The sequence below is a fragment of the Triticum urartu genome, chromosome 1A (genome assembly GCF_056163025.1).
Source record: "Triticum urartu cultivar PI428250 chromosome 1A, HENAU_Tu73, whole genome shotgun sequence".
Lineage (NCBI taxonomy): Eukaryota > Viridiplantae > Streptophyta > Magnoliopsida > Poales > Poaceae > Triticum > Triticum urartu.
The window spans coordinates 363,323,516-363,395,604 of NC_141873.1; the positions used below are offsets into that span (position 1 = coordinate 363,323,516).

At 44.2% G+C, this 72,089-nt stretch overlaps 1 long non-coding RNA gene across 1 annotated transcript; it reads left to right on the top strand.

Annotated features, from left to right (window-relative positions):
* Window positions 1–15,918: 15,918 nt before the first annotated feature.
* On the top strand, window positions 15,919–18,426 carry LOC147991243 (uncharacterized). The gene is made up of 3 exons (XR_015612387.1): window positions 15,919–16,014; window positions 16,440–16,539; window positions 17,085–18,426. It is a non-coding gene; the product is annotated as an uncharacterized LOC147991243 (long non-coding RNA).
* Window positions 18,427–72,089: the final 53,663 nt, after the last annotated feature.

The window sequence follows — 72,089 nt, forward strand, 5'->3', positions numbered from 1 at the left end:
TGATGGATGTTTGGAGTCACTTGATTTTGAATCGCTTAACGCATGCAAGCCATGCCTCATGGGCAGGATGACTGAGACCCCGTTTTCAGGTACAATGAAACGGGAAACTGACTTGTTGGAAATCATACATGCTGATGCGTGTGATCCAATGAGAATTGAAGCGTGTGGTGGATATCGCTATTTTCTCATCTTCACTGACGATTTGAGTAGATATAGGTATATTTACTTAATGAAGCACAAGTCTGAAACATTTGAAAAGTTCAAGCGATTTCAGAGTGAAGTTAAGAACCATCATAACAAGAAGATCAAATTCCTACGATCTGATCAATGAGAATTTCTGAGTTATGAGTTTGGCGATCACTTAAGACATTGTGGAATTGTTTCACAGTTGGAGCCACCTGGAACACCACAGGGTAATGGTGTGTCCGGACGTCGTAATCGAACCTTATGAGATATGGTGCGATCTATGATATCTCTTACCGATCTACCGCTATTATTTTGAGGTTATGCATTAGAGACAGCTGCATTCACTTTAGATAGGACACCATATAAGTCCGTTGAGACGACGTCGTGTGAACATTGGTTTGGCAAGAAACCAAAGTTGTCGTTTCTTAATGTTTGGGGCTGCGATGCTTAAGGCTTCAGCCGGAGAAGCTCGAACCCAAAGCGGACAAACACATCTTCATAGGAAACCCAAAGGTGACAGTTGGGTACACCTTCTATCTCAGATCCGAGGGCAAATTGTTTGTCACTAAGAACGGGTCCTCTCTCGAGAAGGAGTTTCTCTCGAAAGAATTGAGTGGGAGGAAGATAGAACTTGATGAGGTTGTCGAACCTTTACTTCAACCAGAGAGTGATGCAACACAGAAAGATGTTTTCTGTGACGCCTACATCTGTTGAATAGGAAGTTAATGATAGTGATCATGAAGCTTCGGATCAAGTTGCTATCGAACCTCATAGGTCGACAAGGATATGTACTACTCCTGAGTGGTACGGTAATCCTGTCTTAGATATCATGTTGTTGGACAACAATGAACCTACGAGCTATGGAGAAGCGATGGTGGGCCCGTATTCCGACAAATGGTTAGAAGCCATGAAATCCGAGATAGGATCCATGTATCAGAACAAAGTATGGACTTTGGTGGACTTGCCCGATGATCGGCAAGCCATTGAGATAAATGGATCTTTAAGAAGAAGACGGACATGGACGGTAATGTTACCGTCTATGAAGCTTGACTTGTGGGAAAGAGTCTTTTCACAAGTTCAAGGAGTTGACTACGATGAGAATTTCTCACCCGTAGCGATGCTTAAGTCCGTCGGAATCATGTTAGAATTAGCTGTATTTTTCGATTGTGAAATCTGACAGATGGATGTCAAAACAAGTTTTCTTACCAGTTTTCATAAGAAAAAAGGTGTATGTGATGCAATAAAAGGTTTTGTCGATCCTAAGGATGCTAAAAGGTATGCTGGCTCCAGCAATCCTTCTATGGACTAGAGCAAGCATCTCGGAGTCGGAATATATGCTTTGATGGAGTGATCAAAGCTTTTAGGTTTATACAATGTTTGCTAGAGACTTGCATTTACAAGAAAGTGAGTGGGAGCACTACAACATTTCTGATAAGTATATGTGGATGACATATTGTTGATCCGAAATAATGTAGAATTTCTGGAAAGCATAAACGGTTGTTTGAAGAGTGATTTTCAAAGGAAGACCTGGATAAAGCTGCTTACGTATTGGGCATCAAGATCTATAGAGATAGATCAAAACGCCTGATGATACTTTCAAAGAACGCACACCTTGACATGTTTTTGAAGGAGTTCAAAATAGATCAGTCAAAGAAGGGGTTCTCACCTGAGTTGTAAGGTGTGAAGTTGAGTAAGACTCGAAGATTGACCACGGCAGAAGAAAGAGGAAGGACGAAGGTCGTCCCCTATGCTTTTGTCATAGGCTCTATACGGTATGCCATGCTGAGTACCGCACCAGATATGTGCCTTGCCACATGTCTGGCAAGAGGGTACAAAGGTGATCTAGGATTGGATCACCAGATAGCGGTCAAAATTATCCTTAGAGGAATAAGGAAATGTTTCTCGGTTATGGAGGTGATAAAGAGTTCGACGTAAAGAGTTACGTCGATGCAAGCTTAACACCTATCCGGATAGCTCTGAGTAGAGATACCGGATACGTATAATGGAGCAACAATTTGTAATAGCTCCAAGTGGAACGTGGTAGCAGCATCTACGATATGACATAAAGTTTTGCGAAATACATAGGGATCTGAACATTGCAGACCCGTTGACTACAACCTCTCTCACAAGCATAACATGATCAAACCCAGAACTCATTGAGTGTTAATCACATAGTGATATGAACTAGATTAGTGACTCTAGTAAACTCTTTGGATGTTGGTCACATGGCGATGTAACCTATGAGTGTTAATCACATGCCAATGTGAACTAGATTATTGACTCTAGTGCAAGTGGGAGACTGTTGGAAATACGCCCTAGAGGCAATAATAAATTAGTTATTATTATTATATTTCATTGTTCATGATAATCGTTTATTATCCATGCTAGAATTGTATTGATAGGAAACTCAGATAAATGTGTGGATACATAGACAACACCATGTCCCTAGTAAGCCTCTAGTTGACTAACTCGTTGATCAATAGATGGTTACGGTTTCCTGACCATGGACATTGGATGTCGTTGATAACGGGATCACATCATTAGGAGAATGATGTGATGGACAAGACCCAATCCTAAGCCTAGCACAAGATCGTGTAGTTCGTATGCTAAAGCTTTTCTAATGTCAAGTATCATTTCCTTAGACCATGAGATTGTGCAACTCCCGGATACCGTAGGAGTGCTTTGGGTGTGCCAAACGTCACAACGTAACTGGGTGGCTATAAAGGTGCACTACGGGTATCTCCGAAAGTGTCTGTTGGGTTGGCACGAATCGAGACTGGGATTTGTCACTCCGTGTAACGGAGAGGTATCTCTGGGCCCACTCGGTAGGACATCATCATAATGTGCACAATGTGACCAAGGAGTTGATCACGGGATGATGTGTTACGAAACGAGTAAAAAGACTTGCCGGTAACGAGATTGAACAAGGTATCGGGATACCGACGATCGAATCTCGGGCAAGTACTATACCGCTAGACAAAGGGAATTGTAACGGGATTGATTGAATCCTTGACATCGTGGTTCATCCGATGAGATCATCATGGAGCATGTGGGAGCCAACATGGGTATCCAGATCCCGCTGTTGGTTATTGACCGGAGAGTTATCTCGGCCATGTCTGCATGACTCCCGAGCCCGTAGGGTCTACACACTTAAGGTTCGATGACGCTAGAGTTGTTATGGGAAATAGTATGTGGTTACCGAAGGTTGTTCGGAGTCCCGGATGAGATCCCGGACGTGACGAGGAACTCCAGAATGGTCCGGCGGTGAAGATCGATATATTGGACGAAGGGTATTGGAGTCCGGAAGTGTTCCGGAGGTACCAGGCTATGGCCAGCATGACCGAAAGGTGTTTCGGGAGCCCCGACAAGTGTTGGAGGGCCTCATGGGCCAAAGGGGAAGGGGAAAACCAGCCCACTAAGGGTTGGTGCGCCCCCCACACCCTTTCCCACGTTACTTGGGGAGGTGGGGCGCCTCCACCTGGCTTGGGAGGCAAGCCTCCACCTGCTTGGCTTGGGGGGCAAGTCTCCCTAGGATTTTCCCTAGGGAGATCCAATCTGCCTAGCCGCCGCCCCCTAGGGGAAACCCTAGGGCGCCTCCCCCTCTCCCCTTGCCCCTATATATAGTGGAGGGGTGGGAGGGCAGCCGCGACCTCTTCCCTGGCGCAGCCTCCCTCCTCCTACCTTCTCCTCCTCCATGGTGCTTAGCGAAGCCCTGCCGGAGAACCACGAGCTCCACCACCACCACGCCGTCGTGCTGACGGAGCTCTTCCTCAACTTCTCCTCTCCCCTTGCTGGATCAAGAAGGAGGAGACGTCCCCGGGCTGTACGTGCGTTGAACGCGGAGGTGCCGTTCGTTCGACACTTGGATCGGATCTTCCGCGATTTGAATCGCCGCGAGTACGACTCCATCAACCGTGTTCTTGTAACGCTTCCGTTTAGCGATCTTCAAGGGTATGAAGATGCACTCCCTCTCCCTCGTTGCTAGCATCTCCTAGATTGATCTTGGTGACACGTAGGAAAATTTTGAATTATTACTGCGTTCCCCAACAGTGATGGGGTGCAAAATTCCCGCGAGTGCGACAAGGACGGATGTTGATGAGTAGTGATGCGGTGGCAAGCGCGTCGCGCCAAAACCGTGGTGGCACGTTGGCGTGAAAAAGAAGCGTGCGGACGCAGTCATTAAGAGTGCGAAGCACGCGCTCAACATGGCCATTCTGTTGCGAGGTGTACGAGCAAGTGAGACGAAAGATCATGCCATGTGTGGTGAGAAGGTTGCGGATGACAAGATTATTAAACTCCTTCCCGTTGTTTGTTTGCAACGCATGAATGAGACGTCCAAACTGCATGGAGACATAGGAGTAGAATACGGTGAGAGTGGCAACAACATCCGACTTTCGCCGCAATGGGAAGGTCCACACGTAGTGTGAAAAATCATCAAGTATAACAAGATAATGAAGATAGCCCATGTTACTGGCAACAGGAGAGGTCCAAACATCACTATGAATTAACTCAAACGGATATGATGCAACATGCGAGGAAGTGCTAAATGAAAGACGAACATGTTTGCCGACACGACATGCATGATAAGTGTGATCGTTGATCTTATTACACGTGAAGGAAAAGCTCTGAAGAATATGACGAAGGGTGGCTGGGTTGGGATGCTCTAGTCGAGCATGCCAAAGGCCCACTCCAGTGGAAAGCGCCATGGGTGCGGCGGCGGAGGAAGTGGATGAGTGGACCAGGTAGAGCTCGTCGGGGCTGTCACATGAGTGGACCGTGTCCATGTTCGACAATCGACTAACCCCCTCGGAGTGGAGGTGTGGTTGCCGACAAGGTAGAGTAGGCTATGGGACACGCACCGGCTCATGGGACTCGAGGCGTTGCCGTCTCCCATGACTTACTTTTTCCTTGTCAGAGCATGTGGCCTGCATGTCGCCGATCGGTGTGAGGTTGTCGATGGATCCGTCATGGTGGGAGCCCCACACATACACCATGATGTGGTTATGATGCCATGTGTTGCCGGTCACCCGTAGTGGCGCCGCAGCGTGCGACTCTTCCTCGTCGGCGTCTGCCACCAGGGCTATCATGGCCTCTCGCGCCCTCTGCCTCACACAGTAGGCACGTGGCGCTATAGCCTCAGTGGACAGGCCACGAAGGGTGTTTACCTCTGAGTCGGCGCACCAATGAAGGGGCCACGCCTCTGCCGCGACGCTCAAACATGAAACAGATCGCACCACCTCGGGTGAGGCACATGCGACGCACCTCGCGTCAGATCCAAGTGCCATTTGGGCGGACGCTATGGCTCCCTGTTAGATCAAGTCCAACAGTTGTCGGGCGTTCTCTTCGCGGGCGCGGCAGAGCATAATGTGGACAACCATCTCCTTCTCGGGCCGACATGGGATGAGCTCTCAATCCGCAGATCGGGTGTTGAGGACTCTGATCCACTACCCACCATGCCGAAGAAGGCTGGAGATCACCGGATGGGAGCTTGGAGGTGGAGAGGAGCGAAACGAAGTGGAATGGCTAGGGTTTGGTCTAGGCAGCGGGTGGGGACGAATATATATGGGGTTGGGGTAGGCCAGCTTGGGCCGGAACCGACATGTTGAACACGCTCGGGTCTGCCCGGGCCTCCCCATCTCTGACCTAGATTTGGGTTGGATACAAGAGGTGTCGGTCATCCCAATCATTTGGGGCCGGTATGATGTCATCTGTCTAGGTCGAGTTTATTTGACCAGACCGTCCGGGGAGCCCGACTATAAATGCTTCACACAACTATGGTGTACTACTGCAAACCAACCTGTAGTTGGATGGTTAGAAGAACAATGGTATTCCCAGTTAGGGATGAAAACAGAGCGAAAACGGATAAAACTAGATTCTACCACATTTGTTTTCATATATTTTTGCAGAAGAAGAAATGAATACAGAAACCATGAAATTGAATACGGAAGTAGATACTATCGAAAACGAATATAGAGCGAATACAGAGCGGGCACAAAAATAGAAGTGTATGTTGAACGGAACCTAAACCCCCCTGAACCATAGAGAGATACACACAAAAAACAATCAAATTTATGAATTGTTAACTTGGCTACAAAATAATATGGTTGTGTTAGCAATATAGGGTAATATTATAGTAGTACAGGACAATTCTGTATATGGTTTAGTTGAGTTTGTATGTGGTAGTAGAAGTTGATCCTTAAATGACCCATTCTGCTCATTTTGCTCATTATATTATTGTGTGTTGTTTGGCAGTTGGGCTATAAAGTAGACATAGGCTACAGTACTATAGTAGAAACGGAAATTCCATATTCACGGAAATAGAAATCCTGTTTTCACGTCCGTTTTGTTTTGCATAAAAACATTTTATTTTCATTTTTGTTTTCATATTTCCTCTTCTTTTTCACTTTTCCTCCGGAAAAGCGAAAAATTTCCACTCCATTTTATCCCTATCTCTAGCCCACCAGGGTTTAAGTCTTAGTACTCGCATTTATTGCTGGATTTGTTTCAGGATTTTCGGTGATGCGTCTTTAATGGGAGGATATGTTCGGGTCGACTACAAGACGCCTTTAGTGACTTTGTTAATCTCAAGATGATATATCGACCTAGTCTCTCGAAGGTGTTCATAGGGATAAGATATGTATTTGTTTATAACGATGAATGTATGTCCGTTGTATGAGCGCTTGCATATGTATTGTGTTAAACGAAACTATGGTTACTACTATGTTTATAAAAAAAGACGAGAACCGCCCTTGCTTTGATTACTTTGCCCGCGCTCTCGGTCCGCAAAAGAAGCATGCGAAGCTATCACCACGTACAGTGCCTTGACACTGTGTGCGTACATACAACATACGTTACTCACAAACTATTAGAGCAAGACAGGCAACAGTAGCTCAGCGCAAGCTTTTGTATGTACTACACTGCAATGGCCTTGCATCCTTCATCACTTTCTGCCGCAAAGTTAGGACTTAGATTAGCCTAAACAGGGCCCTTGATGGCGTGGTCCAAAAGTACTGTTGCCTCTCCTAGCTACTAGCTGGTCCTACTACGAACACAGCTTGTCAGGTGTGCTTGGCTCGCAGCCACACCTTTGTCGCTGGTCAAGGCTTGCAGCCACTTTATCCTTTTCTGTCTGGGGAACACTGCTAATGCTGGTGCAAATAAAGTTGCCTCCTCTTGTTGGTGTTAACTGTTACCCTTGCTTGCCCTTGGAGGTGGTAGAATGTAGGTGAAAAACGGGAGGGGTTTGGCTACTTTGCTTGGGATCATGCTCATCCGTTGTCTTGAGTGGAAATAAGGAGTGTCATGCTTTGGAGTTGGTTAACAATGGCAATGCTTTGTGTTTGGGGTTTCTTGGGTGGAGTTCCCTCTGATTTGGTAATTGCACACGGTGACAATGCTTTTGGCTACTCGCAGTGTCATATACTCCCTCCGCTTTTTTTACTCTGCACGTAAGATTTTTTGAAGTCAAACTTCATAAAGATTGACCAAATTTATATTAAAAATTATCAACATCTACAACACTAAATGCTATACAGTATAAAAACAATTCATGATACGTCCAATGATGTTGATGTTGTGTTTTGAGTGAATAAAAACATTCTTTGTCAAAAGAAAATCTAATGATACTGATTTTGTATTGTCAATATTGATATTTTATCTACAATGTTGGTCAAAGTTGATGAAGTCCGACTTCTGACAAATATTATATGTTGAATAAAAAGAAATGAAAAGAATATTAGTAATAATACTACACATATGATGCTTGTGTATGATACTATTTTTATAGTACATAATATCATATGTTAGTATTTTATATTTTCTTATAGTCAGAAATGGCTCAATATAGAATGTATACCTACTAATAAAGGGAATAAGTAATTTTGGTCTGTCATGCTATTTTGCAGAGAACTCTGTGATGTTTTCAGTAATCAACCCACAGTTCACTTTTACGTCGAATTTTTGTTTGTGCATAAAACCCTCTGATATTTCTGGTAATCAACATGTAGGCCAGTTTTAAGTTAGATTTTCACTTTTGCAAGAAATCCTTTGATGTTTCTAGTAATCAACCTGTAGGCCAATTTTAAGTCAGATTTTCACTTTTGCAGGAAACCCTCTGATGTTTCTAGTAATCAGTCCGCAGGCCAATTTTAAGTCAGATTTTCACCTTTACAGGAAACTCCCTGATACTTGGGTAACCCGCAGTACATACCAGATGCTTTAAAAAAATCCATACCTTTTATATCCTAACTCCAATAACATGTTATATAATTAAATTTGATTATAAAAATATGTAAAATCTAAATATGATGTTATTTTACGTGTTAACCATTTTGAAAATGCTATTTAGGGTGCAGTCTTAATCAATAGCACATCATCTATCTTTCCTTCATACCGTTGCCGATCCAGATTGTAAATGAACACCTTAGCAAACCATGACTGGGGACGAAAGAAACCATCTATAACCACGGATGCAAGCTCACCAAAACCTCACTAAAAACGAATTTCTCATTTTAGGCCGAGAGAGAGAGAGAGAGAGAGAGGTGCCTTAGGATTGACAACATTAAGACGTGCTGTGATCATAAGAGCACTAAGTCTACCATTTACAAGGGTGGGAAGGGATAAGTGAGAACACAAATGGGATGTCATGTGTTGAAATAAATGACATGGACCTATTGGGGTCTTGAGTCATGATTATTGAGTTAGGGGAAAGTGGTACTCCCTCCGTCCAAAAATACTTGTCATCAAAATGGATCAAAGGGGATGTATCTAGATGTATTTTAGTTCTAGATACATCTTTTTTTATCCATTTTGATGACAAAGTATTTTCGGACAGAGGGAATATTTTTTTTACTGTTGCAATGCACAGACTCTTTTGCTACTAACATTTAATATGATACGATATCATAACATGATGTTAACTCATATTTTTAAAATAACTATTGTCATAAGTTGGCTGTGTTTTTGAGGTTTTACACACGTGAGGTTCAGCCGCCGCTTCCTCTCCCAAGGTTAGGTTTTCTTTGCTTCCTGTCGGTACCGATGCCGGTCCGCGTCATCTCTGGTGGCCTTAATGACATGGAGGCGTGGTGGATCCCGGCTCTTGTTGGTGGGAGGGCTCCGCTTTTAGAAGTTACTTTGTGTTTTGTTGGGGTTTGTGTCCTACTCAGTAAAACGAAACAACGGCACCTCTCTGAAAATGGAATAAGGTTCTTCCCGCATAGCCCTATTTTGGTGGTGTGTCTAGCATCATTGATGGGCGTGTGGAGATGCATTTTCGGCGGATCTATCTTTGGCGAATTTGCTCGGATCAGTTCATCGTTCGTCTACGTTCGTTTGTCTTTAGGTTGGATCTTTCCAATCTACATTATTCTTCATCGGCAACAGTTATTGTTCTGTTGCACTGGTTCTATGGGACCTTAGCACGATGACTTACCAATCGTTTACCATGACAAATTTTGCTCGGCTCCGACGAGGCAGGGTCGATGACGGCGACGTGCATTCTGGTATTTGTTGTACTGCCATGATTGAAAATAAATAGGTTGGAAATTTTTAAAAAAAAGCTGGCCGTGTTTTGTTCGTGAATGACAAGTTTGCCCTTGAGAAATGACGAGACAATGCACATATGTATTCGCCCCCATGCTGCTTAAACATCACAGCATGGAAACATCTTAAACAAGGGTTAATCTATACACGTGGTTGTTTTGATAATCATGAACTCTGAGAAAGCGACCAAAATGGATTATTACCGTGACAGCTCGCAGGCATGCACGCATGCACATGGGATCGAATGATACCACCAGCTAGCTAATTAAAGTAGAATGATGCACACTCATGACATGTTTTGCATCATTGCAAAGTCTGCGATGTCCAATGGTTGATTGGCTACATCAAAGTTGGCGAAAATATAGCCTTGATCCATGTACTGTATATGATCTTTCAAGCTCTAGTTTGGCGCAGGTTGGAGTGGGCGTGGGCCATTGACAGCCCAAAATCTTGCTTAATTTTCTGTGCAACAACTGAAAGCATTTCGATGCTTTTGCTTCAAAAGATGCGTCCACTCAGTTCATTTCCATTACTTGTGAGTACGGCCGTGAAGCCATGATGCCAGTATACCAGCGGGTTCTCTTCAAAATTTGTGACCATACGACCTTGGTCTTTGATTGAATAAAAAATATATACTAAGCAAGTAAGCCTGCCTAAAAGCATTTCTTTTTGACACCTCTTCTCTCGATCTGAAGAGATTACACATCACTGCAAACCAACTTATTCAGTCTTCGAAGCCCCAACCGTCTTCTTTCTTTGAGCTGAGCAATTTACTTCGGCTGTGAAGATATTATTGTATACTCCCTCCGTCCTATAACAAAAAAATATTTTTAGCATTACAATAGTGTAAAAAATATCTTTATATTATGGGACGGAGAGAGTTATTTTTTAAGTTCAGTATTTATCTAGAACCATTCTGTTTTTATTGCCATTTTTATTTTACTTCAAACACAATAATTCGAAAAGTGATTATGCCCTGAAATGTGTAGAATCAAACCCATAGTGGCCAACTAAAAAATAAAAATAGAATTAACGTGAAATCTTTGAGAACTTCCATGATCCAACGCCACGAGAGGAAGAATATCATGTATACAAATTCTGGCGATGGACGCGTGCGTGTGCCAGCGTGAGTATGCCATGCCCGTGAGATCAGTTAAGCAGAGGCCAAGATGGTGGTGATCAGTGGTCAGGGGTCACGAGCGGCTTTTGCTATTATTAATTGCACGCCATAGAAGAAAAAACACCATTCCTCCGAATTTGGTGCTGATCTCGTTCCCTTTTGTTCTTCTTTCCTCCGAAAATGGCGGTGATGCTTTTCTGGGCAAGGCAATGTGATGTTCTCGGCTGAGTGATCACATGCAAGGGTCGGTCCGGCTATTTTGATGTCTCGCTCCCTCTTTGCCTTGTTTCTTCATTTGGACCCATGGAAGTTCTACGGCGGAGTACGATCAGTGGAGCTTGAGCTCTTGAAGAGACTGTTTGGCAACAGCACGTCGCTCTCCCTCTGACTTTGCGCGTCGCCGTCTCGCCACCTTTCGCGTTTATCGGAGAAGGAGCAGGGAAGCGGGAGGCCCCACCGCTCCATCGCCATTGTCTCTGCACTCCACAGTCCAATTCAAGGAAGAAGAAAAGGGGACAAGAAACCAAATACCAAAACGAAGTAGGTGGCCGGCTTGCAGGCGGCTGCACCGGCCTCCCGTGTTCTTTCTTGCACAGCATGCCCATCTCGTCTCGTCTCGTGTCAGGGTGAACACGGTCGGTCGTACTGCGTGCGTGCGTAGTAAACCCGAGACCACACGGAGAAAGGTCACGCACATGACCTGACCGCACCGACGACCCGCGTCTCGTCTCGTGTCTCCTCTCTTCCTCATCCTTTCGCCATCGCCTTGTGGAACCTTGTAGCCTTCTGCCTGGCTCTTGCTGTTTTCGAACCGGGGCGTATTGGCTCGTAGATAGATCTTGCCGTGCCGGCCGGCCTCTTTTGGATTGCTCCAGTGGCCTATCCTGACCTACAGGCACCACTGTTGATCACAGCATCCGCATGCTGTGGCTCTATCACTGATTCCCCGGCTGTCCGCTCCTTTTGTTTGAACTGAGGGCTCGGTCCTCAGGTACTTCTTCCTGCGTGCACGCCGGGCCATGACCACAGTGGCTGCCACCCAGCTGACAATGATGCTATAGCACAAGCGCCTACATTTCGTAAATGGAGTTTTTATTGAAAAACTTCTCATTTATTCATCATATGTCAAAGCAAAGCAGTGTAAAGAAGATTAAAAGTAAAAATTACATCCAGATTTATAGTCCATCTAGCGACGAATACAAATACTAGAGCGAGTCGATGCACCGCCGTCATCGCCCCTCACTCACCAGAACCAGACAAACCTTATTGTAGTAGACGGTCGGAAATCGTCGTGCTAGGGCTTAATATGATCAACACACCAAAACAACAAACCGCCGTTGATGAAAAAAAGCGTAATTCACAAGGATCCAATCTGAATACACACAAATATAGACGAATGAAGATCAGATTCAATTGGATCTACTGAAGACAAACGCCGACCAAATCCCGCGACATTCGCTGGAGGTAAACCTCCACACGCTCTCCGATGGTGCCAGACGCACCGTAAGAACGAGGCTAAGCGGGGGGAACTTTTTTTTTGCGAATGAAGCAGGGGGGGGGGGGCTTAATCCAACTTCAGGGAGCCGTCGCCGTCTCTTCTTACCGAGCAGGACAAAAACTCTAAACAAACTCAAAAAACACCTAAAATAAAGCTGGAGCCCTCCCCTGGCAAGGGCCGGGATGCACTAGTCACGACACTGGCGGGAGGTGGGGAAACCCTAGATGAGTCGCTCCCGCGGGGGAGCTGGAAGAATGTCTCATGGCTCATGCATTTGTAAATGGACCGTGGTGTGTAGTATCAAAGGATGAATGCAAGGATTTTACAGTCCACTCGGATACCCTTCTAAATTTTCTACGCATAAAAGAACGAGATGATGCTCTTTAGTAGCATAATAACATCATAATAATATTGTGAATTAAGATCTCTAGGGTTTTTCATATGAAATAAACAACCAAATCTATGCAATCTTATTATTATTATTTCAATCATTTTAATGATTTTTACTATTCCTACACAAAGCCAGGGCTTAGGGCATCTTCAACGCGGGCCCTCAAATCCCCCTATATATCCTTCGCCGGAGTCTGGACACTTTTTATTATGCAGTGTTATCCCTCAAACGCCCGCAGACTAGTTAGGACGTCCAAATTCCAGCAAAGTAGAAGCAAACTTTGGGGTTGGGGGGCTTTACGGTAGTCCGGACATCTGTCTAGCCAACCAAAAGCCACCACATCGGACATCCCCTCTCTCCTCAACTGTGACATGCAAATAGATAGATTGACATATGGAGAACATGGTTGGATGGCCGGCTCCCGCATTAGTGTTCGTGAACTTGTCCGGACGAATCCACGAACAAATAATGTGTCTGTTTGGGGGTTAGCGTTGGAAATGCCCTTAAATCAAAGGATTGGGTCTATCCACCTAATTCAATGGGATCTCACAGAAGTTGTACCTCATTTCATTCTTTTTATAAGAGAATTCCAACACAAAGTCTCTCTTCATTTCTACAAAAATCTAAATGCATAGTGTTCTTTTCTGCAACATATAACATATATTACTTGCTAGTTTCATGTGTTTTGTGTAGGACGCGGTACATGTCAGTGTGAGAGTGTCCCCGACATATTAGTACATGTGTGAACTTGAAAGAATTTTACGTTGCTCTTTAGCCTTCCCGAGTCAAATTTGTAGTTATCTCAAGTTCTTTCGGTAGTCTTTTACATGCTACACAACTATAACACTCCACACTCTTCTACATTTATCATTCATACTTTGCATGTTGCTACTCCCGTAGGAGTTGTAGGTTCCCCTAAAGAGAAAGGGTGATGTAACACAGAAGCAAAAATATTTTTCTCAGTTAATTAAGAAACAATAGGAGTCTGCAAGCTAACAAGATAGGCAACACCTGCACACAAACAAAATAAATACTTGCACCCAACTTGACAAGGGGGGTTGTCAAGCCCCTCGTCTTGCTAGTTACAAGGTTTAAAGCAAATAGATGGTCAGTTAATGGTATAGTGAAATGAATTTAGATACATTATAACTGAGCATCTTTCCATCTCTCTCAGGACATTAGCTTTTTCAGCCGTTGGATCCTTACTTCGGTGCATTTCTGGTCGTCGGATTTGCTCTCAATCGCGCCTAATCATCCTCAGTTCGTTTTTTTGAGACAAACTCGCGAAACTTTTATTCAACCGTCACAATGTTTACAGGGACGAACAAAAGATTGCCGGGGTGGCCTAACCAGACATGGCGGCCGGTCCCCAACGTTAATGCATGCTTCGCGAGGTTGTGAGCCTCAAAGTTCGAGGATCTAAATTCATGACTATAAGAACAAGATGAGAAAACGAGCTCTATCCATTATTTCATGTACCACTGCTCCATAAACTGCTGCCGTTCCTTCTTTGATCGCCTCCACCGCTGCCATGCAATCCGAGGCGATGAAAACTTTCTGCTCGTACAAGTCCTCAGCAAGCGCCAGCGCTTCCCTAGTAGCTAGAACTTCAAGCACCTCCGGGTCCTCTATATTGTTGAAGACAACTGCCGAGGCCCCCAAATACACACCCGATGCATCGCGGTAAACGGCTCCCACAGCCCCCCTTCCACCAGCACGCAGCACAGCCGCATCGACATTAATCTTAACGTGATCATCCGGTGGTGGCTGCCAAGTAGTAGGGCGAGCCCTTGGAGTTGCCGGTGACCTGTCAATAGGTATCTGTATGTGCTTCAAATCAGCCAAGTAGCTAGTGACAAAACTATGAGTAGCGAAAGGAGTTTTGTAAATTCCTTCATGGATTATCTTCCTCCTTGCTGCCCAAATCGCCCATAATGTGACAATCATGGTAGTGAATTCCTCTTGAGGAAGCGATTCGCTCATCAGAAAGAGCCACCTCTTTGCCTGTTCATCTCTCTGCATACACATATGCTGCACCATATCCTCATTTGATAGAGCCCACACGCATCGGGCGTAGTTACAGTCGAGAAGAGAATGGCGCCAGTTGTCATCTGCTCCGCATAACGCACACACATGCGATGATGACATGTTTCGACGATGCAGAACATCACCGGTAGGAAGTGAGTGACGAGCCAGCCTCCATGTGAATATTTTCAGTTTTGAAGGAACTTGCAAACCCCAAATAGATGACCATCCTTTGGATTCTCCGCTGGACATATCCTCGGCCTCATCTAGCCAGTCCTCCCTTCCCATCTTCATCTTATGGATCAATTTGTAAGCTGATTTTACTGAGAAACGGCCCCTCGGATCGTCCGACCATGCCCAAAAGTTGTCCACTTGTCTAGTACAGAGGGGGATCTTCAGGATTGCCTCCGCATCAGCTGGAACAAATACTTGGCGTACCACCTCCTCTCTCCAGCATGCCATGGTTGGTTCGATCAGATCGCTTACCATCTGCGGTGGATCAGCTACCCGAGGCGGAAAAGATTTCATTAAGCCACTTCTCAGAAGCCAGTTATGATGCCAAATTCTGGTCGTTGCTCCATCACCAATACGCCTGATGATGCCATGGTTCAATACATTTCTTCCATTTATAATAGCTCGCCAGACTTGCGATGGATGGGGGCCTAACTCCGCCTCCAATAAGGTCGTTACTGGATAGTAGACTGCCTTGAGAATGCGAGCACTTAGGGAGTCCGGTTCTTATAAAACACGCCAAGCCTGTCTTGACAGTAGTGCAACGTTGAAGATCTCAAGATCCCTAAAACCCAGCCCCCCTAGATCCTTCGGCCTTGTCATGACATCCCACGAGACCCAACATGGCTTCCTTCTTCCTTGTTTGCTGTCCCACCAGAACTGTCGTATAATGGATGTTACACTCTCGCAAACTCCTCTAGGAAGTCTAAAGCAAGACATTGAAAACACTGAGATCGCTTGTGCGCCCGACTTGATGAGGACTTCCTTTCATCAGTTCGCTGTTAACGAGCGCCAACCCGTTATGGGCCTCTACTCTGGTCGCATTTTTCCGCCTCTGTGGTAACTTCAGCCTAATGGGCCTTTGCACCCTTCCTGGCCTGTAGCAGCATAAGTGCCTCCCTCCCCCTTCCCTTCCCTTCGCCTGACGACTCTCTCCAGATGCGACAGGACTGGGTGACGACCGATGCCGGGCTAGAGCAACAGATCCATGGCGACCATGCTGGTTCGGGCAGCGCCTCGGTGGGTGATGGGGCAAGGGGTCGGCTCGATTTACTTGATCCATTCGGTTGCACGACGCGGTTGGATGGTCTGTGGCGGCAAAAAGGCATGCGTCCTTTGATGTTCGATCGCCAATCCGACGATGGTTGATCGAGAGTTTAATCAGCCATTACTTCCAATCGATGCGCGGGCTGCTGGTTATTGCATGTCAGTTACAATTGGCGGTTCATATTTTTCATTGAATGTATGCACGCCCATATAATCCCAACTTGCCGCTGCACGTTCCCCACTCTCCTCACTTCTTGGAATCATTCTCAAGCAATGATGGGTTATTCTTAGGTCTTCAATTCGTTCCACTTCTCCCTCTTCATGCATCTCCTCTTCCCCCAATTCTTCCTCCATCTTTGGAAATTTTGTTGTTTACTGATGCTATTCTTTGTGTCCAGGAAAAAATGCAGGTTCTGTACAGATGAATTCGAGCAACATACTGTTGGGTTTCTTACATTTTCCCTGCTGAATCTGTCGTATCCGATGGCTGACGGACAGGTTAGTATGAGTTTGCTCTTATGCCTCTCTTAACTAAATTTATGCCTAATCTTAATATTTGTGTGTTTGTACCTTTTATTTGTATGATATGATGTTACTCTCTATAGCTATTTAAAATAATTGCGTCCTATCTAGCAGCTTAATTAGCAAGTGAAAAATGCAAAAACGAAATATACAAGGCGTTTATGCATCCACATCACATTGTGAATCAAATGAAAATACTGTGGGTCACTCTAAAGCTGTTGTTCCTTGCCATCGCACTGGTTTTTGCATGTGGTGTTCCTCTCCTTGCCATGCTAGGGACCATGGTGCTTGTTGCATCCTACTCACCTAGATCAGCACGTTTCCTGGTTGACTTCTGGATCAATTTGGAACTGGGATGTTAGGTTTCTTACTTTTCTCATGACAACTGTTTTTCAGTCAGGTGAGCATTTCACATTAGTTCCATGTGCCATCTGAGAGAGATAGGAAGATTTTAAAATTTTATGATGTTTTGGACCGTGTGAAGTGTGATGTTTTAATTGTTCCTACTCCTTTTGGCATAGATCAACCTTCCAGCTGAGATGAGATTATATTATCAGAGGGTGTCGAATTCAGAGGCCATATTCTTATTGTTTCCTTCAGATCTTGTATTTGCCAATAACCTGCCTGCGGCGAGATCAATCATGGATGGTTTCAGTCTATGCATCTTCACGACTGGGATCATGATAACCCCATTGTTAAACTATTAATCACACAGGAATTAGGAGAGATGGACAGGCTATCGTGCGAGCATAAGGAAAACTCAGCGGCCTTTTTGATGACAAATACAAACATACATAAAATGGTATTATTTATTTCTTAATTATTTATCCAGGTTTGAGAAAAATCAAAGTACTGATGGTACACGGTAGGTGTCCGGTTTGGTTCAAGCTCTAATTTATATGATAGGCATTGCATGGGAGAAGCTGAAAGATTGAGAATCTGTACGTAGCTTTGGCTGATGAAGCTGACTTGCACTCCCCAGTTGTTTACCAAATGCCATGCCATGTAGTCTAATTTTTTGTGGTGAGCATTACTCGGAATATACATCTAGTAAATATCTCTGAATATATATGAAGTAAATTATTTATGATGCGAGTTATTCTGAATATATAAGCTGTGAACATTTCTTAACATCCTTTGATTTTGCATTTATAATAGATAAATATCATGTAAACCAATAGGTGATTAGTTTTGTAATCCTACCGTGCCCTGGTTCTTCAAGAGGAGTTCATGTGTGCCATTAAGACAACATATTACAGATCTATAAGCTATTATTCCAAGCATATTTAAATAGGAAACTACTATAATGATTTACCTTTTACAAATTTGTGTCCATGCAGCTAGGGATAGGCCAGAGCACGTTGTGACATGTTTGTCCAATGAAGTATAACACACGTAGAGTTAAGTCTAAGAAAATAACGAGCATGTCACACATGAAAATGCTGGTGAAGGACTTCTACAGATCAGTTCTCCATTGATTGTCCATAAGGCTCGAACCAACTTCACATTGCATAGTTCATTTCATGCCAAATTGCAAATCTAACTTGCATGTTTCATGTCTCCACATATTTACAAAATATCCTATATAACTTGCAGGTTTTATGTCTTCGCGTTCTTGCAAAAATGCCTACCATTTTATAGCAAAAATGGACAGGCGCAACAACGCGTGGCGGCATGATCTGGTAAATAGTAAAGGTAAATAAAGAGGCAATTTTGTAGAAGCAAGTATTGATGGAGAACGGACCCGGGGGTCATAGGTTCGCCAGTGGTATCTCTCTCGAAAGCACACAATGGCATGGTAGACAAATTACTTTTGGGCAATTGACAGAAAAGCAACATTTATAACTATGATCATGCATGACATAATCATGTATATACATTCCGTTTGTGATAAGTAGACTGTTATACAATTGCATCTACTACTATTACTCCACCCTGAAACCGCTATTCAGCATGCGTCTCAAGGTATTAAGTTTACTACAAATAGAGCAACGCGATAAGCAAGATGATATAATGTAGACAGAAAGAAATCTGGCAATAAGATAAATCCCCCTCGTTTTATCCTTAGTAGCAACAAGACAAATACGTGTATTGTCCCCATTCTGCCATTGGGATATAGAACACCATGAGATTGAACCCACTACTATGCACCACTTCCTCCGAAGAAACTACCCATGTATCTTGGCCAGAGAAGACAAATAGATCGGAAAGCATACATAGCTACTAAATTATACATCAAAGAAACTTAAAAAAGATTCAAATATATTTAGTGAACAATCTGATGAACAATCCATAATTCAGTTGATCCCAACAAACACACCACAAGAATTACAACGGATTAATCCCAATCATACAAAGAAGAAGGGCAACAGGGAGGGGGAGAGGGGGAGGGGGAGGGGGAGGGGGAGAGGGGGAGGGAGGGACCTAAATATACGACATGGTGATTTCTCTTTATAACATATCCTCCCAATATTAGGGAGCTATATTAAATATTTCTTTAATTTGGAATTCACCATAACACACTTGCAAATTATCCCAATGCCTTTGTTATCTTAATTCTTGGTCTCCAACCTTGCCATATATTTTTTCATCATATTCCGGAGCTCCACCAAAAATCCGAACATTTTTGGACAGTTGATCCCAACAAACACACCACAAGAATTACAACGGATTAATCCCAATCATACAAAGAAGAAGGGCAACAGGGAGGGGGAGAGGGGGAGGGGGAGGGGGAGGGGGAGAGGGGGAGGGAGGGACCTAAATATACGACATGGTGATTTCTCTTTATAACATATCCTCCCAATATTAGGGAGCTATATTAAATATTTCTTTAATTTGGAATTCACCATAACACACTTGCAAATTATCCCAATGCCTTTGTTATCTTAATTCTTGGTCTCCAACCTTGCCATATATTTTTTCATCATATTCCGGAGCTCCACCAAAAATCCGAACATTTTTGGACCTCCCAAACCTCACTTCCTATTCAAATCTTTTGGATTTAATTTCAAATGAGTTTGAATTCAACTTCAACCGCGTGCCCACTTCTATTTTTCCGGGATCGAGCTCATTTTTGTGAGTCCGGGAAAATTAACCACCCGCGCAAATTCTATCCCTAACACTTCCTTTCTTCTCCTTTTCTTCTTTGATATTTTCTGTTCTGGGAAATATAAAGTAGATTATAAGAAGAGGAGAGAGAGAGATAGCAGCTGCCAGCCGGCCCTTCCACGCGGCCTCTCAAGGCCCAATCCATCCCCGCGGCCCACCTAGGCCCGGCCGGCCTCTAAGCCCGAAGCCCAGCCGGCGCCCCCACCAGTTCTAACCTAACCCTCTCCCCTTCCCGATCCACATCTCCTCGACCCCTTCCCTCGTCTCCCTCCTCGCGCCGCCAGGAGAGCTCTCGCTCGACCCCGCTCATAGCTGCTACCTCTTGAGCACTGCGTTGGTTTTCCCTTGAAGAGGAAAGGGTGATGCAGCAAAGTAGCGTAAGTATTTCCCTCAGTTTTTGAGAACCAAGGTATCAATCTAGTAGGAGGCTACACGCGAGTCCCTCGCACCTACACAAAACAAATAAATCCTCGCAACCAACGCGATAAGGGGTTGTCAATCCCTACACGATCACTTACGAGAGTGAGATCTGATAGATATGATAAGATAATATTTTTGGTATTTTTATGATAAAGATGCAAAGTAAAATAAAAGGCAATGAAAATAACTAAGTGTTGGAAGATTAATATGATGGAAGATAGACCCGGGGGCCATAGGTTTCACTAGTGGCTTCTCTCGAGAGCATAGGTATTTTACGGTGGGTGAACAAATTACTGTTGAGCAATTGACAGAATTGAGCATAGTTATGAGAATATCTAGATATGATCATGTATATAGGCATCACGTCCGAGACAAGTAGACCGACTCCTGCCTGCATCTACTACTATTACTCCACACATCGACCGCTATCCAGCATGCATCTAGAGTATTAAGTTCATAAGAACAGAGTAACGCCTTAAGCAAGATGACATGATGTAGAGGGGTAAATTCATGCAATATGATAAAAAAAACCATCTTGTTATCCTCGATGGCAACAATACAATACGTGCCTTGCTGCTCCTACTGTCACTGGGAAAGGACAACACAAGATTGAACCCAAAACTAAGCACTTCTCTCATTGCAAGAAAGATCAATCAAGTAGGCCAAACCAAACTGATAATTCAAAGAGACTTGCAAAGATAATCAATCATACATAAAAGAATTCAGAGAAGATTCAAATATTGTTCATAGATAAACTTGAACATAAACCCACAATTCATCGGTCTCAACAAACACACCGCAAAAGAAGATTGCATCGAATAGATCTCTACAAGAGAGGGGGAGAACATTGTATTGAGATCCAAAAAGAGAGAATAAGCCATCTAGCTAATAACTATGGACCCGAAGGTCTAAGGTAAACTACTCACACTTCATCCGAGAGGCTTGGTGTTGATGTAGAAGCCCTCCGTGATCGATGCCCCCTCCGGCGGAGCTCCGGAACAGGCCTCAAGATGGGATCTCGTGGATACAGAAAGTTACAGTGGTGGAATTAGGGTTTTGGCTCCGTATTTGATCATTTGGTGGTACGTAGGTATATATAGGAGGAAGGAGTACGTCGGTGGAGCAACAGGGGGCCCACGAGGGTGGAGGGCGCGCCTGGGGGGGGGGCGCCCCCTACCTCGTGGCTTCCCTGTTGGTTGCTTGACGTAGGGTCCAAGTCTCCTGGATCATGCTCGTTCCGAAAATCACATTCCCGAAGGTTTCATTCTGTTTGGACTCCGTTTGATATTCTTTTTCTGCGAAACTCTGAAATAGGCAAAAAACAGCAATTCTGGATGGGCCTCCGGTTAATAGGTTAGTCCCAAAAATAATATAAAAGTGAATAATAAAGCCCAATAATGTCCAAAACAGAAGATAACATAGCATGGAGTAATCAAAAATTATAGATACGTTAGAGACGTATCAAGCATCCCCAAGCTTAATTCCTGCTCGTCCTCGAGTAGGTAAATGATAAAAACAGAATTTTTGATGTGGTATGCTACTAGGCATAATTTCAATGTAATTCTTCTTAATTGTGGTATGAATATTCAGATCCGAAAGATTCAAGACAAAAGTTTAATATTGACATAAAAAATAATAATACTTCAAGCATACTAACTAAGCAATTATGTCTTCTCAAAATAACATGGCCAAAGAAAGTTATCCCTACAAAATCATATAGTCTGGCTATGCTCTATCTTCACCACACAAAGTATTTAAATCATGCACAACCCCGATGACAAGCCAAGCAATTGTTTCATACTTTTGACATTCTCAAACTTTTTCAATTTTCACGCAATACATGAGCGTGAGCCATGGACATAGCACTATATGTGAAATAGAAAGGTGGTTGTGGAGAAGACAAAAAGGAAGAAGATAGTCTCACATCAACTAGGCGTATCAACGGGCTATGGAGATGCCCATCAATAGATATCAATGTGAGTGAGTAGGGATTGCCATGCAACGGATGCACGAGAGCTATAAGTGTATGAAAGCTCAACAGAAGAAACTAGTGGGTGTGCATCTAACTTGCTTGCTCACGAAGACCTAGGGCATTTTGAGGAAGCCCATCATTGGAATATACAAGCCAAGTTCTATAATGTAAAATTTCCACTAGTATATGAAAGTGACAACATCGGAGACTCTCTATCATGAAGATCATGGTGCTACTTTGAAGCACAAGTGTGGTAAAAGGATAGTAGCATTGTCCCTTCTCTCTTTTTCTCTCATTTTTTATTTTTTTATTTGGGCCTTTTCTCCTTCTTTTTTATGGCCTCTTTTTTTCTCTTTTTTTCAGTCCAGAGTCTCATCCCGACTTGTGGGGGAATCATAGTCTCCATCATCCTTTCCTCACTGGGACAATGCTCTAATAATGATGATCATCACACTTTTATTTTCTTACAACTCAAGAATTACAACTCGATACTTAGAACAAGATATGACTCTATATGAATGCCTCCGGCGGTGTATCGGGATATGCAATGACTCATGAGTGACATGTATGAAAGAATTATGAACGATGGCTTTGCCACAAATACAATGTCAAGTACATGATCATGCAAAGCAATATGACAATGATGAAGTGTGTCATGATAAACGGAACGGTGGAAAGTTGCATGGCAATATATCTCAGGATGGCTATGGAAATGCCATGATAGGTAGGTATGGTGGCTGTTTTGAGAAAGATATATGGTGGGTGTATGATACCGGCGAAAGGTGCACATTAGTCATAAAGAACTCACATACTTATTGCAAAAATCTATTAGTTATCGAAGCAAAGTATTACACGCATGCTCCTAGGGGGATAGATTGGTAGGAAAAGACCATCGCTCATCCCCGACCGCCACTCATAAGGAGGACAATCAATAATGTAGCGACCAGACCTCAAACGGTCCAATCTCTGTGCTCAGGTGCCATCCCTGGATCAGTAATGCTGACACCACACAGTACTTGAAGGATTTATAACAGAGTAGCAATCACACACTTATTACATCGAGTGTTTCAAAAGATAATTTATTACAATAAATATGGCTTAAGGCCATCTAATAACGATAACAGCGGAAGGCTTGGAAGATAAGTGAGTCCATCAACTCCAACGACATCATCGAGTATAGAACCACGACCTAAAAGCACCTTAATCATTGTCTGAAAAGTCTGCAACATTAATGTTGCAGCCCGAAACGGGTCAGCACATGGAATATGCTGGCAAAGTAACACATAGAGAGTAATGGAATGAAATAGGCTATTCTATATGCATATTTGGCTGGTGGAAAGCTCTATGGTTACAGTTTTACGTAAAGCCAATTTTTCCCTACTGTAAAGGAATAAATTTTATTTAACTATCATGGTAGTTGTTAAACATTGAGAATGGTTGACAGCATTCTCAATCCCAATTAAGCATCATCATTAAACAAAACCCAACAAAATTAATTTTAGAGTAACATGTTGAGATTCACATGATAATCCAGGTACTAGATACTCAAGATGTCCATAACCGGGGACACGGCTAATCATGATTAGTTTATACACTCTGCAGAGATTTGCGCACTTTTCCCCACAAGACTCGATCGCCTCCGTTTGGTTTCTCGCACAACATGGTGTTTGAGAGACGGATGACCGAGACATAGTCTTTCAGAAGCGCTAGCACCTTACAATCGGGTAGACCGTTACACCTACTTTTCCCTACATCTGCTAGTCTACCACTGTAAGAGTTCACACAACTTAATCAACTATGCTAGAGCCCATAATAGCTTGTGGCTGCACACGGAAGTTTCTAGCATGAATAATCTCATGATCCCTTTGAGCCTGGGTGGCGGACCAAAAGAAAACACGCAATCGCTGGAATACCCAGGTGCCTCAATCCACCCAGATGTGTATTTAAGTTGCCACCTTAAATAAACCATTAATTAACAATCTCACATCTGTCATGGATACACTCACCCAATCCACGTCTACTAGCATAGCATGGCATATTAAGCAAACGTAGAAGTAACTACCAAAGGTTTGATAATAACAGGTAATAGGTACTACCTCAACTACTTCCCAAACCCACAATTTAATTAGATCCTAATCATGCAATGTGTGAGGATTGATCTAATGCAATAAAACTGGGTAGTGGGAAAGCATGATCAAAGTGTTACTTGCCTGGCTGATGATCCGGGAAACCTAGCGATTCGAAGTAGCAAGCGGCGCACTCCGGGTACTCTATCGCAAACAAACAAGCATACAATAAGTACTCAACAAATGCATAGGTAAAACTCAAATAAGAGATCTAACCAGAAAATTCAACTTAAGAACTCCGGTTGGCAAAAAGAATCAAATCGAACGAAGCAACGAAAGACAAACGGCAAAAGAAACAGGCTTTGTTTACTATTCTGGATCTAGGGCAATTTTGACAGTGGAAAAAACTTGTTTGAGTTGGTTAAACGGAAAGAGGGTTTCGAGACGAAACTCCAGGCGCTTGAATCGCCCAATTCCGATAAACGAGCGAAAAATTAGACTAAAACGAAAATTGGATCAGGAATCGCGATCAGAAAAATCACGGATTTAATCCGAGAAAAAGGAAAAACGACGAACGTTCGTTAAAATGAACGAACGGGCGAACGTCCGTTAATTAAATAAACCGGGAAAACTGATCTATTTAAACAAACCGAAATTAAAACAAAACCGACGGAAAAACCGAACGTTTTTTTTAAAAAAACCGGCAGCGAGATCTACCTCCGCGGCGGCAGATCCGGCGGCGGTGGCGAGGCGGCGCGGCGAGCGGCGAGGCAGCGGCGGCGGCGCGGGCGGCGGCGCGCTAGGGCGGCGGCGACGACGCGGGCTAGGGGCGGCGGCGGCTAGGGTTTCGGTGGCTGGGGCGGCTGGCTGCGGCTCGGGCCCTCGCGGCTTTAAAGGCCGGCCGGGCCAAGTGTCCTAGTCGGACACGGGCCGGTTAGGTCGGTTCGTTTTTTTTAAATAATTACAACCGGGAAAAAAAACAAAAGGAATACTAAACGGACTCCAAAAATTTCGAAATAAATTTTCCACAGCTTCTAAAATCAAGCCACACAGGATGAACATTTATTTGGGGCCTAAATGCAATTTTGAAAAACGAGCATTTTTCCCTAATACAAATAAAAATAGCAAATAAAACCAAAAAAATCTTATTTGATTTTTTATTAAATCCTCAATATTTCTTTATTTTGGGAAAGTCATTTTATTCCCTCTCTCATATTTTTGTAATAGAAATAATTAAAGATAAAATAAATAAAATCAAATGATCCTGTTTTCAAAATTTGAGAAAACTCAAATATGAAAATAACGAAATCACCAACTCTCACCAAGGGTCCTTGAGTTGCGTAGAATTTCTAGGATCAACCAGAATGCAACAAAATATGATATGCAAATGATGATCTAGTGTATAACATTCCAAATTGAAAATTTGGGATGTTACAAACCTACCCCTGTCGTGGTTCTAACTCTGACAGTGAGATAGGGGGGTATGTATGGAGAGGTTAGATCTCAGCTATGGAGAAGTTGTAAATACACCAGGATGTACGAGTTCAGGCCCTTCGCGGAGGAAGTAACAGCCCTACGTCTCGGTGCCCGGAGGCGGTCGATTGGATTATGTGTGTATGAATTACAGAGGTGCCAACCCCTGCTACTGAGGAGGGGGTGGCTTATATAGAGTTCGCCAGACCCCTCCGGTCCTCAGTAATGCAGGGTTAAAATACATTAAGACTGGGCGTTACTGGTAACGTCCCTATTAAAGTGCTATGATGACCATAAAGACTACTTAATGGCCGACCGTTTGCTTGCGGAGTGACTTTAGATCTCCTGTCAGTCGAGTGGTTGGCTTCATAGTCGAGTGGTAGCTTCCTGGTCGAGTGTCTTGAATCCGTCGAGTGGGATACCTTCAAGTCGATTGAAAGGTGACTTCTTCCAGGGATGTCCTTGGGTAGGGCTCTTAGGACGGGTCCATGCCCCTACCCTAGGTACATAGCTTCATCATTAGCCCCCGAATGGATCGAGGTTCGAGTGGGGAAGGAGTTGGGGGTCCTTCCGGCTGGTTCTTAGCATTATACGAATGTCTTGTACTGGATCAATCGTCACGGATGACGTTGTCAAGTTCTTTCGGTCACCTTGATCCATTCTTGGTCTCTCGTCGAGTGAATTTCCTTACTTGTGGAATACCGAGTGCCGGCACGAGCGGGCTCTTCAGTTTGATGAGTCATTCTGCAGCCCGTGGATTTTGCGGGATTTGAACTTCGGGAAGCGAGCGGGACGGGGGCGGCCGAAGTAATCGGTTGGGATAGGATGGAATCTCCTCGATCTCCGCGCCACCTTTTTCGCCACGTACCGCGCGCGCGCCTATTGCGGGATTTGACGGGATCGCCTGGGCCTACCGGTCAGCCACTCGGAAGCGGCTCCTTATAAGTTGCCGGCTCGGGGCTCCCCAACAGTGTGCTCCCGCCTTTCCTTCTCCCCCCGCAAGGTCCTCTGCCACCTCCGCTCCCACCCTAGCGCCGTAGGCCCGTTCGAGCCTCGCCGGCGACGATGGTGAAGGACAAGACGTCAGCTTTGGAGCGCGCGAAGAAGGCGGCGGTGCAGGGGAAGGGGAAGAAGTCCGCTCGGGGCGGATCTTCCTCGAGGACTGCTCTGCCCAGGGATTGGATCCAGGGCGACTGGATGCCCTTGGTGATTCGGCAGGAAGATCTTGACGACATGGTCGAGGGGGGAGTCATTCCCCATGAAGCTGCGCGTCTCCCGGGGGGAGAAGTCGAACCCCAACCTCGTGACGGTGAGTGCGTCCTCCTCGCCACCCATATCGATCGCGGATTTTCTCTACCTCCTCATCCTTTTTTCCGGAGCTTTTTGAACTTCTTCGGAGCACAGCTCCATCATTTCACTCCCAATTCCATCGTGTATCTTGCGGCTTTCGTTTCCTTGTGCGAAAGTTTCTTGGGTTGCCGCCCTCATTGGAGACTCTTTAAACACATCTTCACTTGCCGTTCCCAATCAGTAAAGAAAGCCAAGTCGAGGGACGAACGGACGCAAGTGATCCAGCTATGCGGGGGCCTGGCGATCCAATTGAAGGGTAAAAGTTCTTTTCCGTCTATCACTTTTCCCGAGTCGGTCCGTGGTTGGCAGTCGACCTGGTTTTATTGCCAAGACCAGGTGACCCCAGGGCAGTCGACTGGTCTTCCCCCTTTCTCTCTGGACCGAGCTCAAAAGCCTGCCTCTCTGAAAGTGCTGCCGGAGGAAAAGGCACAAGTCAAGGTGCTGGTTGGTCGAGTGGTTCAGCTTGTCCGAGACGGCGTGACCGGCATGGACTTGCTGGAGGTCTTCCTTCGGAGGCGCATCCAACCGCTTCAGGCTCGTGACCACCCTATGTGGCTGTACTCGGGTCTCGATGACACCACTCTGGTTCACCCAGAGGAGGTCACCGACGAGATGCTAGAAGGGTGGCTGTCGAGCATCACAGGGAACAAAGAAAACCCCCGAGGAGCCAGGAGGGTTGTCCCGCTTGACAGTACATACGACGTGGACCAGGTCTGACCTTGTGTTCCCGACTGAGATCTTGCTTTCTTCATTTTCTCTCTTTGAATCGGTCGACTGACTTTCGACTTGTGTGCTATTCTCCAAGCAACTACAGAGATGTACTCGACACCCAACGGAGCACAGGGGCAGGCCGAGGAAGGGGAGGCGAGCGGAGGCGAAAGCGGAGACGAACAGGGGGAGTGGGAGTCTGACGGCGAAGGAGAGGGAGACGACGGCGTCGACTCCAGCGAAGAGGAGGAGGAGGAGGAAGCTGGACCTCCCCGCTCGGAAAGGCGATCCAAGCTTACACACGATCTTGCGCGGGAACGTGGTAAGGCGACTGCTCCCGTTGGGCAGTCGTCGAAGCGCCCTCGGACCTCTTCTCCAGCGCCGACTGAAAAAGCTCCCAAGCACCCCCGCGCGGCGCCGTCCAAGCCACCCAAGGCTCTGCCCAAGATGAGGATGACTGTCCCCACCATTTTTGGGTAATGATAGAACTTGTTCTCCTTTGTCGACCGTGGACGGATCCTTGGTCGATCCACTGAGCCGACTGACGGTCTTTCAAAATTTGCAGTGCTGCTACTTCTGAGATCTCCGCCAAGGACGATGATCAAGAGATGGAAGATGCGGTTACTTCCAACCCTGGTATGATTACTGATGTTCTGCCTTGAATCGACTGACGATTTCTTATAACTCTGGTCGATTGAATTTTTCTCGTAGCTCCTCCTCATGTTATTAGCCTTCTTGACGACGAAGACGAAGCGCCGCTGAGAGTGAGGCGGAACAAGAAAGCGTCGGCTGGCGAGACTCCACAATCCACTCCGGCGCCTGAGGCCGTAGCTCGAGACGGTGGCGATACCACCCGGGCTTCTGTGACTTTCGCCAATCCTCTGGTGAGTGCGCGGCCCTCGACATCGACCGTAAATCCGCCTTCGCTCTTCGCCACACACCACGTCCCTGAGGACCAAGTGGGTGCAGCTAAGGAAGCTATACGCCAGGCAGGCATCATGATGGAGCAGGTCAAGGTGGTTCGAGAAGCCAGCCAAGCGGCTTATGACGCGAGTTCAGCTCTTCAGAGTAACGTCCAGGTCAGTCGATTCACTGCTTGTTCTGTTAGGGTATGCTGTCTGAAGAATCTCTTTTCCGAAGATCTTTTAAATCTGTACACCCACTGGGTGTTTCTGTTAAGTTTTTTGGTCGAGTGGGGGCACGCTGAGTGCACCCACTGGGTGTAGTCCCCGAGACTATGGTGGACTGCTGGCAGTCGACTGTAGTCTTTATATTGCGTTGCTGTAGTTTTACTCCTTCACTCGGTCTGGCCAGGCCATGTCGAATGAAACTGTATCCGGTCGACTGCGTGCAGTCGATTTTTTTTAAAACCAGTGGGGGCACGCTGAGTGCACCCACTGGGTGTAGTCCCTGAGACTACTGTTGAATGTTTTTGATTCAGCTGTAGTCTTAGAAACGTCATCATTGTCTCTTGGTTACTCGGAAGCAACTTATCTTGGACCTCTGTCGACTGACTTTTGCAGAAATCATGTGAACTTGTGGCTCTCTACACTGAGTTGGAGAACAAACAGATCCAGCTCGACCTTGACTTGAAGCTCGCTCAACAGAACCTGCAGAAGGCGCGAGATGAAGCAAAAGGTATGGCTGGCGAGGTTTCTCATTCTTGACGAGTGACTTCCCTTTCTTGCTCATTCTTGATGTTGAGTTCACTCGACGTTCTGTAGATGAACTGGAGGAAGCTCTGAAGAAGAAGGATCAAGATCTTGCCGAAGCACAGAAGGAGGCCTCGAGCAAAACGAAGCTTGCAGAAGAGAAACTGGCTTCGGTCGGAACTCTTGAACAGGAGAACTCCAGACTGAAAACTGCTCTCGAGACAGCTAATCGAGAGGTCAGCCGACTGAAGAAAGACAAGATGGTTCTGCACGACCAGGCGGGTGAGCTGGCGGGGAAGGTAAACGATCTGGAGGCTTATCTCGGTGGACTCGCCAAGAAGCTGTTCTTCATGCTCGAAGGTAATTATTCCGACCCGGCTGTCTTGCAGTTACCAAGCCCGCATAAGGCCACTGTCTTATTCTTGAATCGTGTTTGCAGAATTCTTCCAGAGCTTCAAAGAGGAAACTAGTTGAGTGGAGCCAGGCTTGGATCCTGCCAATTCTCTCGTGAAGGACGAGGCTGCTATGAACGTGCTCCGACTGGAGTCTCGTGTTACCAGCGTTGTTGACTATCTTGCTCGGCTGAAGGTTGCGATGTCGCGGATCGACACATCACTCTGGCCTAGAACGATGCTTCAGAACAACCTCGAGTCCCTGATGGTTCGACTGGATGAAGTCCCGGGTCGAGTGGCGGAATGGAAGAATTCTTCTGCTAGATGTGGTGCTGATGTCGCTCTGTCTCTGGTCCGCGTCCATTGCAAGGAGGCGCGAGAAGAAAAGCTGGCCGCCATCCAAGTTGCCAATACCAGGAAGCACAGCTTTTAAGACTTCATGGAGACTTTCATTGCTGCTGCTACTCGTATTGCAGACGGGATTGACTTGGACGAGTTCATCGCCCCTTCCAGTCCTCCGCTTGAGCAATGAAAAACTTTTACGCTTCACTTAAATTTGCCTCGGAATGCCGAGTGGATTCTGTAACCGTTAAACTCTATCGAGCCGAGGGCTCGAGTACTTTGATCTGAGGTCTTGGACCTTTGGGTTTTATCCGAACTTGATTTATCGTTGAATATCTTCAGGAATTATCTGCCGAGTGGAACTTGGCCTTCACTCGAAATAACTTCGTATTTGTGGTGCAGCTCCGAAGGAAAAGGTAACAGTCGATTCACATCTTGCCGTCCTTGTGGATTGGGACGTGTTCCGAACTTAGGCGAGCACTGGGCTGCAGCTAAGCCCCCGAGTGGGAGGTTTGCTTTCCACTCGGTGGGAATTTTGAACACTTAGGCGAGCACTGGGCTGCAGCTAAGCCTCCGAATGGGAGGTTTGCTCTCCACTCGGTAGGATTTTTATATACTTAGGCGAGTACTTGGACTGCAGCTAAGCCCCCGAGTGGGAGGTTTGCTCTCCACTCGGTAGGATTTTTATATACTTAGGCGAGTACTTGGACTACAGCTAAGCCCCCGAGTGGGAGGTTTGCTCTCCACTCGGTAGGATTTTTATATACTTAGGCGAGTACTTGGACTGCAGCTAAGCCCCCGAGTGGGAGGTTTGCTCTCCACTCGATAGGATTTTCAAACACTTAGGCGAGCACTGGGCTGCAGCTAAGCCTCCGAGTGGGAGTCTGGCTCACCACTCGGTAGGATTTTCAAATACTTAGGCGAGTACTTGGACTGCAGCTAAGCCCCCGAGTGGGAGGTTTGCTCTCCACTCGGTAGGATTTTTATATACTTAGGAGAGTACTTGGACTGCAGCTAAGCCCCCGAGTGGGAGGTTTGCTCTCCACTCGGTAGGATGTTCAAACACTTAGGCGAGCACTGGGCTGCAGCTAAGCCTCCGAGTGGGAGGTTTGCTCTTCACTCGGTAGGATTTTTATATACTTAGGCGAGTACTTGGACTGCAGCTAAGCCCCCGAGTGGGAGGTTTGCTCTCCACTCGGTAGGATTTTCAAACACTTAGGCGAGCACTGGGCTGCAGCTAAGCCTCCGAGTGGGAGTTTGGCTCACCACTCGGTAGGATTTTCAAATACTTAGGAGAGTACTTTGACTGCAGCTAAGCCCCCGAGTGGGCGGTTTGCTCTCCACTCGGTAGGATTTTCAAACACTTAGGCGAGCACTGGGCTGCAGCTAAGCCTCTGAGTGGGAGTCTGGCTCACCACTCGGTAGGATTTTCAAATACTTAGGCGAGCACTGGGCTGCAGCTAAGCCCCTGAGTGGGAGGTTTGCTCTCCACTCGGTAGGATTTTCAAACACTTAGGCGAGCACTGGGCTGCAGCTAAGCCTCCGAGTGGGAGTCTGGCTCACCACTCGGTAGGATTTTCAAATACTTAGGCGAGCACTGGGCTGCAGCTAAGCCCCCGAGTGGGAGTCTGGCTCGCCACTCAGTAGGATTTTTTTTTGCAAACTTAGGCGAAATGGATTCGCAGCTAAGCTACCCACTGGGGGATTTCGTACGTAAACAAAAGTGACAGCAATTACAGGAAGAACTGGGACACTCTTGTCTTTGATAAAAAATAAACTATAGAAGTTTTTCTTATTACACCTCATCCGAGTGAGAATTCAAGTGTAAAATGGGCGGAGTAGTTCCGCATTCCAAGCTCGTGGCTCGTCGATCCGGCGATCAACGTTGTAGAGATGATATGCTCCATTGTGGAGGACTCTGGTGACGATGAAGGGGCCTTCCCAAGTAGGAGCAAGTTTGTGTGGTTTCTGTTGATCCACTCGGAGGACCAAATCTCCTTCTTGGAAGGCTCGGCTCTTCACATTTCTGGCATGGAATCGACGCAAGTCTTGCTGATAGATGGTCGATCTGATCATAGCCATTTCCCTCTCCTCCTCTAGGAGGTCGACTGCGTCTTGCCGGGCTTGCTCTACTTCGTCTTCGTTATAAAGCTCGACTCTGGGGGCGTTGTGAAGTAGATCACTCGGCAGGACGGCTTCGGCTCCGTAAACCAGAAAGAATGGCGTTCTTCCAGTCGACCGGTTCGGGGTGGTCCTCAGTCCCCACAAAACTGACGGAAGCTCGTCGACCCAAGCGCCTGCTGCGTGCTTGAGATCACGCATCAGTCGAGGCTTCAGTCCTTTGAGAATCAGACCATTTGCTCTTTCAGCTTGTCCATTCGACTGGGGATGCGCGACCGACGCGTAGTCGACTCGTGTGCCTTGAGAGGCGCAAAAAGCTCTGAACTTGTCTGAATCGAAGTTTGACCCATTGTCAGTGATGATGCTATGCGGGACCCCATATCTGAATATCAACTTTCTGATGAAACTGATAGCAGTGCTAGCATCAAGATTTTTGATAGGCTTGGCTTCAATCCATTTGGTGAACTTGTCGACTGCCACAAGCACATGTGTGAATCCGCTCCTGCCTGTTCTTAGTGGACCAACCATGTCCAGTCCCCAAACAGCGAAGGGCCAGACGAGTGGAATGGTCCTCATAGCTGATGCTGGCTTGTGCGACATGTTGGAGTAGAACTGGCAGCCTTCACACTTGTCGACTATCTCTTTCGCCATTTCGTTTGCCCTGGGCCAGTAAAACCCCGCTCGGTATGCTTTGGCCGCGATGGTCCAAGAGGACGCATGGTGACCGCAGGTCCCCGAGTGGATATCATCAAGGATTATCTGACCTTCTTCTGGCGTTATGCACTTCTGACCGATTCCAGTTGCGCTTTCTCTATACAACTGTCCTTTTATGACTGTGAAAGCTTTAGATCGACGGACGATCTGTCGAGCCTCTTCTTCGTTCTCTGGAAGTTCTTTCCTCAAGATATACGCGATGTATGGTATCGTCCAGTCGGGAGTGATTGCCAAGACCTCCATGACTAGGTCGACCACAGCAGGAATTTCGACTTCAGTCGGATCTGTGGCACTTTTCGGTTGCGGGGCTTCTTCTGTAAAAGGATCCTCCTGGACTGACGGCGAGCGGATGTGCTCCAAAAACACATTGCTGGGAATGGCTTCTCTCTTGGAGCCTATCTTTGCCAGATCATCAGCTGCTTGATTTTTCAGTCGGGGGATGTGATGAAGCTCTAGCCCCTCGAATTTCTTTTCTAGCTTTCTTACTGCGTTGCAGTAGCCAGTCATAGCTGGGCTTCTGACGTCCCACTCCTTCATCACCTGATTAACCACCAAATCTGAGTCGCCATAGACCATGAGGCGCCGGACGCCGAGTGAAATGGCCATGCGCAACCCATACAAGAGTGCTTCATATTCTGCTTCATTATTGGAGGAATCGAAATGAATCTGGAGAACATATCTGAGCTTATCTCCTCGGGGGGAGACCAACACTACCCCAGCACCGGAACCATTCAGCATCTTAGATCCATCGAAGAACATGGTCCAGTGCTCCGAGTGAACTTGAGTCGGAAGCTGCTGTTTAATCCACTCGGCGACGAAATCTGCAATTGCTTGGGACTTGATAGCCTTCTTTGCTTCAAACTTGATATTTAGGGGAAGGAGTTCAATCGCCCACTTCGCCACTCGACCAGTTGCATCTCTGTTGTGCAAAATCTCTGACAGTGGAGCGTCACTGATGACTGTAATGGAATGGTCAGAGAAGTAGTGTGCAACCTTCTTCGTGGTCATGTAAATCCCATATACAAGCTTCTGGTAATGGGGATATCTTTGCTTCGAAGGGGTCAAAACTTCAGACACATAATATACTGGGCGCTGAACTCTGAAGGCCTTTCCTTCTTCTTCCCGCTCGACCGTAAGTACTATACTGACAACTTGTCCCGTGGCCGCAATGTAAAGCAGCAGAGGCTCTTTACTGATTGGGGCAGCAAGCACCGGCTGGGTGGAGAGCAGAGCTTTGAGCTCTGCAAACGCTGCATCAGCTTCTGGAGTCCACTCGAACTTGTCAGACTTCTTCATCAGTCGGTAAAGAGGCAACACCTTTTCACCGAGACGAGAAATGAATCGACTTAGAGCGGCCAAGCAACCTGTAAGCTTCTGGACATTGTGTACACGCACAGGGCGCTTCATCCGGAATATGGTGCCAACTTTCTCGGGATTGGCGTCGATTCCTCGTTCGGAAACAAGAAAACCGAGTAACTTTCCACTTGGAACTCCGAATGTGCACTTTGATGGATTGAGCTTGATATCATATCTCCTGAGGTTAGCAAAGGTTTCGGCAAGGTCAGTCAGTAGGTCGGAACCTTTCCGTGACTTAACCACAATATCATCCATGTATGCTTCTACGTTCCGACTGATCTGAGTGAGCAAACACTTCTGAATCATCCTCATGAACGTGGCTCCAGCATTCTTGAGGCCGAAGGGCATGGTGACATAACAGAAGCACCCGAATGGGGTGATGAAAGCCATTTTGATCTCGTCGGATCCATACAGACGGATCTGATGGTACCCTGAATAAGCATCTAGAAAAGACAAACGCTCACACCCCGCGGTAGAGTCGACTACCTGGTCGATGCGGGGGAGAGGGAAATGATCTTTCGGGCAGGCCCGATTGATATGTTTAAAGTCAATGCACATGCGAAGTGACTTGTCCTTCTTGGGGACCATGACAACATTGGCGAGCCACTCGGAGTGGTAAATCTCTCGGATGAACTCCACTGCTAAGAGCCGAGCCACCTCCTCGCCAATAGCTTTCCTCTTCTGGACGGCGGACCGTCGAAGATGTTCTTTCACAGGCTTGAACTTCGGGTCGACTCGTAGACGGTGCTCAGCCAGCCCCCTGGGAACTCCAGGCATGTTAGAAGGCTTCCATGCGAAGATGTCCCAGTTCTCACGGAGGAACTGGATGAGCGCTTCTTCCTATTTAGAGTCGAGCATCGTTGAGATGTGAGTCGGAGCAGCATTGGGGTCGGTCGGGTGAATGTGAACTGGCTTAGTTTCACCGGACGACTGAAAAACTGATTCTGAAGCTGGCTTCTTGGCTCGCAGCAATTCACTCGGATCAGCAGTCTTCTGGTACTCTTGCAGCTCGACTACTGACATCTGAGCATCAGCGATCTTTGATCCTTTCTGAAAACACTCCTCTGCTTTCTTTCGATTGCCTGTAACGGTGATCACACCTCTAGGGCCAGGCATCTTCAACTTGAGATACACATAGCACGGTCGAGCCATGAAGCGTGCATAAGCTGGCCGGCCCAGAATAGCATGATAAGCACTTTGGAAGTCCACAACCTCAAATGTCAACTTTTCCTTGCAGTAATTCTTTGAATCACCGAAAACCACATCGAGAGCAATCTGGCCGAGTGACTCGGCTTTCTTTCCAGGAATGACTCCATGGAAACTCATGTTGCTGGCACTGAGCCTGGACATCGGAATGCCCATCCCTTTCAACGTTTCTGCATACAGTATGTTCAGGCCGCTGCCACCATCCATCAGGACTTTGGTCAGTCGAGTGCCTTCGACAATTGGATCGACCACCAGAGCTTGCCTCCCAGGGGTGGCAATGTGCGCAGGGTGATCGGACTGGTGGAACGTGATGGCAGTCTGAGACCACTTCAGGTAGCTGGATGTTGCCGGGGCAACCATATTCACTTCACGGTTAATGACTTTCAGTCGACTTTTGCTTTCGACATCAGCAAAAATCATCAAGGTGGAATTGACTTGGGGGTATCCATCGTCACTATCTTCTTTGTCCTCAACTCTGTCTGACTCTTTTTCCTTGTCTTTGGACTGCTTGCCCTGAAACTGCTGGATCAGGAGCCAGCACTGTCGAGTGGTATGCTTTGGGTAAATAAGATTACCCTCTTCATCTTTCTTGGTGTGGATGTGACATGGCAGATCCAAAACATCATTTCCATCTTGATCCTTGACTTTTTTGGGGTTCCAGGGCCCCTTGGGTTTTCCCTTGAATTTTCCCTGGGTTACGGCCAGGGCCTCCCCAGGAGCGGCTGGCTCGGCCTTCCGCTTCTGCTTCCGACTGGAATTGCCTCCGGTCTCCTGGGCGACTGCTTTCTGCTTGCCACTCCGGAGTCGATCTTCATCTTCTCCGTTAGCGTATTTGGTGGCAATTTCCATCATCCGATTCAGAGACATTTCTCTGGTCCGACCGAACTTCAGGTTCAACTCTCTGTTCTTGACGCCTTCTTTAAAGGCACAAACTGCTTGGTGATCTGGTACATTCTCAACTGTGTGATGCAAAGTGATCCACCTCTGGATGTAATCCCTCAGAGTTTCACTCGGTTTCTTCATGCAAGACCGCAATTCTGTAAGGCCTGCCGGTCGCTTGCATGTTCCTTCAAAGGTCATGACAAACACTCGAGAGAGATCCTCCCAAGTGTAGATGCTGCTGGGTGCTAACTGATTCAGCCACGCTCTGGCCGAGCCCTCTAACAGGAGAGGCAAATGCTTCATAGCCACCTCATCATTGCCGCCACCAATCTGGACGGCCACTCGGTAGTCTTCGAGCCAAGTGTCAGGCTTAGACTCACCGGTGAACTTGCTGACTCCAGTCGCCAACCGGAAGTTGGGAGGAATCACTGCGGCCCTGATGGCTCGACTGAAACACTCTGGCCCCGAAACACGTACTCTGCTGCTGGCAGGCGCATCCCTGTCGTGGCCTTCTCGGTGATCTCTATTCCTGTCAACCAGACCCTGAACGAGGATGGATCTCGCATCAAAGCCTGGGTCCCTGGGGTCGATTGGAACTCTCCGCCCAACGCTATGAGGGTGTCTGTCATCCTGCTGTCGAGGCGCATACGACCCACTCCTTGGGGAGGGGTTGGCACTCGACGTCGATCGAACCGGTGATCATACTGCTCATTTCTTCTGTACTGATCGTGCCGGTCTCCGCGTCCCTCACGCCTCGGGGGCGATCTTGGGCTGTGAGCCGACTGGACCGTATCCGTTGCAACGGATTGACTGTGGATCCTATTCCGCGACTGAGAAACAACGGAATTCTGGTTTCCCGCTGCCCGGAGCAACGCTCTGATTTGCAACAAGCCCCTGCCAGCCTCCGACTGGGAGGGCTGAATCGATTCTGCTATATGGGCCGCGGCTGCCAAATTCTGAACTGGGGTTCGATATACCCGCATAGGCGGGAAGAGCTGACGTCGACTGGACTCGGGAGCTCGCTGACGCGCTTGCTCGTCGAGTATTCGCTGGAGATTCTCCAGTCGAGTGCGCTCGGCTAAGTTAGCCAAGCGCGCGTCCTCCAAGGCCCGGGCCTCGGGGGTTTCTCCGATGATAGGAGTGTGGAGTGCATCCATGTTCCGGCGGCGAAGCTCCTCTCGCTGCAATGACGTGAGAGGTTCGGGGAGATACTCATCGTGGGGATGCGACGGGTCGCCTCCACCCGCGCCTCCATCGGTGCGAGGGAAACCGGGAGGACTATGTGTTCCATCGACCGCCAGAACCTCAGCCGCTGGGTCGCTGCTGCCGCACTTGGATGCGGTCTCCGCGGAGCCAGTCGACCGGTCGAACAGGCCGTAGAGGGATTCGTCGGGCTCGATTGCCGCGACTTGTGGGGCTGCCGACTGGCGGGCCACGGCATGCCTCACCCACCTCTGAAGTCTCGACCGGCCGAAGCGCTTGCGCCGGTGGGAGACAGGGCGGGAAGATGACACGGGAGCCGACCGATATTGGGTCGACGGCTGCCGCAGGAGGACGCCACGAACACATGCGCGGAAGTGCGTCGCACCGCGGACGGGGAGGGCGTTGATGTCGAGTGGAGCCTCCTGAAGCCAAGCGGAGTTGTCGGCGATGAACGTGAGTGCGCCGAGACGGATCTCGTGGCCCTCTACCAAATCTCTGCACGAAAACATGATCAATGGGATCGGAAAAATCACAACTTCTCCAACTAGGCGCTAAGACTCCTGCCCCACAGTGGGCGCCAACTGTCGTGGTTCTAACTCTGACAGTGAGGTAGGGGGGTATGTATGGAGAGGCTAGATCTCAGCTATGGAGAAGTTGTAAATACACCAGGATGTACGAGTTCAGGCCCTTCGCGGAGGAAGTAACAGCCCTACATCTCGGTGCCCGGAGGCGGTCGATTGGATTATGTGTGTATGAATTACAGAGGTGCCAACCCCTGCTACTGAGGAGGGGGGTGGCTTATATAGAGTTCGCCAGACCCCTCCGGTCCTCAGTAATGCAGGGTTAAAATACATTAAGACTGGGCGTTACTGGTAACGTCCCTATTAAAGTGCTATGATGACCATAAAGACTACTTAATGGCCGACCGTTTGCTTGTGGAGTGACTTTAGATCTCCTGTCAGTCGAGTGGTTGGCTTCGTAGTCGAGTGGTAGCTTCCTGGTCGAGTGTCTTGAATCCGTCGAGTGGGATACCTTCAAGTCGATTGAAAGGTGACTTCTTCCAGGGATGTCCTTGGGTAGGGCTCTTAGGACGGGTCCATGCCCCTACCCTAGGTACATAGCTTCATCAACCCCCCTTAAGATGAATCTCGCCCTCGAGATTCGGGTTGGCTAGAAAATAGGTGAGGGTGGTCCTTCAGCAAATCTTCCTCTCGTTCCCAGGTGGCTTCATCCTCCGTGTGGTGGCTCTACTGAACCTTGCAAAACTTGATAACCTTGCTGCGGGTGACTCGACTGGCATACTCTAAAATCTTGACTAGTTTCTCCTCATAAGTCAAATCACTGTCCAACTGAATTGCTTCCAGTGGTACTGTATCTCTCAACGGTATATCAACCATATCTGCGTGGCACTTCTTCAACTGGGATACGTGGAACACGTCGTGAACTCCTGACAATCCTTAGGGCAATGCCAACTTATAGGCTACTTCTCCCATATGCTCCAAAACTTTGTATGGGCCTACAAAACGTGGCGCTAACTTTTCCTTAACTCCAAAGCGCTTAACTCCTCAAAGTGGTGATACTCGAAGATAAACTCGATCTCCGACTTCGTAAACTGTCTCCTTGCGTTTAGAATCTGCATAACTCTTCTGCCTGGATTGAGCTACCTTGAGCCTATCGCGAATCAATTTCACTCTTTGTTCAGACTCCTTTATCAGATCCGGTCCAAACAACTGGCGGTCTCCAACTTCATCCCAAGACAATGGGGTCCTGCACCTCCTTCCGTACAAGGCTTCGAAAGGGGCCATCTTCAAACTGGTTTGATAGCTGTTGTTGTAAGAGAACTCTGCATACGACAAATTCTCGTCCCAACTAGATCCGTAATCTAGTGCACAAGCTCTTAGCATATCCTCCAAAATCTAATTGACTCTCTCGGTCTGTCCATCTGTCTGCGGGTGGAAAGCTATGCTAAACTCCATTCTGGTACCCAAAGTTTCATGCAACTGATTCCAGAACTTTGAGGTAAATTGGGCTCCTCTATCTGATACTATGCTCCTTGGAACTCCATGCAGACAAACGATTCTAGTCATGTATATCTTTGCCAACTTTGCATTGATATAGGTAGTCTTCACTGGAATGAAATGAGCTACCTTTGTCAAACAATCGACTACAACCCATATCGAGTCATAGCCTGAACGTGTTCTGGGCAATCCTGTAATAAAATCCATGCCTAGCTTATCCCACTTCCATTCGGGTATCGGCAATGGCTGTAGCAATCCGGCTGGCTTCTGATGCTCTGCCTTTACTCTCTGACATACATCACAAACTGCTACATACTCCGCAATATCCTTCTTCATTCCGGTCCACCAGAAAATATCCTTCAAATCCAAATACATCTTGGTATTTCCTGGCTGAATCGAATACGGTGAATCATGGGCCTCTTGTAAAATTAACTTCCTGATCTCCGAATCATTTGGTACATAGACACGGTCTTCAAACCATAAGGTGTCGTGCTCATCCTCACGAAATCCCTTAGCTTTTCCTTTGCTCATTTTCTCCTTAATAGAAGCAATCTCCTTGTCAGTCTTTTGAGCTTCTCTGATCTTATCCATCAAAGTAGACTGAATCTTCATGCTGCTACATAGCCTCTTGGAACTATTTCCAAACATAGCTTTCGAAGATTTTCGGCTAACTCCCTTGGTAAATCTCCCATCATTAGGGTGTTGACATGGCTCTTACGGCTCAACGCGTCATCTACTACATTAGCCTTTTCGGGGTGATAATGCAATTTCATATCATAATCCTTGATGAGCTCCAACCATCTCCTTTGTTTGAGGTTCAACTCCTTCTGTGTGAAGATATACTTCAAACTCTTGTGATCCGTGTACACCTCACAATGGTTTCCAATCAGAAAATGTCTCCAAGTCTTCAATGCATGCACTACGGCTGCTAACTCCAAATCATGTGTAGCATAATTCAACTCATGGGGCTTAAGCTGTCATGAGGCATATGAAACAACTCTTCCTTCCTGCATAAGCACTGCTCCAAGTCCTCGACGTGAAGCGTCACAATACACCTCATAATCCTTGGTCTGATCTGGTAAAATCAACACTGGTGAGGTAACCAAACATTTCTTCAACTCCTGGAAACTAGTCTCACATTGCTCAGTCCATTTGAACTTGGTATCCTTCTTCAACAACTCCATCATAGGCTTCGCAATCTTTGAGAAATTCTCAATAAACCTCCGGTAGTATCCTGCGAGTCCAAGAAAACTCCGGATCTCTCCAACTGTTGTTGGGGCTTTCCAATTGGTCACAGTATCAACTTTAGTGGGATCTACTGCTATACCTTCTCCGGATATAACGTGTCCGAGAAATCCAACTTCTTTCAACCAAAACTCACATTTGCTAAATTTGGCATATAATTGATGTTCTCTGAGCTTTCCGAGTACCAAACGCAAATGCTCCTTATGCTCCTCTTCATTTTTCAAGTAAACCAGGATATCATCAATGAACACTACGACGAACTTATCCAAGAACTCCATAAACACTTTGTTCATCATGTTCATAAAATATGCAGGTGCGTTAGTCAGACCAAATGACATAACGGTATACTCGTACAGCCCATACCTGGTGGTAAAAGCCGTCTAAGGTATATCCTGTTCTCGAATCTTCAACTGATGGTATCCTGATCGCAGATCGATCTTGGAAAATACCTTAGCTCCTTGCAATCGATCAAACAGATCATTGATCATTGGTAGTGGGTACTTGTTCTTGATGGTTACTTCATTCAATCCTCAATAATCAACAACCATCCTTAGCGATCCATCCTTCTTCTCCACTAGAAGTACTGGCGATCCCCAAGGCGAAGAACTTGGGCGAATATATCCTTTATCCAGTAACTCCTTAATCTGCTTCTTAATCTCCACCAAATCCTTTGCGGGCATCCTATATGGTCTCCTTGATATTGGCCCTATGCCTGGCAAAAGCTCAATCAAAAACTCAATATCTCTATCCGGTGGTATGCCTGACAATTCTTCTGGAAATACATCAGGGAAATCTTTCACCACTGGTACTTCCTCCTGCACAACTCCTGTTAAACAATTTACTTGAGTCCTTTTCGGCACATGCCGGGATACATACTTGATCCTTCTCCCTTCTGGGGTGGTAAGCAAGATCAACTTACTGGCGCAATCGATGTTTCCTCCATACATCGACAACCAATCCATACCCAGAATTACATCCAAACCTTGTGATTCCAATATTATCAAATCTGAGGAAAACACATGCCTGCCTATACTTAATGGCACTTGAAAACATCCTTGGCTAGCCATATACTCCGCTCCTGGTGAGCTTACTAACATAGGTGTTCTAAGAACTTTGGTGGGCAGGTTATACTTATCCACAAATCCCCTTGATATGTATGAATGCGATGCACCAGTATCAAAAAGAATGAGTGCAGTAAATGACTTAACCAAAAACTTACCGATTACTGCATCCGGCTGCTCTTCAACCTCCTCCACGTTAACGTGGTTCACCTATCCCCTGTTGAAAGGGTTCGGCTTCTTCCCAGATCTTCCATTGCCATTACCATTCTGTGATTCAGGACATTCATTGGCATAATGTCCGGTCTTCTGGCACTTAAAACAAGTGACTTGGCTCAGGTTTCTCTTGGCTGGGGTCGATGGGTTGGTGCGGTTCTGGCCGTTGCTTCCTCCATTCCCATTACCATTCTTGGTGCCATTATGATTGTGCGAGCTACCTCCTCCCTGGGTATGCTGAAAATGTTCTCCCGGTCTAGGGGTAAAACATGGCTTCTGCTGAGCTCCTGAATTGTGCTTCCCTTGTCCATACTTCCTCTTGCGATTCTCAATCTGCCGCTGCTTCCCTTTAATCATGAGAGCACGATCTACCAACTCCTGGTAATTGTTGAAGGTTGCTACCATCAACTGCATGCTCAACTCATCATTCAGTCCTTCCAGAAACTTATCCTGCTTAGCTGCATCCGTAGCAACGTCATCTGGGGCATAACGTGCTAATTTACTAAAGTCCTCCACATACTGGCCAATTGTCCGCCCTCCTTGGCACAAGTTGCGAAAATCTCGCTTCTTCATGGCCACAGCTCTTGCTGAAACATGGGCAGTTCGAAAAGCCTGCTGAAACTGGTCCCACGTGACAGTGTCGACAGGGAAAGTGGCTGTGAAATTCTCCCACCATGATGCTGCGGGTCCTTCAAGCTGATGTGCGGCAAACTTCTCCTTTTCCGCATCCGTGCATCCCGTCGTGGTCAACTCCCTAGCTGTCTTGCGGAGCCAATCATTTGCTACTATCGACTCGGTGCTACTGGAAAACACCGGCGGTTTCAGCCTAAGAAAACGGGCTAAGTGATCAACAGGTGGTGGTGGTGGTGGGTTGTTGTTGTTGTTCCCCTGATTCTTATTCTGGACTAGCAACTGCATCAATGTGTTCTGCTGCTGGATCAACTGGGTGAGCTCCGGTGGGAAGGTAAATCCGGGGTCATGTCTCGGAGGCATCTGAGGGTTTAGAAAAGATGATATTTAAGAATAGAGGGGGTCTAAAGGGAAAACACTACCCATATGCACATGAGGCAAAAGCAAACAATTCACTTCATTCAATCAATCAAACAAGGGCATACAATCGATCTAACTATCGCAAAAGTGCCCGGACTACTATATTTACATGGTGGACTACTACTACTGATTTGGTGGTCTACTAGAAATATTCTTTGGTTGCTGACTCCATGATATCTGCTCCAGCTTCATCAACATAGTCATCATCGCTATCGTCTGGATCCAAGTTGGTATCGTCGATGATGATGTAGTCTTCCGGGCGAATCTCCTTGGGTTCTTCGTCTTCTTCTACTGGTGTAGGGCCTCCCATAAATATTCCGATCTTCTTGATCAGATCGTCATTCTTCTCCACTAATACTTCGATTTCCTCTTCATAATCTTCACGTGTAGCCTTGAGTTCTTCCTCCAGTTCCTTGATTCTTGTCCTCGCCTTCTTTAGATCTATCATGTCGGCGCACATCTGGTTCTCCTGACGTCGAATGTGCTGGTTTAACTCCTGGATAAAAGCTACAACTGATCTATCCTTTCTGGTGCTGATCATCTCCCAGTGCTCATCTCGGCGCCCACAAATCTGGTAGATAGTATCCTTGAGATCATTGCGGTAAACTTCTCCAATGCGTCCCATGGCGATGTGAGCTGCCATGCTCTTTCCTAGACTCCAAGTTGGTGCATCAAAAGAAAAATCTATGGGCTCAGTGACTGGCATGAACGTCCTTCCTGGAATTTGAACTTGAATCATCCAGCGCTCTTCTTCAGGTAAAGTGGCGTTGTAGGTTCCGGTGAAGCTTGGTACTCCTATGTTCAGGTATCTAGTGACTTCCTTCAAGTGACGTCCAAAGGGTGTATCTTCATCCGGTTGCGTGAACTTGTTCCTTGCATCCGCCATCCTAAAAGAGTAGAAAAGATGAGAAGTCAGAAAGAGAAGAGAGTGAGTAGTGATCTAGGTCTTTAGCTTAGTGGTCATGTCCTACAGTCAGCGTGTGCTCTGATACCATCTTGTAGCGACCAGACCTCAAACGGTTCAATCTCTGTGCTCAGGTGTCATCCCTGGATCAGTAATGCTCACACCACACAGTACTTGAAGGATTTATAACAGAGTAGCAATCACACACTTATTACATCGAGTGTCTCAAAAGAGAACTTATTACAATAAATATGGCTTAAGGCCATCTAATAACAATAACAACGGAAGGCTTGGAAGATAAGTGAGTCCATCAACTCCAACGGCATCACTGAGTATAGAACCACGACCTAAAAGCACCTTAACCATCGTCTGAAAAGTCTGCAACATTAACGTTGCAGCCCGAAACGGGTCAGCACATGGAATATGCTGACAAAGTAACACATAGAGAGTAATGGAATGAAATAGGCTATTCTATATGCATATTTGGCTGGTGGAAAGCTCTATGGTTACAGTTTTGCATAAAGCCAATTTTTCCCTACTTCAAAGGAATAAATTTTATTTAACTATCATGGTAGTTGTTAAACATTGAGAATGGTTGACAGCATTCTCAATCCTAATTAAGCATCATCATTAAATAAAACCCAACAAAATTAATTTTAGAGTAACATGTTGAGATTCACATGATAATCCAGGTACTAGATACTCAAGATGTCCATAACCGGGGACATGGCTAATCATGATTAGTTTATACACTCTGCAGAGGTTTGCGCACTTTTCCCCACAAGACTCGATCGCCTCCGTTTGGTTTCTCGCACTACATGGTGTTTGAGAAATGGATGACCGAGACATAGTCTTTCAAAAGCGCTAGCACCTTACGATCGGGTAGACCGTTACACCTACTTTCCCCTACATCTGCTAGTCTACCACTGTAAGAGTTCGCACAACTTAATCAACTATGCTAGAGCCCATAATAGCTTGTGGCTGCACACAGAAGTTTCTAGCATGAATAATCTCATGATTCCTTTGAGCCTGGGTGGCGGACCAAAAGAAAACAGGCAATCGCTGGAATACCTAGGTGTCTCAATCCACCCAGATGTGTATTTAAATTGCCACCTTAAATAAACCATTAATTAACAATCTCACATCTGTCATGGATACACTCACCCAATCCACGTCTACTAGCATAGCATGGCATATTAAGCAAACGTAGAAGTAACTCCTAAAGGTTTGATAATAACAGGTAATAGGTACTACCTCAACTACTTCCCAAACCCACAATTTAATTAGATCCTAATCATGCAATGTGTGAGGATTGATCTAATGCAATAAAACTAGGTAGTGGGAAAGCATGATCAAAGTGTTACTTGCCTGGCTGATGATCCGGGAAACCTAGCGATTTGAAGTAGCAAGCGGCGCACTCTGGATACTCTATCGCAAGCAAACAAGCATACAATAAGTACTCAACTAATGCACAGGTAAAACTCAAATAAGAGATCTAACCAGAAAGTTCAACTTAAGAACTCCGGTTAGCAAAACGAATCAAATCGAACGAAGCAACGAAAGACAAACGGCAAAAGAAACAGGCTTCATTTACTATTCTGGATCTAGGGCAATTTTGACAGTGGCAAAAACTTGTTTGATTTGGTTAAACGGAAAGAGGGTTTCGAGACAAAACTCCAGGCGCTTGAATTGCCTGATTCAGATAAACGAGCGAAAAGTTAGATTAAAACGAAAATCAGATCAGGAATCGCGATCAGAAAAATCGCGGATTTAATCCGAGAAAAAGGAAAAACGACGAACGTTCGTTAAAACGAACGAACGGGCGAACGTTCGCTAATTAAATAAACCGGAAAACCGATCTATTTAAACAAACCGAAACTAAAACAAAACCGAACAAAACCGATGGAAAAACCAAACAGTTTTTTAAAAAAACCGGCGGCGAGATCTACCTCCGCGGCGGCGGATCCGGCGGCGCGGCTAGGTGGCGGGGCGGCGCGGCGAGGCAGCGGCGGCGACGCGGGCGGCGGCGCGGGCTAGGGGCGGCGGCGGCTAGGGTTTCGGGGGCTGGGGCGGCTGGCTCCGGCTCGAGCCCTCGCGGCTTTAAAGGTCGGCCGGGCCAAGTGTCCTTGTCGGACACGACCCGGTTAGGTCGGTTCGTTTTTTAAATAATTACGCTTGGGAAAAAACAAAAGGAATACTAAACGGACTCCAAAAATCCCGAAATAAATTTTCCCCGGCTTCTAAAATCAAGCCGCACAGGATGAACATTTATTTGGGGCCTAAATGCAATTTTGAAAAACGCGCATTTTCCCTAATACAAAAAATAGCAAATAAAACCAAAAAAAATCTTATTTGATATTTTTATTAAATCCTCAATATTTCTTTATTTTGGGAAAGTCATTTTATTCCCTCTCTCATATTTTTGTAATAGAAATAATTGAAGATAAAATAAATAAAATCAAATGATCCTATTTTCAAAATTTGAGAAAACTCAAATATGAAAATAACGAAATCCCCAACTCTCTCCAAGGGTCCTTGAGTTGCGTAGAATTTCTCGGATCAACCAGAATGCAACAAAATATGATATGCAAATGATGATCTAGTGTATAACATTCCAAATTGAAAATTTGGGATGTTACAAATAAATACATCATGCTCCGACTTCATCACATAACGGTTCACCATACGTGCATGCTACGGGAATCACAAACTTTAACACAAGTATCTCTAAAATTCACAACTACTCAACTAGCATGACTCTAATATCACCATCTTTATATCTCAAAACAATCATCAAGCATCAAACTTCTCTTAGTATTCAACACTCATAAGAAAGTTTTTACTAATCTTGTATACCTAGCATATTAGGATTATTTAAGCAAATTACCATGCTATTTAAGACTCTCAAAATAATCTAAGTTAAGCATGAGATATCAATAGTTTCTATAAAACAAATCCACCACCGTGCTCTAAAAGATATAAGTGAAGTACTAGAGCAAAACTATATAACTCAAAAGATATAAGTGAAGCACATAGAGTAATCTAATAATTTTTGAATCATGTGTGTCTCTCTCGAAAGGTGTGTACAGCAAAGATGATTGTGGTAAACTAAAAAATAAAGACTCAAATAATACAAGACGCTCCAAGCAAAACACATATCATGTGGTGAATAAAAATATAGCTCCAAGTAAAGTTACCGATAGAAGTAGACGAAAGAGGGGATGCCTTCCGGGGCATCCCCAAGCTTTGGCTTTTAGGTGTCCTTAGATTATTTTGGGGGTGCCATGGGCATCTCCAAGATTAGGCTCTTGCCACTCCTTGTTCCATAATCCATCAAATCTTAACCCAAAACTTGAAAACTTCACAACACAAAACTTAAAGTAGAAAATCTCATGAGCTCCGTTAGCGAAAGAAAACAAAACACCACTTCAAGGTACTGTAATGAACTCATTCTTTATTTATATTGGTGTTAAACCTACTGTATTCCAACTTCTCTATGGTTTATAAACTATTTTACTAGCCATAGATTCATCAAAATAAGCAAACAACACATGAAAAACAGAATCTGTCAAAAATGGAAGCAGTTCTCGTGAGCGCTAAAGTTTCTATTTTTTAGAGCAAGATTAACAAGACTTTCCCCAAGTCTTCCCAACGGTTCTACTTGGCACAAACACTAATTAAACACAAAAAACACAACCAAAACAGAGTCTAGATAAATTATTTATTGAATAACAGCAAGGATAAATATTGGGTTGACTCCCAACAGGCGCTTTTCTTTAAGGCCTTATAGCTAGGCATAATATTTCAATGATGCTCACATGAAAGACAAGAATTGAAGCACAAAGAGAGCATCATAAAACACGTGACAAACACATTTAAGTCTAACATATTTCCTATGCATAGGCATCTTATAGGCAAATAAATTATCAAGGCAAGCAAAAACTAGCATATGCGAGGAAGCGGAAATAAACAATAGCAATCTCAACATAACGAGAGGTAATTTAGTAACATGAAAATTTCTACCACCATATTTTCCTCTCTCATAATAATTATATGTAGGATCATAAGCAAATTCAACAAAATAGACATCACATGAAATATTTTCAACACGATCCACATGCATGCAAAGTTGACACTCTTCCAAAATAGTGGGATTAACATTAACTAAAGTCATGACCTCTCCAAACCCACCTTTATCAAAAAATTCATAAGATTGAACATTCTCCAAATATGTGGGATCTAAAGTTGACACTCTTCCAAACCCACTTTCAATAATATTGCAAACAATATTATCAATCTCATATTCATCATGGGGCTTAAATAAATTTTCAAGATCATAAGAAGAATCACCCCAATCATGATCATTGCAACAAGTAGAGGACATAGCAAAACTAGCATCCCCAAGCTTAGGGTTCTGCATATTGTAAGCACAATTGACATTAATAGAATCTATATTATCATCATTGCAATCATGCTTTCTATTCAAAGATCCATTGTGAATCACTCCATAAATTACTTCATCACAATTTTCAGATTCACGAATTTCAAGCAAAACTTCATAAAGATAATCTAGTGCACAAAACTCACTAGCAATTGGTTCATCATAATTGGATCTCTTAAAAAGATTAGCAAGCAGATGAGGATCCATAGATCTTAGGTTCTCTGTTTAGTAATAAATAAACAATTATTCCAACCAAACGAGCAAACGAGCCAAGTAAGACATCAAAGCAAAAGGAAAGACGAACGGAAGAAGGGCGAATAAAACGGCAAGGGTGAAGTGGGGGAGAGGAAAACGAGAGGCAAATGGCAAATAATGTAATGCGGGAGATAAGGGTTTGTGATGGGTACTTGGTATGTTGACTTTTGCATAGACTTCCCCGACAACGGCACCAGAAATGGCTCATTGTTGGGAGTCAAATCTTGACTCAACTTGGCGTGAATCTCCCCGACAACGGCGCCGGAAATCCTTCTTGCTACCTCTTGAGCACTGCGTTGGTTTTCCCTTGAAGAGGAAAGGGTGATGCAGCAAAGTAGCGTAAGTATTTCCCTCAGTTTTTGAGAACCAATGTATCAATCCAGTAGGAGGCTACACGCGAGTCCCTCGCACCTACACAAAACAAATAAATCCTCGCAACCAACGCGATAAGGGGTTGTCAATCCCTACACGGTCACTTACGAGAGTGAGATCTGATAGATATGATAAGATAATATTTTTGTTATTTTTATGATAAAGATGCAAAGTAAAATAAAATGGAATGAAAATAACTAAGTGTTGGAAGATTAATATGATGGAAGATAGACCCGGGGGCCATAGGTTTCACTAGTGGCTTCTCTCGAGAGCATAGGTATTTTACGGTGGGTGAACAAATTACTGTTGAGCAATGATGTCTACTACAAAACCTTCTTCTTGTAGACGTTGTTGGGCCTCCAAGTGGAGAGGTTTGTAGGACAGTAGCAAATTTCCATCAAGTGGATGACCTAAGGTTTATCAATCCGTAGGAGGCGTAGGATGAAGATGGTCTCCCTCAAGCAACCCTGCAACCAAATAACAAAGAGTCTCTTGTGTCCCCAACACACCCAATACAATGGTAAATTGTATAGGTGCACTAGTTCGGCGAAGAGATGGTGATACAAGTGGTATATGGATACTAGATAAAGGTTTTTGTAATCTGAAAATATAAAAAAACAGCAAGGTAACTAATGATAAAAGTGAGCGTAAACGGTATTGCAATGCATTGAAACAAGGCCTAGGGTTCATACTTTCGCTAGTGCAAGTCCTCTCAACAATAATATCATAATTGGATCATATAACTATCCCTCAACATGCAACAAAGAGTCACTCCAAAGTCAATAATAGCAGAGAACAAACGAAGAGATTATGGTAGGGTACGAAACCACCTCAATTTATTCTTTCCTATCAATCCGTTGGGCTATTCCTATAAGTGTCACAAACAGCCCTAGAGTTCGTACTAGAATAACACCTTAAGACACAAATCAACCAAAACCCTAATATCACCTAGATACTCCAATGTCACCTCAAGTATCCGTGGGTATGATTATACGATATGCATCACACAATCTCAGATTCATCTATTCAACCAACACATAGAACCTCAAAGAGTGCCCCAAAGTTTCTACCGGAGAATCACGACGAAAACGTGTGCCAACCCCTATGCATAGGTTCATGGGCGGAACCCGCAAGTTGATCACCAAAACATACATCAAGTGAATCACGTGATATCCCATTGTCACCACAGATACGCACGGCAAGACATACATCAAGTGTTCTCAAATCTTTAAAGACTCAATCCGATAAGATAACTTCAAAGGGAAAACTCAATCCATTACAAGAGAGTAGATGGGGGAAGAAACATCATAGGATCCAAATATAATAGCAAAGCTCGCGATGCATCAAGATCGTATCACCTCAGGAACACGAGAGAGAGAGATCAAACACATAGCTACTGGTACATACCCTCAGCCCCGAGGGAGAACTACTCCCTCCTTGTCATGGAGAGCACCGGGATGATGAAGATGGCCACCGGAGAGGGATTTCCCCCTCCGGCAGGGTGCCGGAATGGGTCTAGATTGGCTTTCGGAGACTACAGAGGCTTCTGGCGGTGGAACTCCCGATCTATTGTGCTCCCCGATCGTTTTAGGGTATATGGATATATATAGGCGGAAGAAGTACGTCAGGGGGGCCACGAGGGGCCCATGAGGGTGGAGGGCGCGCCCAGGGGGGTAGGCGCGCCCCCTGCCTCGTGGCTTCCTCGTTGCTTCCCTTACGTGGACTCCAACTCTCCCGGGTTGCTTTCCTTCCAAAAATAAGTTCCGTGAAGTTTCAGGTCAATTGGACTCCGTTTGATTTTCCTTTTCTGCGATACTCTAAAACAAGGAAAAAACAGAAACTGGCACTGGGCTCTAGGTTAATAGGTTAGTGCCAAAAATGATATAAAAGTGTATAATAAAGCCCATAAACATCCAAAACAGAAGATAATATAGCATGGAGCAATCAAAAATTATAGATACATTGGAGACGTATCAACATCCCCAAGCTTAATTCCTGCTCGTCCTCGAGTAGGTAAATGATAAAAACAGAATTTTTGATGCGGAGTGCTACTTGGCATAATTTCAATGTAATTCTTCTTAATTGTGGAATGAATATTCAGATTCGAAAGATTAAGAATAAAAGTTCATATTGACATAAAAATAATAATACTTCAAGCATACTAACTAAGCAATTATGTCCTCTCAAAATAACATGGCGAAAGAAAGTTCATCCCTACAAAATCATATAGTTTAGTCATGCTCCATTTTCATCACACAAGAATGCTCTCATCATGCACAACCCCGATGACAATCCAAGCAATTGTTTCATACTTTAGTAATCTCAAACTTTATAAACCTTCACGCAATACATGAGCGCGAGCCATGGATATAGCATTATGGATGGAATAGAATATGATGATGGGGGTTATGTGGAGAAGACAAAAAGGAGAAAGTCTCACATCAACGAGGCTAATCAATGAGCTATGGAGATGCCCATCGATTGATGTTAATGCAAGGAGTAGGGATTGCCATGCAACGGATGCACTAGAGCTATAAATGTATGAAAGCTCAACAAAAAAACTAAGTGGGTGTGCATCCAACTTACTTGCTCACGAAGACCTAGGGCACTTGAGGAGGCCCATTGTTGGAATATACAAGCCAAGTTCTATAGTGAAAAATTCCCACTAGTATATGAAAGTGACAAAACAAAAGACTCTCTATCATGAAGATGATGGTGCTACTTTGAAGCACAAGTGTGGCAAAGGATAGTAGCATTGTCCCTTTTATTTTATTTTTTTATTTGGTCTTTCTTTTTTTAGCCTTTCTTTTTTGGCCTTTTTTTTCTTTTTTTGGAACAATACTCTATTAATGATGATCATCACACTTCTATTTATTTACAACTCAAAGATTACAACTCGATACTAGAACAAAGTATGACTCTATATGAATGCCTCTAGCGATATACCGGGATAGCAATGAATCAAGAGTGACATGTATGAAAGAATTATGAACGGTGGCTTTGCCACAAATATGATGTCAACTACATGATCATGCTAAGCAATATGACAATGATGAATATGTCATGATAAACGGAATGGTGGAAAGTTGCACGGCAATATATCTCGGAATGGCTATGGAAATGCCATAATAGGTAGGTATGGTGGCTGTTTTGAGGAAGATATAAGGAGGTTTATGTGTGAAAGAGCGTATCATATCACGGGCTTTGGATGCACCGGCGAAGTTTGCACCAACTCTCAATGTGAGAAAGGGCAATGCACGGTACGAAGAGGCTAGCAATGATGGAAGGGTGAGAGTGCGTATAATCCATGGACTCAACATTAGTCATAAAGAACTCACATACTTATTGCAAAAATCTACAAGTCATCAAAAACCAAGCACTACGCGCATGCTCCTATGGGGATAGATTGGTAGGAAAAGACATCGCTCGTCCCCGACCGCCACTCATAAGGAAGACAATCAAATAACACCTCATGTTTCAAATTTGTTACACAACGTTTACCATACGTGCATGCTACGGGACTTACAAACTTCAAAACAAGCATTTCTCAAATTCACAACTACTCAACTAGCACGACTTTGATATTATTACCTCCATATCTCAAAACGATCATCAAGCATCAAGCGTCTCTTAGTATTCAAAACACTCCTAGGATTTTTTTTACTAATCTTGAATACCTAGCATATTAGGATTATTTAAGCAAATTACCATGTTATTTAAGACTCTCAAAATAATCTAAGTGAAGCATGAGAGATCAATAGTTTCTATAAAACAAATCCACCACCGTGCTCTAAAAAGATATAAGTGAAGCACTAGAGCAAATGACAAACTACTCCGAAAGATATAAGTGAAGATCAATGAGTAGTCGAATAATTATGCAACTATGTGAAGACTCTCTAACATTTAATAATTTCAGATCTTGGTATTTTATTCAAACAGCAAGCAAAACATAAGTAAGTAAAATTACGCTCCAAGCAAAACACATATCATGTGGCGAATAAAAATATAGCTCCAAGTAAAGTTACCGATGAACGAAGACGAAAGAGGGGATGCCTTCTAGGGCATCCCCAAGCTTAGGCTTTTGCTTGTCCTTTAATATTACCTTGGGGTGCCTTGGGCATCCAGCTTAGGCTTTTGCCACTCCTTATTCCATAGTCCATCGAATCTTTACCCAAAACTTGAAAACTTCACAAGACAAAACTTAACAGAAAACTCATAAGCTCCGTTAGCGAAAGAAAGCAAAACACCACTTCAAGGTACTGTAATGAACTCATTCTTTATTTATATTGGTGTTAAAACTACTGTATTCCAACTTCTCTATGGTTTATAAACAATTTTACTAGCCATAGATTCATCAAAATAAGCAAACAACACACGAAAAACAGAATCTGTCAAAAACAGAACAGTCTGTAGTAATCTGTAACTAACGCAAACTTATGGAACCCCAAAAATTCTAAAATAAATTGCTGGACCTGAGTAATTTATCTATTAATCATGTTCAAAAATAATTAACTAAATAGCACTTTCAAAATAAAAATGGAAGCAGTTCTCGTGAGTGCTAAAGTTTCTATTTTTTACAGCATGATCGCAAAGACTTTCCCCAAGTCTTCCCAAAGGTTCTACTTGGCACAAACACTAATTAAAAGCATAAAAACACATCTAAACAGAGGCCAGATGAATTATTTATTACTAAACAGGAACAAAAAGCAAGGAACTAAAATAAAATTGGGTTGCCTCCCAACAAGCGCTATCGTTTAACGCCCCTAGCTAGGCATGATGATTTCAATGATGCTCACATAAAAGATAAGAATTGTAACATAAAGAGAGCATCATGAAGAATATGACTAGCACATTTAAGTCTAACCCTATTCCTATGCATAGGGATTGTGTGAGCAAACAACTTGTGGGAACAAGAATCAACTTGCATAGGAAGGTAAAACAAGCATAACTTCAAAACTTTAAGCACATAGAGAGGAAACTTGACGTTATTGCCATTCCTACAAGCATATGTTCCTCCCACATAATAATTTTCAGTAGCATCATGAATGAATTCAACAATATGACTATCACATAAAGCACTATTTTCATGATGCACAAGCGTAGAATTTTTATTACTCTCCACATAAGCAAGGTTCTTCTTATTCGGAATAGTGGGAGCAAACTCAACAAAATAATTATCATGTGAGGCATAATCCAATTGAAAACTAAAATAACAATGACAAGTTTCATGGATATCATTATTCTTTATAGCATACAAGTCATCACAATAATCATCATAGATAGCAACTTTGTTCTCATAATCAATTGGAACCTCTTTCGGAATAGTGGATTCATCACAAAATAAAGTCATGACCTCTCCAAATCCACTTTCATCAATATAATCATCATAAATAGGAGGCATGCTTTCATCATAATAAATTTTCTCATGAAAACTCGGGGGACAAAAAATATCATCTTCATCAAACATAGCATCCCCAAGCTTGTGGCTTTGCATATCATTAGCATCATGGATATTCAAGGAATTCATACTAACAACATTGCAATCATGCTCATCATTCAAATATTTAGTGCCAAACATTTTAATGCATTCTTCTTCTAAAACTTTGGCACAATTTTCCTTTCCATCATACTCACGAAAGATATTAAAAAGATGAAGCATAAGAGGTAAACTCAATTCCATTTTTTGTAGTTTTCTTTTATAAACTAAACTAGTGCTAAAACAAGAAACAAAAAGATTCGATTGCAAGATCTAAAGATATACCTTTCAAGCGCTAACCTCCCCGGCAATGGCGCCAGAAAAGAGTTGATGTCTACTATACAACCTTATTCTTGTAGACGTTGTTGGGCCTCCAAGTGCAGAGGTTTGTAGGACAGTAGCAAATTTCCCTCAAGTGGATGACCTAAGGTTTATCAATCCGTAGGAGGCGTAGGATGAAGATGGTCTCTCTCAAGCAACCCTGCAACTAAATAACAAAGAGTCTCTTATGTCCCCAACACACCCAATACAATGGTAAATTGTATAGGTGCACTAGTTCGGTGAAGAGATGGTGATACAAGTGGTATATGGATAGTAGATAAAGGTTTTTGTAATCTCAAAATATAAAAACAGCAAGGTAACTAATGATAAAAGTGAGCGTAAACGGTATTGCAATGCGTTGAAACAAGGCCTAGGGTTCATACTTTCGCTAGTGCAAGTCCTCTCAACAATAATAACATAATTGGATCACATAACTATACCTCAACATGCAACAAAGAGTTACTCCAAAGTCACTAATAGCGGAGAACAAACAAAGAGATTACGGTAGGGTACGAAACCACCTCAAAGTTATTCTTTCCAATCAATCCATTGGGCTATTCCTGTAAGTGTCACAAACAACCCTAGAGTTCATACTAGAATAACACCTTAAGACACAAATCAACCAAAACCCTAGTGTCACCTAGATACTCCAATGTCACCTCAAGTATCCATGGGTATGATTATACGATATGGATCACACAATCTCAGATTCATCTATTCAACCAACACATAGAACCTCAAAGAGTGCCCCAAAGTTTCTACCGGAGAATCACGACGAAAACGTGTGCCAGCCCCTATGCATAGGTTCATGGGCGGAACCCGCAAGTTGATCACCAAAACATACATCAAGTGAATCACGTGATATCCCATTGTCTCCACAGATACGCACGACAAGACATACATCAAGTGATCTCAAATCTTTAAAGACTCAATCCGATAAGATAACTTCAAAGGGAAAACTCAATCCATTACAAGAGAGTAGAGGGGGGAAGAAACATCATAGGATCCAAATATAATAGCAAAGATCGCGATACATCAAGATCGTATCACCTCAAGAACACGAGAGAGAGAGAGATGAAACACATAGCTACTGGTACATACCCTCAGCCCCGAGGGAGAACTACTCCCTCCTCGTCATGGAGAGCACCGGGATGATGATGATGGCCACCGGAGAGGGATTGCACCCTCCGGCAGGGTGCCGGAACGGGTCTAGATTGGCTTTCGGAGGCTATAGAGGCTTCTGGCGGCGGAACTCCCGATCTATTATGCTCCCCGATCGTTTTAGGGTATATGGATACATATAGGCAGAAGAAGTATGTCAGGGGGCCCACGAGGGGCCCACGAGGGTGGAGGGCGCGCCCCCCTGCCTCGTGGCTTCCTCGTTGCTCCCCTTACATGGACTCCAAGTCTCCCGGGTTGCTTTCCTTCCAAAAATAAGTTCCGTGAAGTTTCAGGTCAATTGGACTCCGTTTGATTTTCCTTTTCTGCGATACTCCAAAACAAGGAAAAAAACTGGCACTGGGCTCTGGCTTAATAGGTTAGTCCCCAAAATGATGTAAAAGTGTATAATAAAGCCCATAAACATCCAAAACAGAAGATAATATAGCATGGAGCAATCAGAAATTATAGATAGGTTGGAGACGTATCAAGCAATTGACAGAATTGAGCATAGTTATGAGAATATCTAGGTATGATCATGTATATAGGCATCACGTCCGAGACAAGTAGACCGACTCCTGCCTGCATCTACTACTATTACTCCACACATCGACCGCTATCCAGCATGCATCGAGAGTATTAAGTTCATAAGAACAGAGTAGCGCCTTAAGCAAGATGACATGATGTAGAGGGATAAATTCGTGCAATATGGTAGAAACCCCATCTTGTTATCCTCAATGGCAACAATACAATACGTGCCTTGCTGCCCCTAGTGTCACTGGGAAAGGACACCGCAAGATTGAACCCAAAGCTAAGCACTTCTCCCATTGAAAGAAAGATCAATCTAGTAGGCCAAACCAAACTGATAATTCGAAGAGACTTGCAAAGATAACCAATCATACATAAAAGAATTCAGAGAAGATTCAAATATTGTTCATAGATAAACTTGATCATAAACCCACAATTCATCGGTCTCAACAAACACACCGCAAAAGAAGATTACATCGAATAGATCTCCACAAGAGAGGGGGAGAACATTGTATTGAGATCCAAAAAGAGAGAATAAGCCATCTAGCTAATAATTATGGACCCGAAGGTCTGAGGTAAACTACTCATACTTCATCGGAGAGGCTAAGGTGTTGATGTAGAAGCCCTCCGTGATCGATGCACCCTCCGGCGGAGCTCCGGAACAGGCCCCAAGATGGGATCCCGTGGATACAGAAAGTTACGGCGGTGGAATTAGCGTTTTGGCTCTGTATTTGATTGTTTGGGGTACGTAGTTATATATAGGAGGAAGGAGTACGTCGGTGGAGCAACAGGGGGCCACGAGGGTGGAGGGCGCGCCTAGGGGGGTAGGCACGCCCCCTACCTCGTGGCTTTCCTGTTGGTTGCTTGATGTAGGGTCCAAGTCTCCTGGATCATGTTCGTTCCAAAAATCACGTTCCCGAAGGTTTCATTCCATTTGGACTCCATTTATATTCTTTTTCTGCGAAACTCTGAAATAGGAAAGAAACAACAATTCTGGGCTGGGCCTCCGGTTAAGAGGTTAGTCCCAAAAATAATATAAAAGTGAATAATAAAGCCCAATAATGTCCAAAACAGAATATAATATAGCATGGAACAATAAAAAATTATAGATACGTTGGAGACGTATTAATAGCGCCCGCCATCCTCTCGTCGTCTCCCAAGCTAGGATTCCCTTGCCGCCGCAGGACCTCCCCGACCCGCCTTCTCCTGCCCGAGCTCGGGGATGCCCGGCCTACCTCCATTTCATCCCTGCTACCAAGCCCTTCGCCGTCTGCCCGCCATGGTCTCCTGCCATGGACCAGAGGAGCCGTGTCGCGCATCTCCGGCCTCGTCCCCGACCTTTGCTGCCCGGATCCCGCGCCGGCCCCTCCTTCCTCGCGCCTCCCTCTCCTACACCCCATCGCTGGATCGCCCCTGCCTCTGCCTCTGGCCGCCGCTAGCAAGAAGCTCCACCGGAGCCATGCCCACTTCACCGGACCGCCTCTGCCATGGCCTTCCTCCAGTCCCGAGTGCTGCTCCTCCTCCACGCCACAGCCACCTCCTCTCCCGCTCCTCCTTCACTTGCCGCCACGCTGGCCATCAACTCCGGCGTGCGCTGCCTTCGCGTCCGAGCTGCTCTGCTCCACCCCTCCCTTCTCCTCTTCGGGTTTGTTCCTAGCGCCACCTCGAGCCCCAAGCGTTGCCCCATCCTCCGCAGGCACCCGTGCCCGCAACCATCTTCAGCCGCTCCCCCTACAGCTTCTCTACTCCGCCCGTTCTATGCCCGCGTCCGCACAACTCTGCGTTCCCTGCTTCGCCAAGTCCAGTGACGACCGCGCCGTTGATTCCTGTGATGCCGCTGCTGCCGCTGTTTTTCCCTTGTCAAACGAACGAGGAGTGCCTTCGGGGTTTTTCGCCAAGTCCCCGCTCTGATGAACGTTCTGGAATCGCCAAGTCAAACTACAATGCGAAGATCATGTACACCTACTGATCCCGTGGATGTCACCAAGTACCTCTACCGACGACCTGAACATCTACGTAATGTGTACCACTACCGCCTATTCGGAATCGCTAAGAACGACAAGTACCTTGACGCCCGATGCATAGAACAACTGCCGTCGTCGACGACCCGGGTAGCAGAAATGCCAAGTACCCCTTCGAGTTGACGAGACCGGCAAGTTCGAAGACCCCAAGTACCTCTTCAAAATGACCGAGTACCACTACTTTTGACCCTCGAAGACCCCGTGGACGTCAAGTTCGTCGTTGTGACCCTGAACACCTACTGATTGTGTACAACTACGAAGCGAGAACGACTACTTCCACTACGAACGCCCTGAGAACGTCTACTTCCTCTACTTTGCATTGAACCCGAACCGCCCCGGAAATGCACGCTTCAAAGGTATAACCCCGAGACGACGCTGTGGACTGTATGCATGTGTGTTGTATGAGATGCTCGTGTTTGCACCATGTCCGAGATGTCGCTTCCATGTTCCTCCTCATTGCCATGCCGTCCATCCATGGGAACCCGGTAACCGGGATCACCCCACCATCTTTTGCACGCATCCGCACACTTCTCTTTTGCATCGGTATCTCAATCAAGTTACCGGAACTGGAACGTTGCCGTGGCACTGTTTTCGTTATCGTCACCGTGGCACCCTTTCTTTCCACCACGGTGACAAATGCTTCATAATGCTCATGTCAACTTTTAACAAAAAATTCATAAAAACTTGCACATGTCATCCGCATCATGATAACAACATTTAAAATGTTTAAAATTGTTGTTTGCATTAAATTGCTAAATGCATATGGGGATTTACCGGAATTGTTGTTTGATGTTTCCGGCCCCATTTAAATTGTTTAGATTGTGTAGTTTACTTTTGCCTCACCTCTTTCCATGTTTCACAACATTTAATATTGTTGAGTAGCCTAACCGGGAGTGAACTAAATAATCGAATGTGGTGTTTCGTCAATATGCAACTTGTTACATATTAAGCTCCACTTAACTTGGTAGTTTTGTTTGTGCACTTTGCCATGCCATGCATATTTAAACCGGACATGCATCATACTTGATTGTGCATCATGCCATGTTTATGCTTGTTGGTTTACCATGTTGTTTGCTCCTTTCCGGTTGTGCTTCTTCCCGATAGTTCCGGTAACATCGCGTTTGTGAGGATTCGTTCGACTACGTCCGTTTGCCTTCTTCATGGACTCGTTCTTCTTCCTTGCGGGATCACAGGCAAGATGACCATACCCTCGAAATCACTTCTATCTTTAATTGCTAGTTGTTCGCTCTATCGCTATGTCGCGCTACCTATCACTTGTTATATCATGCCTCCCATATTGCCATGTCAATCCTCTAACCCACCTTCCTAGCAAACCGCTGTTTGGCTATGTTACCGCTTTTGCTCAGCCCCTCTTATAGCGTTGCTAGTTGTAGGTGAAGTTGAGGTTTGTTCCATGTTGGAACATGGATATGTTGGGATATCACAATATCTCTTATTTTAATTAATGCATCTATATACTTGGTAAAGGGTGGAAGGCTCGGCCTTATGCCTGGTGTTTTGTTCCACTCTTGCCGCCCTAGTTTCTGTCATACCGGTGTTATGTTCCTTGATTTTGCGTTCCTTACGCGGTTGGTGTTATGGAAACCCCTTGACAGTTCGCTTTGAATAAAACTCCTCCAGCAAGGCCCAACCTTGGTTTTAACAGTTGCCACCTAAGCCTTTTCCCCTTGGGTTCTACAGACTCAAGGGTCATCTTTATTTTAAACCCCCGGGCCAGTGCTCCTCTCAGTGTTGGTCCAACCTGTCAACCGCCGGTGGGCACCAGGGGAAACTCTGGGCTGGCCTACCAGAAGTTTGGACAATCCGGTGTGCCGTGAGAACGAGATATGTGCAGCTCCTATCTGGATTTGTCGGCACAGTCGGGTGGTCTTGCTGGTCTTGTTTTACCTTTGTCGAAATGTCTTGTAACCGGGATTCCGAGACTGATCGGGTCTTTCTGGGAGAAGGAATATCCTTCGTTGACCATGAGAGCTTGTGATGGGCTAATTTGGGACACCCCTGGAGGGTATAAACTTTCGAGAGCCATGCCCGCGGTTATGTTGCAGATGGGAATTTGTTAATGTCCGGTTGTAGAGAACTTGACTTAATTAAAATGCATCAACTGCGTGTGTAGCCATGATGGTCTCTTTTCATCGGAGTCCGGAAAGTGAACACGGTCTTGGGTTATGTTTGAATGTAAGTAGTTTCAGGATCACTTCTTGATCACTTCTAGCTTCTCGATCGTTGCGTTGCTTCTCTTCTCGCTCTTATTTGCGTATGTTAGCCACCATATATGCTTAGTGCTTGCTGCAGCTCCACCTCATTACCTCATCCTACCCATAAGCTTAAATAGTCTTGATCTCGCGGGTGTGAGATTGTTGAGTCCCCGTGACTCACAGATACTTCCAAATAGTTGCAGGTGCTGATGATACCAGTGCAGGTGAGGCAACCGAGCTCAAGTGGGAGCTCGATGGAGATCTAGGTCGTTACTATGTTTAGTTTCCTGTTGATCAATAGTGGAGCCCAGTCGGGACGATTTGGGATCTAGCATTTGGGGTTGTCTTCTTTTATTTCGGTTCCGTAGTCGGACCTTGATTGTACTCTGGATGATGTATGTTTAACTTGTTATTTGTGTGGCGATTGTAAGCCAACTCTTTATCCCTTTCTTATTTAGTACATGGGATTGTGTGAAGATTACCCCACCTGCGACTAAACCAACATGCGGTTATGCCTCTAAGTCGTGCCTTGACACGTGGGAGATATAGCTGCATCGTGGGCTTACAAGTTGGTAATCAGAGCCATACCCGACTTAGGAGCCCCCTGCTTGATCGAATCGCTGACGTTGTTGAGTCTAGAACAAAATGTTTTGAGTCTTAGGATTATATATATCGGAGAGTAGGATTCTTTTTACTCCTCAGTCCTTTCGTCGCTCAGGTGAGGCCTCCTGACGTAGAAGTTTTGTCTTTCCTCTCTCAAATTTCACTAAATTTTTTTAGGATCACGCGGGTATGTTGGAATCGTTTCGATAGTCTTGGTGCCTCCTGACATTTAGGGGTTGTGGCAGTTTCCCGGGGAGTTGAGCTCCGAGGTGTTGTTGTCACAATTTTATCATTGCAGTTCTGGAATACCTGAGTTCGCCGACATCAAAAATTTCTTTTATGCAGTTGTTGGTGAGATAACCTCGGCGCCACCCAGTACTGGGGCGGGAGTTCGGGAGTATTGCCATAAGTCATATAACGGATGCTTTTCGAAGGTTGAGGTACACGATTTCCGAAGGTTTCTTGGTTATGTGTTGACGGATGGATACAGCTGGATGTAGGGATTGTTAGTTTGGGTGAGATATTATGCTTTCCCTATATTCCCAACACCTGATTGCATAACCAGAAAGTTTCGGGAGTTTATAAGTGGGAATTCAAGTATCTCGTAGGATATTTTCCAACAGACACATGATACGATATGGGGGCTATCATATGTTTGTTCCGGCTTATTCTGCAAGCCAAATCCTTTGTTTTTGTTTTGGTTTGTGGTATTCGAGTTGCTTCAATGTCAAGTGTTGATTCCATACCTTTCCTTAGAGGTGTTCTTATATTTTTATGTGAATGCTAATCCTTCTTGATCATCTAGATTGTTTTGTCAATCATTTTCAACCGACGTGCTTCCCTTCAAGTGGATCCGATCATTTCAACATCCGAAAGATCAATTATCAGTTCTTCTCAACAGTGTCTGTTTCATCCGTCCCAAGTTGTCTTTGTTTTTCCTGCCCTCCCACCCTTTTTCGTCAGAGACTCAGACTTCTTAATCAAGTATCCTTTTATTGATGTGAAGTTTCTTCATTCTTTTCCTTCAAAGTTCTTACCCGGTGATTCTCATGAAGATGCTAAGGAAGCTTCAAGCTCATTATTCTTCATTGTTTTCTTCTCCGGTGGATCCAATTCAAGCTTTGTCGAGCATATCCTCTCCTCGTTTCAAATGCTTTCTTATGCCGGTGCACCTCTTAATTATTCACCTCTCATTTACCATTTGTTCCATTGTGCTGAAGATATCTCAGAAGATTAGTGCTTCTATCCTTAATCAATCCAAGCTATTTTTCGAGGTTGTTTTCTCATTCAAGCCATTTAATTCAACCAGAGCAATCTTCCTTTTAAATCATTCAACGGTGCATCTTTTGAGTGGGCCCTAACCCACAGGTCTTTTCCCAGGATCTTACCTGACTCTTCTAATTTTTTCGGAGTTATTTTCAAATTCATTTCAAAGTTTGACGTAAGAATGATTTGTCATCAGTCAAATGTCTTTCTCCAAGATCTTTCAAATTCTTTTCATCTTCGGTTTAACCTTTCTAATTTTCATCCTGGAGTATCTCAACAATTCATGGTTATCCATTCTCTCAGAGATGCGTAGTTCAAGCTTGCTGCCATCCTCTCATAATTGGTTTCGATTGTGAGAATTTTTTCACCCATCCGGAGCAATTCATGAGTCTTTTCAGTCTGATTCTCCGGAGCCCATCATCTCAGAATTATTCATTCTCAGCTTTCAGCTACTGTTCTCCAAATCTTACCAGTGCATCATTCGAATATTCTCTAATCAATTCATGATCTCTTAGATCTCTTGTATCTAAATTCTGTCAAGTATCTTTATTTCGTTTTCTAATTCTTCCCGGTAAATTGTGCCTTTGCTACTTTCATTTTCAATTCTTACAATGGTTCATTCAACATTCATATTCCTTTATTATCGTATCATTTCATTCATTCTTCCCAAGCCTACTGGTGGTTTGTTGAAGACCTTCTCAAGTTTGCGCTATATCTCTCTTAATCCTTTTTATGAGAATAAGTTGCATGCAATCCGTTGATTGTCATCAATTTAAATTGGTGAAGGATACACATAACATAATTCTTATTATTGTTCCATGCAAGTGATCTAGTTATTTCTCTCCGGAGTTGTTCATCATATCACATTCTCGGTTCGAGATGCTTCATCTTTTCTTTTCCGGAGTTTCAAGTTTTCTGCTTTATCTCGTCGCGAAGCTCCATCTAAATCATTGCAAGGCTTACCTTGTGTTTCCAACTTCTCTTTCTTTTGATCATCCTTTTATTACCGGAGTTCTTCATGGAGGCTCGACATGGTGGTTCGTCAAGGGTTTCTTTCATTCTTCAATTGTTCTTCAAGGTTTATCTCGAAGTTAAGATCCGCCAAGCTATACTCTAAAATAAACATGGTGTTCAACACATGTCTTGTTTTGAGGAGTTCAAGCATTCTTCATCTTGCATTCCGAAGTGCAATTCTTTCTACCTTATCATTTGAGTTGGTGTTATGTCACTCTTGACAATTTCCCTTTGTGTTTCTTGATTCACAAGTTGTCCGGAATGACATATTTTAAACCCATCATTTTCAATTCGTTCATGAGATCCTTTGCAACCCATCAATCTCTTCATTGGAGTTATCTTGGGTTATATTTCACCTAAAGCTTTCCCTAAGGATTGTTGCTATTTATGGTGCTCATAAATGACCCAAGTTCTTCATTTATCCTCCCGGTGAAATAAGTTTCTCATCTCCTTGTTCATATAAATCCAATCTATTATTTCCATTAGTGGCAAAAATTCCACCTCATAATTTTGAGAAGGTTTCCATAAGCCCACTACAAGCTTATTCGTTTCGTTGTTGGTTTTACAACTACTCCGTTCTTACCTCCATGGAAGAGTGCTTTCCTAGTTCATTTGTGGCAGAAGTTGTCATTTTCTTCTTCATCCCTTTATCCCAATGATCTAGCTTCTATTCGTTCATTCCGGAGGCATTGCGATGTTGCACTCTTCGACCATCATTCCATTTTTTGTCAAATATCATGTTCTTTTCCTTGCTTATCCATTTAACATGAGTGTCATGTCCTTCATTCAAGTTCTCTCATCTTATCAAGTTTTGCCTCCCTTCTCAACCAGAGTGCCGTCTGAAATCTTTCTTACCCCTTGTGCCATTCTTTCAATAGTTCTAGAGGCAGTGTGTTGTTGATCTCATCAAGTATCCTCTCATCTTGTCAAGTTCATGTTGAATTCCTTCCATTTACAGTCGGAGTGCTGCGCAAATTATATCATTCTTATTCCTTCTCTATCTTATTTTAACCGGAGTGTTGTGTCTATCATTCCTCTTATAACCGGACTCTCATCCAAGTGCCTTCATTTTTCCAAGCTCATATTCTTTACCTTCCATTTCCAACCGGAGTGTTGTCGTAATTGATCTTTATCGTTCCTTGTACATCTCGTTTCAACCGGAGTGCTTGCATGTACTTCTTGTCCATTGCAACCCTTTCCTTACGTCTTTCAACCTACAAGGTTCTAGTAATGTTCCTTGTTCCTCTTTTCTAAAAGAGTGTTTTCAACTTTGTTCATCTCCGTTGTATTCTTTTCTCATAATTGTTTAACCTATCAAGGTTCGTGGTTTCACTCGTTTGTCAAAGAAGCAACTTTGTTTTACCTCTTCCTGTTCCATTTCTCCCCGGTGCCATCCTAGATCTCGGGACAAGATCCTCTCGTAGTGGTGGAGTGTTGTAACACCCCAAGACTGGTGCTCCATATGTCTTCCATGGATTCTGAGATTTGTCGTGTGTTTTGTTTGGTTCGTTGCATTCATCTTTGCATCGTGTGCATTGCATCATGTCATCATGCACCTTTTTAAAAAAACTCACCTAAATATACAGCATGGATCTTCGATCCATTTAAATCGAGGGAGTTCACGTTGTGATTTCTATTTATAACATATCCTCCCAATATTAGGGAGCTATATTAAATATTTCTTTAATTTGGAATTCACCATAACACACATGCAAATTATCCCAATGCCTTTGTTATCTTAATTCTTGGTCTCCAACCTTGCCATATATTTTTTCATCATATTCCGGAGCTCCACCAAAAATCCGAACATCTTTGGACCTTCCCAAACCTCACTTCCTATTCAAATCTTTTGGATTTAATTTCCAATGAGTTTGAATTCAACTTCAACCGCGTGCCCACTTCTATTTTTCCGGGATCGAGCTCATTTTTGTGAGTCCGGGAAAATTAACCACCCGCGCAAATTCTATCCCAAACACTTCCTTTCTTCACCTTTTCTTCTTTGATATTTTTCTGTTCTGGGAAATATAAAGTAGATTATAAGAAGAGAAGAGAGAGAGAGAGATAGCAACTGCCAACCGGCCCTTCCCCGCGGCCTCTCTAGGCCCAATCCATCCCCGTGGCCCACCTAGGCCCTGCCGGCCTCTAAGCCCGAAGCCCAGCCGGAGCACCCACCAGTTCTAACCTAACCCTCTCCCCTGCCTGATCCACATCTCCTCGACCCCTTCCCTCGTCTCCCTCCTCGCACCGCCAGGAGAGCTCTCGCTCGATCCCGCTCACAGCGTCCGTCATCCTCTCGTCAGCGCCCAATCCATGACTCTCTCGCCGCCACAGGACCTCCCCGATGCGCTGATGTCTACTACACAACCTTCTTCTTGTAGACGTTGTTGGGCCTCCAAGTGCAGAGGTTTGTAGGACAGTAGCAAATTTCCCTCAAGTGGATGACCTAAGGTTTATCAATCCGTGGGAGGCATAGGATGAAGATGGTCTCTCTCAAGCAACCCTGCAACTAAATAACAAAGAGTCTCTTGTGTCCCCAACACACCCAATACAATGGTAAATTGTATAGGTGCACTAGTTCGGCGAAGAGATGGTGATACAAGTGCAATATGGATGGTAGATATAGGTTTTTGTAATCTGAAAATATAAAAACAGCAAGGCAACTAATGTTAAAAGTGAGCGAAAACGGTATTGCAATGCTAGGAAACAAGGCCTAGGGTTCATACTTTCACTAGTGCAAGTTCTCTCAACAATAATAACATAATTGGATCATATAACTATCCCTCAACATGCAATAAAGAGTCACTCCAAAGTCACTAATAGCAGAGAACAAACGAAGAGATTATGGTAGGGTACGAAACCACCTCAAAGTTATCCTTTCTGATCGATCTATTCAAGAGTCCGTAGTAAAATAACATGAAGCTATTCTTTCCGTTCAATCTATCATAGAGTTCGTACTAGAATAACACCTTAAGACACAAATCAACCAAAACCCTAATGTCACCTAGATACTCCAATGTCACCTCAAGTATCTGTGGGTATGATTATACGATATGCATCACACAATCTCAGATTCATCTATTCAACCAACACAAAGAACTTCAAAGAGTGCCCCAAAGTTTCTATCAGAGAGTCAAGATGAAAACGTGTGCCAAACCCTATGCATAGGTTCTTGGGCGGAACCCGCAAGTTGATCACCAAAACATACATCAAGTGGATCACGTGATATCCCATTGTCACCACAGATAAGCATGGCAAGACATACATCAAGTGTTCTCAAATCCTTAAAGACTCAATCCGATAAGATAACTTCAAAGGGAAAACTCAATTCATCACAAGAGAGTAGAGGGGGAGAAACATCATAAGATCCAACTATAATAGTAAAGCTCGCGATACATCAAGATCGTGCCGCATCAAGCTCGCGATACATCAAGAACACGAGAGAGAGAGATCAAACACATAGCTACTGGTACATGTCCTTAGCCCCGAGGGTGGACTACTCCCTCCTCGTCATGGAGAGCACCAGGATGATGAAGATGGCTACCGGAGAGGAATTCCCCCCTCCGGCAGGGTGCCAAAACGGGTCTAGATTGGTTTTTGGTGGCTACAGAGGCTTCTGGCGGTGGAACTCCCGATCTATTCTGCTCCTCAAAGTTTTTAGGGTATATGGGTATATATAGGAGGAAGAAGTACATCGGTGGATCTCCGGCCTGTCCACGAGGTAGGGGGGTGCGCCCAGGGGGTGGGCGCGCCCCCACCCTCGTGGGTAGCCCGGGACTCTTCTGGTCCATCACCGATACTCCGTGGGCTTCTTCTGGTCCAAAAATAAGTTCCGTGAAGTTTCAGGTGAATTGGACTCCGTTTGATTTTCCTTTTCTGCGATACTCTAAAACAAGGACAAAACAAAAACTGGCACTGGGCTCTAGGTTAATAGGTTAGTCCCAAAAATCATATAAAATAGCATATAAATGCATATAAAACATCCCAGGTTGATAATATAATAACATGGAACAATCAAAAATTATAGATACATTGGAGACGTATCAGCATCCCTGAGCTTAATTCCTGCTTGTCCTCGAGTAGGTAAATGATAAAAACAGAATTTTTGATGTGGAATGCTACCTCACATATTTATCCATGTAATTATTTATTGTGGCAAGAATATTCAGATCCATAAGATTCAAGACAAATGTTTAATATTGACATAAAAATAATAATACTTCAAGCATACTAACAAAGTAATCATGTCTTCTCAAAATAACGTGGCCAAAGAAAGTTATCCCTAAAAAATCATATAGTCTGGCTAAGCTCCATCTTCACCACACAAAATATTTAAATCATGCACAACCCCAATGATAAGCCAAGCAATTGTTTCATACTTTTGATGTTCTCAAACCTTTTCAATCTTCACGCAATACATGAGCGTGAGCCATGGATATAGCACTATATGTGGAATAGAAGGGTGGTTGTGGAGAAGACAAAAAGGAGAAGATAGTCTCGCATCAACTAGGCGTACCAACGGGCTATGGAGATGCCCATCAACAGATATCAATGTGAGTGAGTAGCGATTGCCATGCAACGGATACACTAGAGCTATAAGTGTATGAAAGCTAAGTGGGTGTGCATCCAACTCGCTTGCTCACGAAGACCTAGGGCATTTTGAGGAAGCCCATCATTGGAATATACAAGCTAAGTTCTATAATGAAAATTTCCCACTAGTATATGAAAGTGACAACATAAGAGACTCTCTATCATGAAGATCTTGGTGCTACTTTGAAGCACAAGTGTGGTAAAAGGATAGTAGCATTGCCCCTTCTATCCTTTTCTCTCATTTTTTGGGCCTTTTCTTTTTTATGGCCTCTTTTTATATATATATTTTTTCGTCTGGAGTCTCATCCCGACTTGTGGGGGAATTATAGTCTCCATCATCCTTTCCTCACTGGGACAATGCTCTAATAATGATGATCATCACACTTTTATTTACTTACAACTCAAGAATTACAACTCGATACTTAGAACAAAATATGACTCTATCTGAATGCCTCCGGCGGTATACCAGGATGTGCAATGATGCATGAGTGCAATGTTGGGGATATCGCTTATCGGGAACTTATCGGCCAACCCATGATAAGGGGTAAATCGGTTAATTTATCGACATATTGGTGGATTTATCGCCATATCGGCTGATTTATCGACTGATTTATCTTATCGGTCAGACAATGGTAAGCGATAAATCGACCGATTTATTGGAATTTCGGAAGATATCTTGAATAGTGCATGAGTGACATGTATGAAATTATGAACGGTGGATTTGCCAAAATATGATGTCAACTACATGATCATGCAAGCAATATGACAATGATGAAGTGTGTCATAATAAACAGAATGATGGAAAGTTGCATGGCAATATATCTCAGAATGGCTATGGAAATGCCATAATAGGTAGGTATGGTGGCTGTTTTGAGGAAGATATATGGTGGGTTTATGATACCGGCGAAAGGTGCGCGGTATTAGAGAGGCTAGCAATGGTGGAAGGGCGAGAGTGCGTATAATCCATGGACTCAACATTAGTCATAAAGAACTCAGATACTTATTACAAAAATCTATTAGTTATCGAAACAAAGTACCACGCTCATGCTCCTAGGGGGATAGATTGGTAGGAAAAGACCATCGCTCGTCCCTGACCGCCACTCATAAGGAAGACAATCAATAAATAAATCATGCTCCGACTTCATCACATAACGGTTCACCATACGTGCATGCTACGGGAATCACAAACTTTAACACAAGTATTTCTCAAATTCACAACTACTAAACTAGCATAACTCTAATATCACCATCTCTATATCTAAAAACAATCATCAAGTATCAAACTTCTCTTAGTACTCAATGCACTTTATATGAAAGTTTTTACTATACCCCTCTTGGATGCCCATCATATTAGGACTAGTTTCATAACCAAAGCAAACTACCATGCTGTTGTAAAGACTCTCAAAATAATATAAGTGAAGCACGAGAGTTCATCTATTTCTTCAAAATAAAACCACCGCCGTGCTCTAAAAGGATATAAGTGAAGCACTAGAGCAAATGACAAACTACTCCAAAAGATATAAGTGAAGATCAATGAGTAGTCGAATAATTATGCAACTATATGAAGACTCTCTAACATTTAATAATTTTAGATCTTGGTATTTTATTCAAACAACAAGCAAAACAAAATAAAATGACGCTTCAAGCAAAACACATATTATGTGGTGAATAAAAATATAGTTCCAAGTAAAGTTACCAACGAACGAAGACGAAAGAGGGGATGCCTTACGGGGAATCCCCAAGCTTAGGCTCTTGGTTGTCCTTGAATATTACCTTGGAATGCCTTGTGCATCCCCAAGCTTAGGATCTTGCCACTCCTTATTCCATAGTCCATCGAATCTTTACCCAAAACTTGAAAACTTCACAACACAAAACTTAACAGAAAACTCGTTAGCTCCGTTAGTATAAGAAAATAAATCACCACTTAATTACTGTTGTGTACTCATTATAAATTCATATTGGTGTAATATATACTTCATTCCAACTCATCTATGGTTCATACCCTCCGATACTACTCATAGATTCATCAAAATAAGCAAACAACACATAGAAAACAGAATCTGTCAAAAACAGAACATTATGTAGTAATCTGTATCAAACGTATACTTCTGTAACTTATAAAATTATCAAATAAATTTGTGTACCTGAGGAATTTGTCTATTAATCCTCTGCAAAAAGAATCAACTTAATAGCACTCTCCAGTAAAAAATGGCAGCTAATATCGTGAGCACTAAAGTTTCTGTTTTTACAGCAAGATCACATAGACTTCACCCAAGTCTTCCCAAAGGTTCTACTTGGCACAAACACTAATTAAACATAAAAAAACACAACAAAAACAGAGGCTAGATAAATTATTTATTACTAAACAGTAACAAAAAGCAAGGAACAAAAATAAACTTGGGTTGCCTCCCAACAAGCGCTATCGTTTAACGCCCCTAGCTAGGCATGATGATTTCAATGATGCTCACATAAAAGATAAGAATTAAAACATAAAGAGAGCATCATGAAGAATATGTATAGCACATTTAAGTCTAAACCACTTCCTTTGCATAGGGATTTTGTGAGCAAACAACTTATATGAACAATAATCAACTAGCATCGGAAGGCAAAACAAGCATAACTTCAAAACTTTAAGCACATAGAAAGGAAACTTGATATTATTGCAATTCCTACAAGCATATGTTCCTCCATCATAATAATTTTCAGTAGAATCATGAATTAATTTAACAATATAACTATCACATAAAGCATTCTTTTCATGATCTACAAGCATAGAAATTTTATTACCCTCAACATTAGCAAAATTCTTCTCATTCATAATAGTGGGAGAAAACTCAACAAAATAACTATCATGTGAGGCATAATCCAATTGAAAACTAAAATCATGATGACAAGTTTCATGGTTATCATTATTCTTTATACCATACAAGTCATCACAATAATCATCATAGATAGCAACTTTGTTCTCATAATCAATTGGAAACTCTTCCGAAATAGTGGATTGATCACCAAATAAAGTCATGACATCTCCAAATCCACTTTCATCAATATAATCATCATAAACAGGAGGCATGCTTTCATCATAATAAATTTTCTCATGACAACTTTGGGGACAAAAAATATCATCTTCATCAAACATAGCTTCCCTAAGCTTGTGGCTTTGCATATCATTAGCATCATGGATATTCAAGGAATTCATACTAACAACATTGCAATCATGCTCATCATTCAAATATTTAGTGCCAAACATTCTAATGCATTCTTCTTCTAACACTTTGGCACAATTTTCCTTTCCATCATACTCACGAAAGATATTAAAAAGATGAAGCGTATGAGGCAAACTCAATTCCATATTTTTTTGTAGTTTTCTTTTATAAACTAAACTGGTGCTAAAACAAGAAACGAAAAGATTCGATTGCAAGATCTAATTAAAGACATACCTTCAAGCGCTAACCTCCCTGGCAACGGCGCCAAAAAAGAGCTTGATGTATACTACACAACCTTCTTCTTGTAGACGTTGTTGGGCCTCCAAGTGTAGAGGTTTGTAGGACAGTAGCAAATTTCCCTCAAGTGGATGACCTAAGGTTTATCAATCCGTGGGAGACATAGGATGAAGATGGTCTCTCTCAAGGAACCCTGTAATCAAATAACAAAGAGTCTCTTGTGTCCCCAACACACCCAATACAATGGTAAATTGTATAGGTGCATTAGTTCGGCGAAGAGATGGTGATACAAGTGCAATATGGATGGTAGATATAGGTTTTTGTAATCTGAAAATATAAAAACAGCAAGGAAACTAATGATAAAAGTGA